This window comes from Aotus nancymaae, unplaced genomic scaffold (assembly GCF_030222135.1).
Source record: "Aotus nancymaae isolate 86718 unplaced genomic scaffold, 86718_ANA_hifiasm-v0.15.2.pri h1tg000059l, whole genome shotgun sequence".
NCBI classification, from domain to species: Eukaryota; Metazoa; Chordata; class Mammalia; order Primates; family Aotidae; genus Aotus; species Aotus nancymaae.
In genome coordinates, this window is record NW_026988473.1 from 20,107,232 (window position 1) to 20,178,148 (window position 70,917).

Sequence of the window (70,917 nt, forward strand, 5' to 3'; positions counted from 1 at the left end):
AACTGTACTGACTGGAAAGAATATAAGCCTACTGATGATGGAAGATTTTTTAGAAATGGAAAAGAAACTTACTACCAATCTTGATAAGTAATAAAGATCAGCACTATGAACCAACAGATATGAAAAGTAGGAATTAGATAGCTAAAGTTAAAATATACATGTATATTTTTGTAGAAACTGATTTTTACCCCCAAAGGCCAATACAAGGCATTATTGAGAGCAAAATTATATAATGTTAGGAATGATAAAGAAAATGAATCTCTCTCTCTCTCTCTCTCTCTCTCACACACACACACACACACAGACACACTCACACACAGACACACACCAAGGAGATAGTAACAGGACTATAAGATAATACTATATGAAGGTTTATGGCAGTATTCTTGAAAACCATCTACAGAAATTTGTGGGGTTTTTTGTTTTTAAAAAAACATAAATTACCACAATTTACCTTTAAAAGATTCTACTATTAAAAGGTCACTGGAAACATATGGGGTCAGCTAAATTCTATATAATTTTAAAAGACAGAAGACTTTAAGATAGCTTTAACTCTTCGAGAACATAGAAAAAGAATAAGAAATAATGTTTTATAAATTCAATACAAATAAAAATTAATTTTAAAAATTTAATGTAAAATTAATGTCAAAACTGATAAGATGAAAGAAACAGAAAGAAATTATAGATATTTCTACCTTGTGAATTTATTTAAAATTTAGCAAATGGAATCAACAAAATAATTATATATGCTATGACAAAGCTGAATTTACCCCAGGAATTCAACAGTGGTTTAATATTTAGATCTCTTAACTCATTATATCAACAACTAAAGGTTTTCCTCTAATCTCGTTACTTTTCCATCTCAGTTTGCTTTATTGGCTGTTTCTCCTCTGCCCTACCTATGAATATTTGAATGACAAAAATAATTGAATTCAAAGTGTGGTTTGTGGACCAATATCCCCAGGAAACCTGACAGAAATGCCAGAATCTCAGGCTCACCACCAGGTCTATAGAATCATACTCTCCATTTTAACAAGCTCTCCAAATAATTAGTATACACATCAACAGCTGAAAAGCGCTGACCTAAGGATGGGTAGTAGACCTTGTCTGTAGCTATATTCCCTGCCTAACCTATATGAACTCATTCATTTACATGTCTTAACCTGTAACAATAATCTCACTGAAATGCTAATGACAATAGACTTACATCATCAGTCTTGATTCACTTTGAGGTTCCTACTTACTAGATATTTAAATTTAATATATCCAAAATTGAACTCCATTTTCCCCAGTCTGATCAAACCTGATCTTCACTCATCTCAGTAAGCAGCATTCACCTAATTGCTCAAGTCCAAAACTTGGAGATATTCTCATAACTGTTCTTATATCATATGTTATCTTCTATCTATTATCAAACCTTGTTGACTGTGTTCAAATTTTATCTCAAATCCAACTTTTTCACATGATCTTCAGGCTTCCACTAAGGTTGGCTTAACTCTTGCTAGACAGTCCTCCATGGACTTTGCTGAATGAAGAGGATTGTAATTTTTGAGATTGGCAAAGGCAAGCTTTTTATCTGGGGCGTGAGAGAGAGGTTTTAAGGATCAAGTTCACTGTGTGTTTGAACATTATAAATTTAACATTCAGTGACTTCTTTCAAAAGTAAATGCAGTAGTCCCACCCTTATTCATGGAGGATACATTCCAAGATGCCCAGTGGATGCCTGAAATGACAGGTAGTACTGAACCCTATGTACACTAGGATTTTTCCTATACTTGCATACCTATGATAAAGTATACCTTATGAATTAGGCATAGTGAGGGATTAATAACAATAACTATGGTAAAACAGAACAATTATGATATGCCAGCATTGCTACTCTTGCACTTTGGGGCCATTATTAAGTAAAATAAGGGTTACTGCAACTCAACTACTGCAATACCATGACAGTTGATCTAATAACCCAGATGGCTACTAAGTGACTAATGGGTGGATAGCTCAGACAGTGTAAATACACTGGACAAAAGGGTGATTCACGTCTCAGGTGGGACAGAGTGAGATGGCGTGAGATTTCATCACGCTACTCAGAAGAGTGCCCAATTTAAAACTTCTGAATTGTTTATTTATAGATTTTTTCATTTAATATTTTTGAACTGTGGTTTAACTCAGGTCACTAAAACCTTGAAAAGTGAAACCACAGATATATGGGAGACTACTTTAGTTGTTTCTACAGATAAAGAAACTTAAACAAAGGAGGCTGGACCGTGTATGAAGTTGCTCAAACTATGGCAAAAGTCATGTTGTTTGTCTCAGAAAAGGGGAGGAGGTGCTTTGGTCTTGGAAGTAGTAGGAGGAGATTTAATAAACACAAACCAGCTCTACAGAGTCAGCAAATGAACAGGATGGAAGGGCCTTTATAGTCACTGTTATTAAAGCTAGTAAGACACTAGCTTTAATAGGAAAGCTACTGTATCTTACTAAACAGGCATAGCCTTTTCTGAGCCGGAATTGCTAAGGCATGAATTTACATGAGATTCTGCTCATTTACATACCGTTGGCTCTTCCTAAGGTGTTTGTCAGCTATACGAAGTTCAGAAAATTGTTTCTTTCAGACATAGTCTGTCTAAAATTCTGTTCAAAGTTATTGTTATTTTGAATTGTCACCAGTGCTTTGGAAGTAAATTTTGGAATAATTAACTTTGAATTTATGTGACTTGCCCACAGGCTCAAGGCATTCACAGGTTCAACTTGAACATAAATGCTCTGATAATAACTTGAGAATTCTCACACTTAAATTTTTGTTTCATCCATAGAAGGTAGGTACATTTTGTTGATAAACAAAGAAAAGATTTGGAGTACTTTTTGAAAATGTAATTAAGATGATATGGCATTTTTTTCAAGTTGAATCTGAAGAAACAAAAGCTATAAAATACTATGAGCCTAAAGGCTAAGAAGGTTTCTAAAGTGTCCAATACAAAAAATCATTGGAAGTTCTCTTTTTAAAGTTGCATTTAGGGATCCTGTAGTAAGGATCACTGGGAAAACACCTCTCATAGATTCGGATAATGATTTGACAAAATGATTCAGAGAACTAGATTATTTTGGATACAAGATGGCTACTAAGATGAGAATAAAGTACTCAAATAATGTCTAAGAAACTCAGCTACCGTATTTTATTTTTAGGTGAAGATAGTGAAATTGCCTGATTGTGCCCTGAGGAAAGTGCTCCAGAGATTTAAAGCATTGGAATGTTAATGAAAGGCACAGCAAAGATGAGGCATACTTTAGAGAACACAGGAAGGCCTATGATAGATTGAGTCCAGGTTTGGGTTAGTTATTAGTCAAATAACAGTGTTTCCGGGCCCGGGAATTGTTCATCTCAGGGAAGCAAAAATAGCCAAAATTGAACAATGACTGATTCCGGTAGGTGTAGAATGCACCTATTTTTTATAATGGAGGAATGTGCTAGAAAACTTCTGGAGGAAGACTTCAACAAAACAAACATCTGGGCTAGGAAGCAAAGTCAGAGGGAAAGGAAAGCAGGTGCTCGATAACAGCAAAACCTTAACTTATGGTGCATGTGGTTGCAAAGAAAAAGAACAAACTTAGAAGCAAGTTACACTGTGAGGAATTTAATGGAGCTTCCTATAGGGAGGCAGGGAACACCAAGAATTGAAATATCAGAAGCACGTGAGGGACCTCCTGGAGAGAGAACACAGAAGATTCCTTAACCCTACACTCTCCTCGAAGCTTCTACTTTTCCCATCACTTAGTATTATTAGTTTCTCTTCACTCTCTTCTAATAGGTGTGTAGTGGTATCTTCTTGAAGTTTTAACTTGTATTTCATTAATGGCTAGTGACATTGAGCTTATTTTATATCCATGTATTATTGTTGGTGAAGTTTCTGTTCTATTCTGTGGCCTGTTTTTTTAATTTTCTCAATATTTTTTAGAAGTGAAGTTTTAAATTTTTATGAAATATATCTTTTTTATTATAGATCATGACCTTGGTGTTATATATAAGAACTACTTACTTAGTCTAAAATCGCAAAGATTTCTTTGATGTTTAAAAGCTTTTTTTTTTCTTTTAGGTTTATAGCTTTAGTTTCAGATTATAGATCTATATTATTAGCATACAGTTCTGGATATTATTTTTAGGTTCATGGAATGGGTTGAAATCTCGTTAAGATTTATTTTTGTATGTATGAATGTCCAATTCTTCCAGGATTATTTGTTGAAAAAAACTCTCTTTCCACCAATGATTTGCTTTTATAATTTTGTTTTAAGGCAGTTGACTACATATATTTGGATCTATTTCTAGACATTTTATTCTGTTCCACTAATCTATGGTAGTGATCTTTCACCAACACCACACTGTCTCAATTACTGCAGCTTTATAGCAAATTTTAAAATCAGATAATGTTAGTTGTCAAGCTCAGTTTTTGTTTTCAACTTTGTTTGGCTATTTTACTTCCTTTGTTTCCATATGAATTTTAGAATCACCTTGTTGATTTCAATGAAAAAATATCTGCTGATATTTTGTTTGGAATCCCAAAAAGTCTATAGACAGATTAGTGGAGAGTAGAAATCTATGCTACAGTGAGTCTTCCAATTAATCTTAATATTGCTTTCAATTTATTTAGGTCCTTGAATTCTTTTTGAGTGTTTTGTGGTATGTATGAGTTCACAATGTTGGCCTGACATTGCGAGTGAACTCCTCATCAGATGCAGTACATATTCTGTTAGATGTATACTTAAGTATTTTGTTTTTGAAGTTACTATACATTATATTGGAGCTATCTTCGACTGGGAATGGTGGCTTACGCCTGAAATCCCAGCACTTTGGGAGGCCAAGGTGGTTGAATTACTGAGGTCAGGAGTTGAAGACCAGCCTGACCAACATGGTGAAACCCTGTCCCTACTAAAAATATAAAAATTAGCTGGGTGTGGTGGCAGGCATCTGTAATTCCAGCTACTTGGGAGGCTGAGGCAGGAGAATTGCTTGTACCCGGGAGGCGGAGGTTGCAGTGAGCTGAGATTACACCATTGCACTCCAGCATGGGCAACAAGAGTGAAACCCTGTATCAAAAAAAAAAAAAATCTACCTTCAAATAATTTTATACTGCTTCATGTGTTATACAAGAACTTTAGAACAATATATTCCCAAGTTCTTCCTTTCATTCAATATGATACTGTTCTCATGTGTATAACTTTGCATAGTCTATAAATTCAAAGTACATTGTTAATTTCTTTTCTTACTATAGAAAACTGATTATTTTAGGGAAACTAAAATGAGAACAAAAGACATATTTATCTAAATTTTTACCATTTCTATAAATAGTTTTTGTGTGTGCATGTGTGAATAGTGTTTCTGTCTGATATCAGATTCAAGAAACTTCTTTTATATTTTTTACTGTTGATCTGCTGGTAATAAATTATTTTAGAATTTGTTAGTCTAAATAAGTCTCTTCTTTCATTTTTACAAGTACATTTTTACTGGGTCTAAAATTTGGGTTGACAAATTTTATCTTTCAGTACCTTAAAAATGCCAATTTTTATCTTCTTTCTTACAACGTTTCTGGCAAAAAATCTGTTGTAACAATTATATTCCTCTCTCCATAGAATGTGTTTTGTTTCTAGTGTCTTTCATGATTTTTCTATTTGTCTTTCACTGTACACAGTTTGACTATGAAGAATTTAGGACTGTGCATGTGTATGTGAGAGAAAGAGAGAGAGAGAGAGTGTGTGTGTGTGTGTGTGTAATAGTTACATTGTTTTAGGTTCTTTGAGTTTTTCAAATTTAGGGTTTAACTTAGTTCATAATTTTTTGAAAATTCTCGACCATTTTTTTTGCAAATTTTATCTTTCCAATTCTTAGTCTATTTCCTTCTGTTATTCCATTTTTAAAAAAAAGATAACAGCTTGTATCATTCACAGAGCTCTGGCACAGAAAGCCAGCACTCACATTTTGTCTAACCTTTGAGGTACTGTCTGTCCTTAAAGTTTGAGCTAATTGTGCTGCAACCTCAGCTTATTAATAGGTTGAAGAACAGTAATAACTTTCCAAATTATGACATTTTCCATGTTGTTAATAGTGGTAACGACCCTGTTTCTTTCTGTATATATATTAATTATAAAATGAAAGTGATAACTACAGTATTACATTTTCTTTTTTTTTTTTTGAGACAGAGTTTTGCTCTTGTTGCCCAGGCTGGAGTGCAATGGCACAATCTTGGCTCACTGCAACCTCCGCCTCCCGGGTTCAAGCAATTCTCCTGCCTCAGCCTCCCAAATAACTGAGATTATAGGCATGCACCACCACACCTGGCTAATTTTCTATTTTTAGTAGAGACGGGGTTTCTCCATATTTGTCAGGTTGGTCTTGAACTCTCGACTGCAGGTGATCTGCCTGCCTCAGCCTCCTGAAGTGTTGGGATTACAGGCATGAGCCACCCAGCCCAGCCTATACTTTCTTATATAGAGCCTTCAGAAATATATTCACATATATAACAATTATTCTGTCTCCATTTTATATAAATCATCATTTTAGTTAAATCAGTGTTTCAGTTTTAACTTTTTATAATCATGCAAATATTTATAGCAGGACGAATATTATTTTAGGAAGTATATCTTTCTTATGCAATATTTTCAGTTTCTTAGGAGTTCAGAGCTTCCTTATTTTTACTTTGCTTGCTTTTATTTACATATAACTAATTCATCTACAAACTGTCAGGCAGAGAAGTAAATATAATCACAAAATAGTGATATCCTTATGATCTGGCTTTTGAGGGCAAGGGGATAGCACTGATTGTAGTGCTTGTTAATTTAGAGAGTGTAGGTGCTCTTGCCATGGCAAATTTCAAGCTATCAGCATTTTAAAAGGGGATGGCAAAAGTTTTAAATATTTAACCATTGATTCTCTAGAATCAGTATGCATTAGTGTCTTATACTGCCCAGGTTTTCATAACAAAATACCATAGATTGAGTGGCTTAAACAACAGAAATTTATTTCTGACAATTCTGAAGGTTTAAAAAGTCTCAGGTCAATGTTTGTCAGGGTTTAGTTTCTGGTGAGGGCTCTCTTCTTAGCTTTCAGATGGGATGGCTTCTCATTGCATCCTCACATGGCTTTTCCTCTGAATATGGGGAAAGAAAGAGCAATCAATCTCCTTTTTCCTGTTATAAGGACACTAATCCTATCAGATTAGACCTCACCCTTATGACCTAATCTAACATTAATTGTCTCTATATATGCCCTATATACAAATACAGTCACAGTGTTAGAATTTCAATATGTGAATTTTGTTGGGACAAAAATTCAGTCCATAGCAACTGGCTTTAGCACACCACTCACAGCATAATATAAACTTTAACATTTTTCCTTGGAGTCCTATCAGTTTGAATCTTCCACTCTCCTGCTTGAAAGTGGAATAGCTGCTCCCTAGCACTGTTGAACTGTCACCTTGGGACCCATTCCTCATGATCCTGAGATTCACCTGTTATGTTAGATAGCCTCTTCTTGGATCAGTGTCTTCTTTCTTGATTTACTCTCAAAATTCAGGTTGCTTCCTGAGAAAGAAAGCAAGGGAGGCAATTTTTAAAGGACTCCTATTTTTATTCTACTTTGATACTTTACTGGGATGTAGTCGAGTGGAGTTCTAGGCTGGAAATACTTTTTCTTCAGAACTGCAATAACTCCATTGTTTTATGGTTTTCAATGCTGCTCTCCAAAAGTATAGTGTTATTCTGATTTTAATCATTTTACTTGTCACATTATTTTTTCCTAGCTTTTAGAATATAGGTTTTATCAGCTACATTCTCATATTTCATGATAATGTACATAACAGGCCTTGAGTTTTGTGAAAAAAGCCAGCAAGGACGAAAAAAACATGTAAAAAAAAAAAGGCAACATAATTTCTTTTAACATGGAAAGTATGACTGTCCTAGAAAACAAGAGACAGCTAAAACCTGCTTTTTCCTTCTGAAAAGTTTCTGAAAAAACTCAAAAGCATATTCAAAGAAGTAATGGCTGAGGCCAGGCATCATGGCTCATACCTATAATCCCTGAACTTTGGGAGACAGAGGTAGGTGGATCACCTGAGGTCATGAGTTTAAGATCAGGCTGGCCAACATGGTGAAACCCTGTCTCTACTAAGAATACAAAAATTAGCTGGGTATAATGGTGGGTGTCTGTAATCCCAGCTACTTGGGAGGTTGAGGTAGGAGAATCCTCTGAGCCCAGGAGGTGGAGTTTGCAGTGAGCTGAGTTCTCACCACTGCAGTCAAGCCTGGGTGACAGAACAAGACTCTGTCTCAAGAAAAAAAAAGAAAAAATAGAAATCATGGCTGAAAAATTCTCAAATCTGAGGAAGAAAATGAATGTTCAGATCCAAAAAAACCCCAAAGGACATCAAATAAAATAAATCCAAATAAATCTACACTGAGACACATTATAATCAAAATGTCAAAAGTCAGAGAAAATTTTGAAAGCAGCAAGAAAAAAGTGACTGTTCAGCGATAAGGGACACTTCCCTACTCCCTTCTTCCTGACATAAAACTACCAGCAGATTTTTTCACCAGAAATTTTTATTTCAGGCAAGAAAGGTATGAGGTGATATATTTAAAGTGCTGAAAGAAAGAAAATCAAAAAACTGTTAACTAAAAATATTGTACCTGGATTTTTTTTTTAATAAAGGAGGGAGAAATATAAACTTTTTCTCAGGTAAACAAATGCTAAGGGAGTTCATTACCACTAAATCTGCTGTACAAGAAATGCTGAACAGGTTAGGTTGAAATGAAAGAATGCTGACCAGCAATCTCACAGCTTAAGAAAGTATAAAACTCATTGGTAAAGGAAAATATATAAATAAATACCGATTATTGTATTACTATAATGGTGGTGAATAACTTTCAATTCTAGCTTTAAAAGTAATTATAACTAAAGAATTATTGAAAGACATGCAATATTAATATATATAAGTTGTGACATTAACATAAAATGTGTGTAAGAGGAAAAGTTAAAGTGTAAAACGTTTTTGCATGTGATATAACTTGTTGTATAATTAGAACATACTGTTATAAAATATTTTTATGTAAGCCCTAAAAGTAAGAAAGAAGGAAAGCTAAAGAAGTTAGAGACAAATAAGGTGAAAGGAATTACAAAGAAATTACAAAGAAAAAAATAAGACTAATAGAAAACAACTAATGAATTGTCAATAATAAATCCTTCCCTGTCAATAACTATTTTAAATGTAAACAGATTGAATTTCCCAATCCAATTACATAGAGGGCTTAATGGATTAAAAAACTAAGACTCAATGATATGCTGTCTACAAGAAATTTATTTTAGATTTAAGGACACACATAGACTGAATGTGAAGGGATGGGAAAATACATTCAATGCAAATGATAAGCAAAAGGGACCAGGGATGGTTTTACCTATATTCAATGAAATAAATTTTAAGTCAAAATTTGTCACAGTTGACAAAGAAGAACACTGAATATTGTCAAAAGGGTTAATCTATCGGGAAGATATAATAAGTATATGTGCACTCCCTTAGAGAGCTCCTAGAAAAAAAGGTAGAAGGCACAAATAAATAATATCTAAAATGAAAGAAGGGACATTATAACTGATGTCAGAGAAATAAAAATAATTATAAGACAGTCCCATGAACAATTATATGTCAAAAAACTGAATACCTGGAATAAATGTATACATCTCTAGAAAAGTCCAAGCCTAAATCATGCAGAAATAGAATGTGAGCAGACCTATAATTAGTAATGATATAGGAGTTAAGAAGAAATTACTTAGGCAGATAGTGAGGGTATAGAGGTTTCTCAAAAAGTAAAAAATACCACTATTATACAATCTAGCAATACAACTACTATTTTATCCAAAATAATTAATATCAAGATATCAAAGAGATTTTAGCACTTGTATGTTAATTGTAGCACTATTCGCAATAGCCAAGATGTAGAAGTAATCTAAACACCTTTCAAAGATGAATGGAGAATATACATAGAGTAAAATAGTATTTAGCCTTAAAAAAGAAGGAAATTGTGCAAGGCCTAACACCATGGATGAAACTTGAGGACATTATGCTCAATGAGCCAAACCAGTCACAGAAAGAGTAACACTGTATTATTCCACTTATATGAAATCTCTAAGTAGTCAAATTCATAGAATCAAAGAGTGAAATGGTGGTTACCATGGGCTGGGGGGAGCTGGAAATGAGAAGTTACTCATCAACAGGCATAAAGTTTCAGTGAAATAAGATGTATAAGCTCCAGAGATCTGCTGCGCAACATTGCATCTATAGTTAACAATAACGTATCATACAATTAAAAAGGAAGTAGATCTCATGTTAAGTGTTCTTACCAAACTAAAACAAAATATATAAAATAAATCATATAAAAGGTTGTTGGGCTGTCAATGCAACTCCAGAGTGTACAACTTTGAGCAAACCCTGGAAACATGCATTTTTTTTTTTTTTTTTTTTTTTGAGACGGAGTTTCGCTCTTGATACCCAGGCTGGAGTGCAATGGCGCGATCTCGGCTCACCGCAACCTCCGCCTCCTGGATTCAGGCAATTCTCCTGCCTCAGCCTCCTGAGTAGCTGGGATTACAGGCACGCGCCACCATGCCCAGCTAATTTTTTGTATTAGTAGAGACGGGGTTTCACCATGTTGACCAGGATGGTCTCGATCTCCTGACCTCGTGATCCACCCGCCTCGGCCTCCCAAAGTGCTGGGATTACAGGCTTGAGCCACCGTGCCCGGCCGGAAACATGCATTTTTAAGCAACTGCGTGATGATTGTGAATGGCTCCTTTACCTAACTTTGGTTTATTTCTAGAAGGAATGTGCTTTAGATCTAACATATAAATCTAAGGAGGCAGATATCCCTTTTTTTTCATGATCTTCATATTCACTTGTCATACTCTTCACCTCTCAAATTATTGACAAATCGTTTTTTTTAAATCTCTTCTGACCCTTTGGAATCTTCTTGTTAGGTGTCTTGCTCTGGATTTCTTTCACAGTCTTTAAAGCTCATGCATCTACTTTAATAAACTGGTGGCTGATAAGCCTTTCTATATGCCTTTCATCTTCTCTAGGATCCATTAACATGAAGTACCCCTGCAACCACAGTATCAACTACAAAGTTAGAAAATAAGCATGTCAACTTCCATTCCGGCCCTCAGCATTTCCCTATAAAACACTTTTTCCTGGTCTCACTATTCTTCTAGGCATTCAATATATATTCATTATGCATTGAATATCTTGACAATTTTTGACCTATGTCACCATCCTAACAATTACTTTGATCTGTTTTTGGACAATGGAAAAATACTTCAATTTCAGAAAGCATATTTGAACTGTAATACTTACATTGCTCATCAGTGGCCTGCAAACCCCTTGGCAGATACCCAGCAATTATGTCTATTTCACCAGGTGTAGGTTTTAGTAGCAGAATTCTTAATTAGCTAAATATTAAATTCACTAAATATTTAGCTCACTGCCCCATATAACTGAGAGTGATATTTGTTTACATATATGTATGAATATTTTTAAACACAAGTCTTTTATTTTTATTTTCTGAAAACATTGTCACATCACATTCCAAGAAAGTACAGGTTAAAAAAGTTAATGTTTATGCTGGTAGACAAAAAAGAAAAGAGCTAACACTTCCATACATTCAAATGAATTTATCAACCTGCCTTACACCATAAGAGAGGTGATATTAATTTTTTCAAAAATGTTCATGTACTACAGAAAGAATATAAGCGAAATACAGAGGAGACTTTAAGCTTACTTTCAGAGGGAATATATTATAGTCTGTTTTCCTTTTTTAAAAATCAAGTGTTTTAGCCAGGCACCTTTAGAAGGCTGAGGTGGGCGAATCTCCTGAGCTCAGGAGGTGGAGACTAGCCTGGGCAAAATGGTGCAACCATATCTCTACAAGACATACAAAAATTAGCCAGGCATATTGGCGTGCACCCATAGTCTCAGCTACTTAGGGGGCTGAGGCGGGAGGATTGCTTGAGCCCAGGGTGCAGTGAGCCATGATTGCACCACTTCCCTCCAGTCTAGGCAACAGAGTGAGATCCTGTCTCCAAAAACAAAACAAAACAAAAAACTATTAAAGAAAGTATGTAAGAATCAAGTGTTTCAAAGGGATACTCTATAAATAGAATAGGACTGGAATTTGATTAGTGTGGGTCATATCCACAGGCTCTTCTGGCCTGCATTTCCATGAATGGAAGGTAGGACATGCGTTCCTTGGTAGAGTGTATTCTACTGAGAGAGAATGGCGGAAACTGAAGAGGATTGTTTTTGTCTCCATATGAATGCTTTGAGTCTACCTGGTCACTGAAAAACACCATATTGACTTTGTGTAACTAACGAGGAATTTTATTTTTGTTTTTATTTTTTAATGAATTATTAGCAAAGTTTGCTCCTGTGAAAAAGAGGTGTGGATAGCCAGGTACTTACATACTATAGTTTTAGGAGCATTACTAAAAGAACTATTATAAAATGTTACCTCCTGTAATCCAGATTTAGTCTTTGGTCATTTCTTGCCCGGGGAATTTACAATCATATATATATATTTTTTTTTTGAGACAGGGTCTCACTCTGTTGCCCAGGCTGGAGTGCAGTGGTGCAATCTCAGCTCACTGCAACCTCTGCTTCCCAGGTTCAAGGGATTCTTCTGCCTCAGCCTCCCGAGTAGCTGGGATTACAGGCGCCCGCCACTACACCCAGCTAATTTTTGTACTTTTAGTAGAGATAAGGTTTCACCATGTTCGTCAGGCTGGTCTCGAACTCCTTACCTCAGGTCATCTGCCTGCCTGAGCCTCCCAAAGTGCTGGGATTACAAGCGTAATCCACTGCACCCGGCTTACAATAATATTTCTAACTGGTTTATGTGACACTGATCTCTTTAATCTACAGTTCTTCCCACAGGCAAGTATGGGTACGTTTCCAAAGCAAAGTTGTAATCAGGTTTAAAGGCTGCAGAGAAACCCCATCATCTAACCAAGAAAATAAAAAGTCCAAATTGAGTTGTGATTTTTAAAATATGTATCTTTTATTACTCATTAACTTATTCATAAATTTTTACTAATTGACTGATATGTCCTAGACTGTGCATCACCAAAGCTTCTAGCCATAACAAACCACTTCCAATTTAATGCAATATATATTTGGCAATCCTTCTGTCTTTCCTAACAGTCTCTCTTTCTGAAAAGTTCTCTTTTACTTCCATGGTTCATCACTTCCACATTAGACATATATCTTATTATTTGTAAAGCTCAAAATAATGTAATCTGTATGTATTTGAATCAATTACTTTGCTTTATCCAAGAAAAGAATGTATTAGTGTTTCTGATCAATTTTGTTTTTAAATTATAAGGTAATATATTTGTTGCAAAAAAAGAAGAGGTAGCATATAAAACAGTAATAGAATGTCCTTCACTGTTAATTGTCCCACAGTACTTTTAATGTGTATTTTGCTTATGAATAGCATACATAAAATATATAAATCATGAACCTATGTCTTTGTAAATTTTCATGAATTGATCACACACAGAAATCAAGACCCACATCAAGGAAGAGTCCAGTAGCACCAAACCAACAGCTGCTTATTTCTTCTGATTGTTACTCCTCCCTCAGAGTAACCACTACTCTGATTCTTATTAGCTTGGCTTAATTTTGTCTCTTTAGAGCTTTCTGGAATAAAATACTACAGATTGCCTCGTGTCTGCCTTCTTTCGCTCAGCATTATGATTATGAAATTCATCAATGATCCTGCATGCATTTGTGCATACATAAATACATCTATAAATACATACACACATTCATATTTAATATTCTTACTTCCTTTCTTCTCTTCTTCACTTGAGATCACACTTGCCCCATGATCTGATGGTGCTCTTAAATTCTCCAACCCTTCTCCCCCACCCCAGTTTCTTTCTCACATGTGTTTCTCTTAATAAATTTCTTGTCATTTAATTTTCTCTTGGTAACTGCTTCTTAAAGAACCTGAACTGACTGTTTTATCTACTATAATTCTATTTCTCTTTTATTTGGCCACCTGCTTTTATGTTCTTTATCATACTCACATACTTTGCATTATAAAAATTATTATGCCATTCAATGATTACAACTTAATACATATAAATTATTTGCTATAATTTAGGTAGTTAACCATATGCCTTATAATATGAATCTCTGATTTTTTCTTGACTTAGTATAATCTGATACAAATGATTACATTTAACACTATTGATAATATTAAAATTTTAGTAACTTTTAACTTTGTCTACAACCCATCTCTGTTCCTGTGTGATTGTTGCAGTGAATACCTTACCTAGTTGATATTTAATAAGCTTTATTGAGATATAAAAAATATACAATAAAATTTACCAGTCGTAGGTTTACAATAAGACATGTTTTCACAAGTGTCAGCAATCATATAACAACCATCATATTCATGTTGTAAAGATTCCCATCAGTCCCCAAATTTTCCTTTGTTAAAAATCCTCTCTTCCTGCCTCTAATTCTTTGTGACTACTGATCTGTTTTTTGTCAATCTAATTGCCTTTTTATTTTACATTTCACATAAATGGAAGCATAAAATACATAGTCTTTGTCCTCTGGCTTTTCTTCTCTTAGGAAAATACCTTTGATATTTATTCATGTTGTTAAGGGTAATGGTGTTTTGTTTGTTTGTTTGTTTGTTTGTTTGGTGTGTATTTTCTTGGGCTTTAATCATCTCTACTGAAAAGTCAAATCACAGTCTCAGACTTGCTCCTTTAATGGTAATACATTTTTTTCTTTTCTGGAAGATTTTAAGATTTACTCTTTGCCTTTGATTTTTACTGGTCTTCTTATGGTGGACATATGGTTTTGTTGTTTCATTTTTGGTTTTTGTTTGTTGTCTTTGTATTTATGCATGCTGGAAGTTTCAAATATTCTTAAATCTGTACACTGACACGTGTCATAGTTTTGGAAAATTATTGCCCATTATCTCTTCAAATAGTATTTCTGACTCATTTTTCTATACTGTTCTCCTGGTAGTCCAATTATATAGATAGTAGGGGTACTCTTTGAGTTCTATGAGTCTCTAAAGGGATTTTATTTTCGGTATTCTTATTCTATTATTTAGTTTCAGTTTGGATTATGTAATAAAACATGTCTTCCAATTTACTTATCCTGGAACTAATTAATCTAATCTAGTATTAAAGCATCCAGTGAATTAAAAATTTTAGACATAACTCATCAGTTCTAGACTTTTGATTTGATTATCTTTTAAGGATTCCAGTTATCTTATGGAATTAATTATTGCTGTCTGTTTTCTTCATCTTTTTATTGAATTACTTAAACATATTATTTCAAAGTCATTGTCCAATATCTTGATCACCTGTGAGTCTATTTTTATAGTCTCTCTCTTTTTTTTTTTCTGGTTTGAGCCCTGGGCTTCTTTCTGTCTATTGGTTTACTTTATACTTTTCTTTTTAATGGAATTCCAGATACTAGTTTAAAAACTGTAAAGGTTATTGATGATCCTACCTTTCTTAAGAATGGATTCACTCATTTCTATACTAGGCAGACAGGCTAAAGAATAATCATATCAGTTTGTGGATGATGCTGAGTCAAAGCCAGAGTGAAGCCCTGGTAAATGTCACTATCAGCATTTTTGTCAAAGACATTCAACAAATCTCTAGGAGGTTCCAAACTTTCCCACATTTTCCTGTCTTCTTCTGAGTCCTCCAAACTGTTCCAGCCTCTGCCTGTTGCCCAGTTACAAAGTTGCTTCCACATTTTCAGGTATCTTTTCAGCAATATCCCACTCCCAGTACCGATTTACTGTATTAGTCCATTTTCACACTGCTGATAAAGTCATATCTGATACTGGGAAGAAAAGAGGTTTAATTGGACTTAACAGTTCCACATAGCTGAGGAGGCCTCAGAATCATGGTGGGAAATGAAAGGCACTTCTTACATGGCAGTGGCAAGAGAAAAATGAGAAAGATGCAAAAGCAGAAACCTCTGATAAACCCATCAGATCTTGTGAGACTTACTCACTACCATGAGGAGTATGGGGGAAACCTACCGCATGATTAAAATTATCTTCCATTGAGTTCCTCCCACAACACATGGGAATTATGAGAGTACAATTCAAGATGAGATTTGGATGCGGACACAGCCAAAACATACCACCCCCTGCTACTCTTTAAAAAAAACCAGACTTCAGCAAATATACTGAGAAGATAAATAACCATGGAAATTAGGTCTCTAATGTCTGCCAAAACTCTACCATTTCTCTAACCACCAGCAAAGGCCTTTTAAGTTCTAACCCATATATATATATATATATATATATATATATATATATAAATTTTTTTTTTGGCCTCCTTCTTATAGCCCAAATCATTAAATGTCTCCTGGGTAAAAGCAATTTCAGGGGGTTAAGTTTATCTCTGACGGCTTTTCTCTACTGAGTCCTTCTTGTTTATTATTCCTGTTCACTGTATCAGACAGATAATTTTCATATTTTATTCAATTATTTTATTGCTATAGATGAGCATACCATCTTGATATCAGTTACATTGTTCCATTCACAAGTAAAAAGCTTTTCTTGTATAGAATTGAGTTTTTTAATCTATTATATTTTATGGGAGTTTTCCTCTATCTAGCTATTTCCTTGAAGAGACTATGAAACCATGAATATCTTGTTGGAAGAAATCATCATTAATTGAATATTTTTTGTAATATGTACACTTTTATACTTTCAGAGTGGATTATAGCAGATTCCTTGGGTCATCTAATAAATCATGTGTTCTATGTAAAGAAAAAATTTTTCACATTTGAACACACACTGAAATATTGGATATAATTGTTGTGGGTTCAATAACATATCTATCTCATTAATTTTTTGTCTAGACTTTGGAGACCCTGGTCAAAAACCCCTACAATGAGGTTATTAGCAAATAAGTGACTTTTCTAGTTTGTACTCTCACACTTTTAGAGTCCTATATTATTATCACAAAGCATTATGTTCCTACAACTATTATTTTAATGAAAAGACCAAGTGACTAGTAACAATACATTTAGTGAGCATTTGTGACTTTTGGTTGCTCTACATTTAAATTTGTATGCTGAAATCAGTTTAATGGGCTTTAAGAAAATTTTATCTTTACCTTTTGATGAATCAAGATACTTTATGTTATCATTACAAGAGTCAACAGATATCATGGAAGCTTATTCTACCCCAGAGGTGTTTTCTTCAATTAGTGCTTTCAAGAGGCTGGGTAATAACCTTAGTTTTATCAGTTGAATCATCTCTTCCAGGACTCTGATATTAACATGGACAAGGCAAGAATAGAATTTATAGTTAGAGTGTGTAAACTCTGGTATTGATGGCTGAAAGAGATTTCTGTTACTGAGACTTTTTGAGTTTTCTGGTAGAATTTACTCCATGACTCTTTCAGAAGATCCTCACTCTATCTTTTCAATAAGCTCTCCTATTTGCTTATTAAATAGTCAACTAACATGCCCAAGTAAACACATTAACACATCATCAGGCATTAATCCCTATCTTAACATAATTTATTATTGTTTACTTCCCTTCCAGAGTAAGCAGGTCATAAGACAGGAATATTTTAATTAATGTGAGGGGAGAGGAGCAAAGAGATAGGGCAGTTATATAGCATACCACATGAGGGCAGCATACATTACTGTAAATTGATGAGCCTCCCAAATTCTGTAAATTTACCATTTTTTTCCTCTAAAGTTAATTCTGAGGATAACATTCTCAACAGTATCATCATTTTTATTAACTTTATCATTTGCATCCTTCCTATCTGAATATAGCATAGTAGTTTTTAAAGCAATCTTTCTTTCCTTCCTTCTTTCTTTCCTTATTTCTTTGGCTCTTTCTCTTTCTCTTCTTTCTTTCTCTTTTTCTCTTTCTTTCTCTTTCCTTCCTTCTTTCCTTTTCTTTTTTCTTTCCTTCCTTTCTTCCTTCTTCCCTTCCCTTCCTTCCTTCCTTGTTTCTTTTCTTTCTTTTTCTCCTTCCTTCCTTCATTCCTTCTCTTTCTTTTTCTTTTTCTACTTCCTTCCTTCCTTCCTTCCTTCCTTCCTTCCTTCCTTCCTTCCTTCCTGTCTGTCTCTCTCTCTCTCTCTCTCTCTCTCTCTCTCTGTTGAGGTGGGATCTTGCTCTGTTGCCTAGGCTGGAGTACAGCGGCACAATCGTGGCTCACTGCAGCCTCTACCTTCTAGGCTCTAGGGATCCTCCCAGCTCAGCCTCCCAAGTAGCTGGGACCACAGGCATGCACTACTGCTCCTAGCTTTTTTTTTTTTTTTTTCCTATATATAGAGACAGGGTTTCACCATGCCACCCAGGTTGATCTCAAACTCTTGAGCTCAAGCAATCCTCCCATTCAGCCTTCAGAGTCCTGGGGTATCAGGAGTAAGATGCCACACCCACCATAAAGAAATTTCTTATACATTAGCATGTTATTTTGAATCTACGAGTTTAGAAATCAGTATATTTATAGTATAGAGACATTAACATATGGATTTTACAGTCTAGCAGCCATGTAAAGTCAGAATCTCTGCTCTATCCCTTACTAGTTATATGATATTATACAACTAGTCATTATATGACATTGAACTTATCTTCTCTAAACTTTTAAAAAAATATAGTTATATAGTAGTTTTATGAAGACTAAATGAAATGGTAATGTAATGTGCTTGACACAATGCCTATATTGTGATAAGAACTTAAAAAAAACCTTAATATTACTACTTTTTCCATTCTTTCCAGTTGAAAGGTAAATAAACCAAATCTTCAAAATGTGAAAGGCCTCCACAAATACACAAATGAGGTAGGTAATAAAACAAGATTATGTGTTTTTACTCTGACTTCAGGATTCTAGCATTATTCTTTAATATACATACAATTAATTGGCTATCTTTGGTGCAAGGAAGAAAAGAGCAAAACTATATTAAAGGACAGAATAAATTTCTTTGAGAATTATACTATTATTCCCAAATAGAAAGTAATCTGAGAGAAATAACTCTTTATGAGAGACATCAGTGTTCATATCTTTACTCTAAAACTCTCCAGAAATCAAAGCCTTCTAGAATAACTGTATATTCTTGGAAAAATGAAACAAGCCAGACAGTCCCATTTTCAATGAGTGGTTTTTAAAATCCTTGAGAAGCCACAAAACAGAAAAGGATTTCTAAGTATGAGGAGGGAAATGTGACTAGTACATAGAAACCATACATTCGATTTACTGTAGAGAAGAAAATTTTAAAGAAGCTAACTTTGTGATTCGACTTGACTCTATTTGTTCATTTCAATGAAGCCATTCAAAAAGTAATAGTCCCTTGTAATGAAAATAGAAAAACAGCGTGAATAGATGAGATATAGAATGTGCATTAAAAAAGGGAAAGGAGAAGCTCTAAATTTGTTTAAAATGAATATTTTCATAAAATTTTTGAGATAGAGATAACTTTAGAGGTGTTAGTCTATTATTTTCCTTTTAGAGATGAAGAAATGGGCAATCAGGGAGCTTTAATACCATTTTCAAGTCCATACAATTAGGTAGGGGCAAAACCATGTCCCGACATTCTGATTCTTGTACCATTATTTTCCATTTTTCAACAGAGATTTCTTTTTCCAACTGCTTAAATACTAACTTTGAATACAAGCTATAAAAACTCAGTAACTTTCTGATAACTTTTTCATGGATTTTAAAAAGTTTAGTGAATATTTGTTGGGATCTGGCTCCAAAGATGACACCACCTGCATCACACATCCAATTGTTTTCTTGTCTTTAACAAATAAAAACAATTGTAACAACAATTTCAAGTGTATTTGAAAGCACATGCACAGTATTTCGAAGACCACCAGCAGAGTCTAGCAGAGTATGAAACACAAAATTTTAAATTTCGAGACAGTCAGCATAATGGTACTTAATGGCAGCAGTGAATTCCATTGCCATTTGAATCCATTTACCCAGAGTCTTTTCTTTTGCATAAAGTAACCATGGACTTGGTGAAGGGTCTGTATCTAAATGTTGTCTGTACCCTCCCAAGGATGGGTGAGGAGGAACTGAGAAATAGACATGAAGGGGAATTGAGCAATGAAGTTCTCTTCCCTCACCTCCAGGGTACAAGTCCCCATGATGCTTCATTTGGCTCTCTAGTCATTATTCTTCTCCTTCCCCTTACTGTGTCCCAGTAGCTAGAGTCATTATTTAAATATTCACACATGACCTTGTCTTATCTTGGTAAAGGCCATTTAGAGGTTGCTGTTGTTTCTCTGCTTACGCATTTACTACTGTTACTACCTAAAACTTGTTATCATTGGATCAACATCTGGCTAAATTTTTCTAGTTGTTCAGGTCTCAACTCAAATGTCTCTCCCATCACTCAACTAACCGCTCTACCCTATACCAGACGTTCTCTGTCCCATAGCCTGTTTATTTTCTTTATCACTTAGTACTGTCTGAGATTATCTTATTTACTTCCAAATTTACACATATTTTACCTTTAGATAAGTCAGTCAAGGCTGACTTGATTGAGGTAGAGGTAGAGATAACTTTAGAGGTGTTAGTCCTCTAAAGGTTAGAGGTTATATAGCAAAGTATAATGCTTCTTGAAGCAAGAAACTTTCTATGTTTTTTATAGTTATATTCTTTCTACCAAAATATATCTCTCAGATGATCAGGAGCTCAACAATATTTATTGCAAGAGTGAATACATTAATACATATTTGAGGTACCTGAATCTGCCCTGTTCTTCCAGTTCCTTTTTGGGATATTTAATTTATAATTCTGCAACTCTGCAATTTCATCAAATTTATTTTAGTTAATCTCCACACTATTTTGAAAGAGATGCTTTTATTATTCCCATATTCCCTTGATTGACTTACTTAAAGAATTGTAGGAGTCTGATTAATAGTTGCCTAAGGAGAACTTTCACTCCATAGGCACTATATATTTGGAGAGGAAATTGAGACAGCAATGTGGTTTAACTACCTCCTGGAATCTCCCTGATTACATAATTACCAACTCCTTGGGTTTTCCATTCTGTTAAATTTTATTTCCTGTTGTAATATCTACTGGCAATTAGACTAAGGGACATTTTTAACTAAGATTATATATATAAGGAAATGCAGAAAATAGGAAAGAGTAAATGGGATTTGATTGCTGTAGCTCCATCTTTAGCTAAATAATCCATATCTATAGTGTCCTTTGGAATTCTGGACTCTGAGTGTATTAGTTTCCTGTGGTTGCTGTAACAGATAACCACAAACTGGGTGGCTTAAGACAACAGAAATTTATTCCCTCACTGTTCTGGAGGCCAGAAATCCAAAATCATGGCATCATCAGGATGCACTCCCTTTGGAGGCTCTAGAGGAGAATACAGTTTTTGCTTCTTCCAGATTCTGGTGGCTGTTGGCATTTTCTGACTTGTGGCCGCATCTCTGTACTCCATCTGTACATTACACTTCTCTCTCTCTCCCTCTCTGTATTCTCCCTTTCTTCTTCTGTCTGTAAGATTCCTCTGCCTTCCTTTTAATTAATTAATTAATTAATTAATTAATTTTGAGATGGAGTCTGACTTTGTCATCCAGACTGGAGTGCAGTGGCACAATCTCGGCTCACTGCAACCTCAGCTTCCTGGGTTCAAGAGATTCTCCTGCCTCAGCCTCCTGAATAGCTGGGATTACAGGTGCCCACCACCGCTCCTTGTTAATTTTTGTATTTATAGTAGAGATGGGGTTTTGCCACGTTGGCCAGGCTGGTCTCAAATTCCTGACCTCAGGTGATCCACCTGCCTCAGCCTCCCAAAGTGCTGGGATTTCAGGCATGAGTCACCACTCCTGGCTCTCTGCCTTCTTTTTAAAGGGATATACATGATAACATTTAAGACCATTTCAGATAATATAGAATAACCTCCTCATCTCAAGATCTTTTAGATTGATTATTTATATCTACAAAAAAATTGACTAGATAAGGTAACATAATAGCCACATGTTCCAGGAAAGAAGCCCTGGTATTTTTTATGTCTGTCATTCAACCCACATGGTTAGGAGGAATATTGTTTTACATCTACAACATCCCTTCATGATAGATGAATGTTTCACAATCGCCTTGCCACTTAAGTGATCTTTCAATCTGTGTTTCAAATATCCAGAAACATGGTGCTCAGTACCTTCCCAACAGTTTTTTCTGTTCATTCTTATTGTTAAAAAGGAAATAAATTCCCAATGAGACAGATCTCCCCAGTGTCTCTCTCCCAGTTCAGTTCTAATTACGTGTGGCCTTTGCCGTGTATCTACTGTTACCTAAATCCAGTCATCTATTTAGTCAGGGCAGCAAAAACCCAAGGAGACTAAGTATCATATGAAGATAAATTCTGAAAAGTTTCTGGAAGCCAATATGGCAAGTAAGTTTGCCCTGACTACTCTCCGTTGTACTAAGTGACTAGGTTTCTGCTTTGGTTTCTCTAGCTGGAACTAGAGCCCAGTCTGAAACCTAATTTGCCTAGATAAGATCCTGACACCTTTGTGAGTTTGTGTCTTTAATCTTTTCCAGATTGAATCTTGTTTCCCATATCCACCCTCCCATATACTCCTTAGCTGTTGACTTGGATCCTGTTCTGAATGGACATATCAGTTGGAAGTATCCACTTTTGCTCTGCTACATGTTTCAACTAGCAGATTGACCACTTTCAGTACCAGAGTGACCCTGGAACCAGTAGGACAGCATTCTATGCTTTTTTCATGCTAGGATCTAGCCCCAAACTAGGACTAATTTCCCCAGCCTTGTCCATTCACTTATTTCATCAAATTTATTTTAGTTAATCTCCACACTATTTTGAAAGAGATGCTTTTATTATTCCCATTTTACAGAAGACATACCTAAGACACAAGGAAGTATAACTTGCTTTAATTGACATGGCCAGCAAGGGGAAAGGACCATTTGCCTTGAGTCTGGACTTAGCCAAACTCCGAAGCTATAAAGAAGTCTCATCTTTCTTCTGTATGGAAGTCCATCTCTTAAATATGTTCCTAGGCTTTTCCTTCTCCAGGTTAAACAATTCCCAGAAACTCTTCATATTGTAATACATTTTCTATCTCCTTCTTTTCTTCCTTCTTTCCTATTTTTAAAAAATTGCTTATAACACAAATTATCATTCTCAATTTCTCTCTCTTCCTTTTTCTACCCCTCTTTCTTCCCTCCTCCCTTGCTCAAATGAGGCCTTGCCTGTCCCTAACTCTGATGCCTCAGATCTGTCTAAGCACCTAACCAAATCATACTCCCAGATTTTCTTGTATATCTATCATTTCTTCAGGGCCTGGAAGAGCCACTTTTCTTCACTGTAGAGAGGTATCAAATTTGGTTACCATTATTTTTTGTGCTACTTAAAGCCATTGATAGAATGTTCGACTCTTTTTGCAGAAGTATAATATCATAATAGCACTGCAAAGCATGTCAAACTGGACATCTTTCAGGCTAAGTGAATTGTGAGGGACCGTTCAGTGTGAACGGTTATCCATCATCTGTAGCAATATTTCTCTTTTCTTACAGAAACCCCATTCTTTTTGTTCATAGCTCTTTTTATATCTCCTCTAATTAACATAATGTCATTCCAAGTGCTTTGATAAAATTAGTGGGTTTGGTATTTCAATATCTTTTTGTATGATTGAAAAATAAACTTCACTTTGCATGAGTTTTTTTTTTTTTAAGAAAAAGTCTCAAATCAATAGAGGTTTTTATTGCATCATTAAAATATTACAAATAGGTCTTAGAAATTATCTAGTATCTTGTTTCTGAAGCTGGACAACTCTTAAGTCTCATCAGACTGCTGAACTGTTCCCTTTTCAGAGACATGGATAGTATCCAAAAATTTTCCAATATTATTGTTTTTAACTGTTAGTTTGTTCAATCCAAGTAGCTGAATTTGAAACAAGCTCAATATCATTCTTCAAGGATGAACTCATCTTTCTGGGACTGAGATACTGAACAAGCAGCACCTGGCCTTTGCAGATGTATTTTTCACCCAAGAAATTTCGAATTCAACAAGATCTCCTTTGTCATGGGTAATGACATTGATGGCGAAGTGAGCATGCATGGACCTCATGCTGCAATGGAAGCCCAGGGCAACCCCCTTGCTCATGTTCTATTCATGACTACAAACAGTGCAAACAATGGTCAGCTCCTTTCTATTTCCCCACCATTCGCCAACCCAGAGCCTCTTCTTTCTCTTTGCAAGGAGACTGAGATGTACATTGATGTGGTTGAAGTCCCTCTGCAGGGTCTCTCTGGGACCCTTCACAATATTGGTTTGTCCCTTCAGAGTGATGTTGACGTTTTCTGGAATGTCGACAGTCTGATTGATGAGAATGTCTTTATTCTCGCAGTAGATGCGGCAAAGAGCTACTTCACTTAATTTTTAAGAAAGAATCTTTCTTAAACAAAAAAACAAAAACAAAAACAAGTGGCATGTTTCTTTCACAGCCCTCAAGGGAACATGATATAATTAGGTAACTAAAAGTCAGTAGTCCTGACAGAAGAGGGATTGAGAAGAAGAAGAAGTCTACAGAAAGATGAAAAGGGCATGTAACTGAATTTGTGTTTAGATCTGTCTTCTCCCCAGTCCGAACTCTAGTCTATTATGTCCAATGTGATTCAGAAGTGTAACAGTCATCTCACTTATAACTGAACTTTGATTAGTCCCCATTTCCCCATGACATGACTGTCACTCTTTCAATGTTCTCCTTTTAGTGATGGATATATTTTTCTCCTAGTTGCCCAAATAGAAATATTGAAGTCACCTTAACCCTCTGTTCCTCTTACACCACATATACGATCTGTCCATAAATTCTGCAAACTCTAACTATATCCTGGATTTAAGCACTTCTTATTGCCTTCACTGCAACAACCCAGGTCCCTTCTACCACAATCTTATCTAGATTATTGTGGATGTCTCTTAATTGGTGTCTCTGTTTCCATCATTGATCTTCCACAGTTTATTGTATAGATAGCTGCAGTACACATAAGTCATACTATGCCATGCCTGTACTTAAAACCAATAACCTCTCATCATACCCAAAGTAATTTCCAAATCCATTAACATGGTGTATAAGGCCTTAGTTTATTTGACCTTCAGATATATTTCATTGTTCTCATTTTTAGTATTTCTCCCTCTCTCGTTATACTCCAGATTCCGTAGCCACATTGCTGTTTCTGGAAACTCAAACATTTGAAATACACAGCCTCTTAGGAGCTTTGCATGTGCTGCTGCATCTGCATAAAATGTTCTTATGCCCAAATGAGTATGGCTCACATAGAGCCATGAATCCTCTCACACTCTGTTGATGCTACTCCATCAATCAGGGACTTTCCATGACTACCTTACTGGAAATAAGTAGACATTGCTTTTTTTTTCTTAATGACAGTTGCCACCATGAGACCTATTGCCAATTGACACCCATCTGATTTGTTTTCCATCTGCCCCATGAAGATAAGAACAAGGTATGTTATATTTAGCTGACTTCCCAGCTCCTGGAATAGTGTTTCACACATGTTAGGTACACAATCTATTTTAATCCAGTGAATGAATGAAAATATAGCAAGCCTTTATGGTTTGAAACTGGAGTAAACTAGAGTGAGAATAAGTTATAGAATCAGGGAGAACTTGAGTCTGAATCTTTTTCTGGTTCTTCCCACCTTAACTCTGGCAAGTTGGTTAACTCATATATGGATAACATATATGATTGCATATATGGATAACATATATATGTGGGAGAGAGAGAGAAAGAGAATAACACATATAAATTACTTGGCACAGTATATGGTCCCTGGAAGTCAATAAAGGTCACTTTCTAACCCTGCCTATTGGGCTCTGTCTTCTCTAAGTATCCCATTCACCTTACCTGGATCATGTCTTGACTGGTGTCTTAAAGAACTTCCTTGCTATCAGAAAGAACTCAGTTGAGACCCATAAGGCTCCAACCACTAAGGTAATTGGGGCATCTGTGCCTGTGCTTGTTTGTAAGCTTGGCTTGTTACAACCTGTAGACGTGGTTTTCAACAGATGTTTGACATCATTTGTCTTCCAGCACAGACAGTACCTTGATATGTGGTGCAGTGTACATTCAGGTTGAAAACTGCCATCTAAATTAGTGCTGCATGAGGCAGTTTACCCAGAGCCTCATGCTGCTACTGCTAAAGGACGACTCAAATCCTCTGGCTGTGTGTGGGAGGGAACATGACAGTTCAATTTAAATACCTCTGCAGATGCACTAAGTTCTGAAAGACACATTCTCTGCATCACACTGTGTTTCTGTGCTGTCATTCTGTCTGTTCAGTCTCAGCTACAGTATAACAGAGAGGGAAAGAGATGGCCTGTGTTCTGAATCAACACATCGTATCATCAGCATAATGGTGAAGAGGCTGACTTCTGGATGCAGACTGCCTGCATTCAAATGTTGACTCCACAGTCCTTAGCCACAAGGTCTGGGTACTCCAACAGCCTCAGTTTCCTCATCTGGATCTATTATAGTACTCATCTTTTTGAGTCATTGTGAGAATTAAAGAATATCTTTCAAGTAAAGCACTTAGAAGGTTTTCTGGAATGTTATAAGTTTTAATATTAAGTACAGATGATTATTATTATGCATAGAATAAGGTGGAAGAGGAGCAACAGTATAAAGATTAATCTCAGAAAGGTCTACTTAAAAAACCTGGTTGAATCTCCTAATAAAGACAGGCATATAACTAACTCTAATACAGACCAACGTGGAAACAGAAACAAAATGTACCTAAGTAAGTGGGTTACAGGGGAAGGAAAAATTCACTGGAGGCTGAGGATGTGTTAAGCGTGCTCTGAATGAAGAGTCCACCTAAACAGACTTTGTATGAGCAACAAGCCTGTTTATTCACTCAGGTGGGAGCTGGCTGAGTCTGAAGAGAGAGTCAGCAGAGGGTGGTGGGATAGGAGCTTGTTTCATAGGTTTGGGGTAGGCAGTGGAAAGTTACAGTTCAGGGTGGTTTTTTGCAAGCTGAGGGGGTTGTCACAGGTCCAGTGTCACAAGGTTGGCTTATCAGTTGAGGCAGGAACAATGAGAGAATGTTGCAAGGTCTGTTAATCAGGCACTGCAGGAGCTAGCTATTCTTCTTTTGTGGTTTTCCTGTTACTTCAGTCTTTCTGGCTCTGGGAGGCCATCTGGAGGTGTATGTGTACATCACAGGGGTCACCATGGCTTGACTATGATGTAGTCTATGGTGCAGTCAGTTCAAAGCACTTTACAGGATGGAAGTGAGGAATGTATAGGAAGGAAGGAGCTGATTTACTTGTGATCCACAAACTGAATCCTATTTAAATAGAAGTAAGCGATATTTGACATTAAGGAAAGACACAGACATGTTTGAAACTATCTTAATATGAGAAACTCTGAGTTCAGAGTCCTTTTATCACATGTCTTTCAGCTTTTAAGTGAGGAAGTAGTATTCACATTGGCCAAGGTTGATGGGCAAGGTGGCAGGGAGCCTTTATTATGCACCAGGAGCAAAACTGTTAGCTTTTCACCCTATCCTAAGCTTCCCAGAAAGGGAATTCCTGTCTCCATTTTACAGATGAGAAAACAGAACTCTGGTGGGTTAGGTAGATTAAATTTCTCTTAGCTAGTAGAATCTGGCCATAAACCCAGATTTACATTGTGTAGATTCCACATTCTTTCTACATTGTCACGCTACCTGCTAATAGATGCTGAAATTCATTCTTTTTGATTGAATGCAGAATGAATGAATGATTCATTCTTCTGAATGAATCACTAAGAGGCATTCCTGAATCCCTCTTGGTGATTAGCTCTACGTGACACACCCTTTCTTCATGGCATAGCACACATAAAATACAGCAATATTTGTCAGGCATGCTGAGAAAACTAGATGAGGTTGTCCTTGGCTTCAGGCTGCCCTAAGCCCTGCCTGGACTGAGGAAATAGAGTATCTAAAAATACCTTTGCATCTTTGATATTGGTGCACTTACGTGTTGCATACCTGGGATACAGGAGGGTGACCCATCAACTCAACCATATTAGCTGCTCTTGCCCCTGTTGGTTTCTCTGGGTTTCACTCAACCACAGGAGAACAGATGGCACAAGGAGATCAAGGGCTCAAAGAGCCCCACCACGAGTCCTGCTTAGGAAGCCACCAGCAACTCTCCTTTGCCACATGATTGAAAGCTCTGTGCAGAATAAATTTCAGAAAACGAGCATCCTCTCCAACACCATTCCACATTTTCACTGTGCCATGAAACACCATATGTATTTATATCACACGAGTGGCAATGTTTAAAAGAAAAACCTTTTAAGTCAGTTTTCACATTATTCCAAATGATGGGAAAAGATCATTTTGTTTCTCTCTTAGGGATAGGAAGGCAGCTTTTTTTCTTTTTAATTTCTTACCAGCCATCCAAAGGATCTGGTGTTTCCACACCTGTGACAAATATCCTTTAAGATGTTCAGTGTCTGGGACACATCTGGTTAGATCAGCAGTGCTTGTATAACTAGACTTAAAATGGTGTGGGTTTCTCCTTCCTGACTGAACAGACTTAGCATCCCTCCCACCTTCAATTTGGCTATATTTATAATCCTGTATCCAGTTGCATCTGGGAATCATTTCATTGTCTGCTTCCTGAACCTGTTCATTTCACCAGGGCTATTCTGTAGGGTCAGCCCTATACTTGGAATCTAATTGTTTGTCTTCAACACATTTGTACTTCAAACCGAGTCTCATGTGCTGGGCCTTCTTTCCTTCCAAATTTGGAATTTTATTTTGTTCCATGACCTTCAGACATCCACAGACACATGCCAACATACACACTTCTATGCCAAGCAAGGTTCCTTGACAACCAGCCTGGGCAGAGCTCCAGGTCTCCTGCTTACCTGGGTGAGTAACACAGGAAGTAGCAGGGGGTACAATGCAGAGAGGACAAGAATAGCTTCAGTAGTGGCAGCTGGGAAGAAATTGTAGGAGGCAAGTGGGCTGATTCCCTATATATTACAGTTTTTGACTTGGAAAGCAAAGATAAGTTAACTTTTATGTGACATGTTATCGTTTTTACAATGCTTCTTATATCCCACTATCTGTTTTTAACTCAAAGAAGTAGGTTTTGTATTCATATGTTGGGCCTTCCAGAAGAACACTTTCTCTATTGCACTGATCCTGTTAATTTTAAGTACCAACCAGTGGCTACAGTCCTTTAAAAGGTCAACTTTTTAGAATCATTAGTATTACCTTATGTGTTGTCATAAGCTTCCAGAAGGGGATTTGTTTTCTAAGCCAAGAGAATTCAGAGAGTTCAGCTCCACTCATTGAGGTTGCTATATGGCAAATTCAAGTGACAGAAGAGGTTGAGAGGATATTCTAGTGATAGCTGAGGATGGAAAGGAACTGAGAGCCCAAAAGGATTATCAGAGAGTGAAAGTGCAGTTTGATTGGACAGTGAATGGGAAAAGTGGAGAAAATCCTTTGGTGTTCTTGTCAAAAAACTCGACAGTGGGTTTAATTAAATCTACTTATTAATAATGATCATATAAAGGGAGCAAATATCTGGGATTACAGTTTATAACATATAAAAATATGGAATTAGAAATTTCAATATTTTGATATCCAGTATTGACTAATGATTTGGCAAGTGGCAACGTTCTTGCAGAGAGAAAAGAAATACTAGCCATGCTGGAAGGCCATTCTTACACACACTTTCTGAGTGAAAAGAAAGAATAAGACAGGGATTTACAGGGACGTAAACCACTGCTTTCTTCAGTCTGTGTATCACAGGAGGCTCAGTGAAGTAGGCAGGAGTAGGGGTGGAATGGAGATTCATCATTATCAGCTATATTTGGCTAGAGGCTAAAAACCGTAAGCTTGTAGTCTCATTAAGAGAGTCTCTCCATTCACTCAACTCTTCATCACCTCAGAAATAGAATATAGTTTTACAAGAATACATTTTCTGGCTTTCTATTCTCCATGAATTCACACACACATACACAGACACACACATACATCACACACCACACATGCAAAACATACATAGCACACACACCGCATATATATTACACATACACACCACAGACTGCACACACATGCCACACACACTCTACACACACCACATGCACACACTACACATATCACACACACCATCTGCTCCACACATACACTATATATGCACCACACGGAGACTACATGCCACATACCACACACACCACACACATGCACACATATGTCAAACACCACATACCACACACAGAGATTTTTTTTTAGCGCACAATGACATCTGTAGATAACCTCATATTTCTGGAGGGAGAGCTTTCAATCTCTAGACTCTCTGACCTCTCACCTGCATTCAAGGTAAGAAGAAAAGGGACTTCAGTAACCCCCAAATCTTAGATTTGTTAAAACTAGGAAGAATGTGTAAAAGGTAGATGCACTTTAAAGTTAGAATACCTAACCCAGTTAGCTCGTCATAAACACATGACCCCACTGTGTGACGAGGCAAGGGGAGTTCTGGGCTCTCAGAAGAATTAAGAAGAAGCACCGATTTCTTACATTGCCCTTTTTCTCCCACATTTAATCATAATAAACTTCGCACATTTCCTCTCATTCTTTGACATCCAGTTTTTGAAACTTTTTCAGTGTGTCCTCTGGAATTAACATTCTATCAGCAGCAGAATTGCCTGTATTCTTAGATTGTCTTCTGAGCATTTTCTTCATCTTTTCCCATTATCCTCTTCAGTGTGGCGATTTTTTCCCCCACAAATTCTCAACCACTGGTTCTGGAGGAAGAGCAGCTATCTTCCTTCTCTCCACTTAAGCTTCCAGAGCTTTCCTCTAAAAGCCCTAGCTTGAAATCTCATGTCACCGTTTTATGTCATCCATGTACTACTGCTCACTAGTATTCTTGCTTATCGATCTTTGAGTTACTTCTCTTCATGTATAAATGATATTGGTTATTGATTCAATGTTTCTCTCTCTATCACAACTCTACTCTTAATTCTTGGCAATTTCAATGTATATGAAAATAGTGTTTCTAGTTGTTCTTGGCCCAATTCCTTGAGCTCCTCCTCTCCTCTAATGATCTGGGTCTCTATGCCACTTCAGTTCACATCCTAATTTAACTTCAATCCTTCTTTAATTCCAACTGTATATAAACCATGCTCACATTGCAGTGATTACCCTTTTTTTTCCAGATCAATCACTTTATCACTGTGACTTCAATAATCAACAGACCTTACTGGATTTTCATTCTTTTATCTTGCCGATTTTCCCTGGCCCTTAAGCATCTGGTTTGCTGTCACTGTCTTATCCAGCTTAAATTCAATGGTCAATCATTATAATTACTTTCTTGCATTCATCTTCAATTCCTTTGCCTCTCGCTTACTTATTAATATTCTTTCACAAAACATACCTTGGTCAAATTCAACTCCCCACCTACCCAGTGTCTCTGCCCATGCACTTTACTACCTACAACAAAAACTCTTGATTTTACTGGCAGGTTCCATATAAATTGATGATGAAAAACAAAAATGCAGGCCTGAATCATGTCATAAATTGTTAGTCAATTCACTCTTTCATTCTTCTACCTCAACACTCTGCTGATGACCTTGCTTCTCACTTCACTGAGAAAAATGATGCAGAGAATGCTTTCCACTCACATCAACCACACCTATGGAGTCAACCAAAATATAAATTTTGTTACTCTAGCTGAGCTATCTACACTGCTCAGTAAAAACCAGTCTCTCTATTTGTGCACTGAATTCTATCTCTCCTTGCCTACTCTAAATAAATAAATAAATAAACCGTTGTCTTCCCTCTCTCACATGTAAGGCATTGTTTTCCTTTCTACTGGAACCATTCCCATCAGTAATCAAACACACTCCTATTTTTTCCCTTTTGAAGAAAGAAAAATTTTATGCCATTTCCCCCACCAGCTTATGTACCATTTTCTTTTTTCTCTTTGCAATTTGTGTCCTTAAATAAAAGTCCATTTTGTCTGCTGCTGATTCCTCTTTTCTCTTTTAAACCTACTAAATCAGGTTTCCATCACTTTCAATGAAAGTGTTTTGTCAAAGTTGCTATATGGTAAAGGCAATGGGCCCTTCTCAGTCTTCATCCTATTTAACTACAGTAGCATTTGACAAACCGTGGTCACTTCTTCCTTCTTGAAACACTCCAATCATTTGCCTTTCAGAACCTTACATTCTTGGCTTTTCCTACCTCACTTGTCACTTACTCCTTCCTAACCTTCCTTTGCTGGTTCCTCTTTCTTTTCCTGGACTCTTACAGTTATCTACCCCAGAGATCAGTCTTTAATTCTGTTGTTTTCTCAGTCTATACTCACTCCTTTGATCATCTCATCTGATTTTCATGCTATTTGCCAGTCTACCGGAGTTACATCTCCAAAACACACTAAGATTCTCCACTACAGTCTGGTAGATACAACTGCCTGTTTAACATCACCAAGTGGATGCATAATGAACATCTCAAAGTTAACATGTCAAACTTCTGATCTTCCTTCCAAATTAAACTATCTGCAGACCCCACCAACTTGGTCATAAATATTCTTTCCTTCTAGTTTCTGATACCAAAAATCTTGGATGCTCATGGATTTTATTTATTTGCCCTCAAACTCTACATCTGATCTCAATGGAGGTTTTATTGTCTCGACCTTCACAATATATCCAGAATTTTAACACTTTTTATCACTCTGCGAGCCTCCTAACAAGTCTCTGAAAATAGTATTTCCACTTTGCTCCTTTACACTGTATTCTCAGTATAACAGCAGAGTGAGTCTGTCTAAAAATAAGTCAGTAAATATTATTTCTTTGCTCCAATCCTTCCAGTGCCTCCTATCTTATGCAAAGGAAAATTCAAATGCCCTTCATCAGCCTACAAAGCGTTAGCTCAACTGTTTACTTATGTGTTTTCCTCCAAATATATTTGCCTCTTCACCATTGTTCAGACATACAAAACATCCCCCTGGCTTCTTGTCTTTGCATGAGCTCTTCCTCTTCTTTTAAGCACTCTTCCTCCAATTTTCCACCTATCAAATTCCCTTCCCTTCTTTCAATATTTGCTTAAATGTTTTCATTACTGTGGGGCTTCTCCTGTCTATTCAACATAGAATTATGTCCAGCCTCCACCCACCACACACATGTACCCTCATACCACAATTCTCTTACTCTCCTTTTTTCTCCCATTTCACTTGTAATTTTCTACCATGGTATATATCCTACTTTTAAAAATTACATGGATGCAGATTACTTAATCTTTATCTCCCTTCTCTATAATGCAGGCACCAAAATGGCAGAAATTATTATTATTTCTTTTTTCAGTGATGGTATCCCAATATTCTGAAATGATACATGGAACATAATAAGTGCTCAGTAAGTATCTATAGAAAAAATAGATGATTGAATGAATAGATGAGCAAGCTATTCTCAGTTTTGTCCTAAGCCATGTGTACTTAGAGAGATGATATAGTCTTTGACATCCAAGACAGTTATTTATTTATAGTATGCTAGTTATTTATAGTATGAGCTTCTATATGTTATTGAATGTCATCCAAAAATTTCATAACAGATACACATCTTTATTTTGACGGGGAAAAGGAAAATAAAATAAGTCAAACACTTACCACAGTGCTTGGTACATATTAAGTGTTCAATAAATGCTGGCAATTACAGTGTGCTTTGTAAATAGTTGCTGCTTTTATTTTATATCTTCCTCTTGCTTCAGAGGGAAGTAGGTACTAACTATTTTCTTTTGCGACAAAAGTCAGCATTTCTGAGCATCTGTGGCTTAGAGCTTTTGATCAGATTGTGTCAATAGTGTGCCTGAATTTAATGAATTTAATCGGTAAGCATATTGTTTGCACCGAAAAAAAGCAATTGTCTCTGTGTGATATTTGTTTCTGATTAGCAACAACAATTGCTTCTCCATTTTCAAGCTCTGGTTCATATCAGAGTAATGTTTCTGCAGTGCATACTAGATGGAAATGAGATTGGATTTTGTTTCACTGACAGCCTGAGTACAAGCCTTTTAAAGGTAAAAACAAACTACTCCTACACAGGGTACGAGTTCTATTTCTTTTAAATAGGATGTCATATTGCAAATAGCATAATACAGCTGCAGTAAATAAAGAGCATTTTTTTTTTAGATTGGTATAGCATGGACGGAAATGTTCCAGGTGGGTTGTGCAAGACTTTCAAAATGAAAAGTGGGCCAAATTGAGGGAACCCTAATATAATTTCAAACAATGGAAACAGCGTCTCTTCTATAGGCTCTTTCTCTCTCTGTATCTCTCTCCCTCCCACTCTCTCTCTCTCTTTTTAAATTCTAATTTAGAGATTAGTTTTAAAAAAGGGTCAAAAAGATGGTAGGAATTTTGTTTAAAGAAAATTAAATGAACAAAATCTCATGCAAGTTTTGATCGTGCTAATGGATGAAGACAAATTATAAATGAAATGACAATTCAACAGAAACTCATATACATTTATACCACTGAGTTTGGCAAAGGCATCTTGTCGAAAAATGATTGGCTGCAGAGAATAGAAGAAAAAGATTATTAAGAAATCTGTTTTTTCATGGATTCATAAAATATTAGAATGAGAGGGAATCTTTCTACTCATATTTCTTTTCACCATTTGTAGATGAGAATACTGATAGTTAGCAATTTTAAATGTCTTGCCCAATGTCACATGGGAGGTGAACTAAGCTGCAATATCCCTGGACATTTAGTCCTATACATTTGTACTCCACTCATGCTACCTTTTCTGTCATATCACAGAAGAGATGGTGACGCCAACTTAATTGACTTTTAAAATAAAAAAATGATTAAAAGGAAGAAGTTCTTTCGAATTTGATGAACTTTTTAAGCATTAGTCATGAAACATCAATGTTAGAACTTAAAAGGAGAATGAAGTTATACTCAGAAAGATTTAGGGCATAATTAGACTAGTATCCAGATATTTAGAAGTGTTACAGCATAATGGTAGAAAATATATCTATGCGATGGAGAGGAAGACATCTATTTCAGATGATGGCTAAGATGACTCATGCAAAGTCTTTTAACCTTGTGCCTGGTGCTTAGTAGATGCTCAACAAATGCTATGTATGCCCCTAACCTTCACTTAAATTTTCTTTCATCTACATCATAACTTTTACACCATAACTTTTGATCTTAGAGCAATTGAAAAGCATCATGAAACAGCTTAAAGACAAGGCAGGTGAAAAGCCTATTTACATTTACATTGGTCAAAGTCTCAGCAGAAAACAGATATAGTAATGCCTTCATAAATGGACTATTAACAAAGGTAAAGACAGGATTAGTGGAAATCAGCAAAGAATGGTATAAAATGTCCAGGATTCATGAAATACTATGCAGCCATAAAAAGGAATGAGGTCATGTCCTTTGCAGGAACTTTGATGGAACTGGAAGCTGTTATCCTCTGCAAACTAATACAGGAACAGAAAACCAAACACAGTATGTTCTCACTGATAAGTAGGAGTGGAGCGATGAGAACACATGGACATATGGGGGGAACAACACACACTGGGGCCTATCCCTGTAGTGTGAGGGGAAGGAGAGCATCAGGAAAAATAGCTAATGGATGTTGGGCTTAATACCTCGGTGGTGGCTTGATCTGTTCAGCAAATCACCATGGCATATGTTTATCTATGTAACAAACCTGCACATCCTGCACATGTACACTGGAACTTAATAAAAACTGAAGAGAAATAAATAAATAATATAAGTAAATAAATAAAAATGTTCAGGATTAGTAACAGCATGCAATTGCTACCAGACCTAGGCCCAAAGTGGCAGAGAAGGAAGAGTTATCATAATCCTTAGGAAGAGGAGCTATAGCAAGAAAGAAGAGCTGGCCAAGAGGAGATGCACATTTTAAGAGATAATTGTAGATTCACATTCAGTTATAAGAAACAATACACACAAATCTTATGTGTCCTATACCTAGTTTCTCCCAGTGGTAACATCTTGCAAAACTAGTACAATATGACAAGAACATTGACAATTACAGTGTCAAGGTACTGGACAGACAGTTCCATCATCATGAGGAAACCTCGTGTTGCATGTTAATGGATGTACTCATTTCCCAACCTGTCTGCTCACTGTACTTAACCATAAGCAACCACTAATCTGTTCTCAATTTTTATAATTTTATCACTTAAAGAATGATATTTAAATTACATTTTTCAGCAGATAAACTTTTGGGATTGACTTTTTTCATTCAATAATTATCTGGAGATTCATCTAAATTGTTGGGTATATTTAATAGTCTATTCCTTTTTGTTTCAGAGTAGTATTCCATGGTATGCATATACTACAATTTTTTTAACCATGAGAATTCACGGTTTGTTTAGCCATTCAATGGTTTAACCATTGAAAGACATCTGAGCTTTTTCTAGATTTTGGATATTATGTATAAAATTACTGTGAAAAAAAGAAACTTTTGACAGGCTAATCAGAAACCTACAGAATGGAAGAAAATAGTTGCCAACAAGCATATGAAGAAATACTCAACATCACTAACCATTAGAGAAATGCAAATTAAAACCACAGTGGAGTACCATCTCACACCAGTCAGAATGATTATTATTCAAAAGTTAAAACAACAGATGCTGATAAGGTTGCAGAGAAAAAGGAGCACTTATACACTGATGATGGGAGTGTAAATTAGTTCTGCCATTGTGGAAAGCAGTTTGGCAGTTTCTAAAAGAACTCAAAACAGAATTACCAATCCATCCAGCAACCTCATTACTGGCTATATACCCAAAGGAATAGACATCATTCTTCCATAAAGACACTTGCACACATATGTTCATTGCAGCACTATCTGCAATAGCAAAGATATGGAATCCATCTAAATTCCTAGACTGGATTTTAAAAAATGTGGTACAGCTGGGCGTGGTGGCTCATGCCTGTAATCCCAGCACTTTGGGAGGTCCAGGTGGGAGGATCACAAGGTCAGGAGATAGAGACCATCCTGGCCAGCATGGTGAAACCCCATCTCCACTAAAAATACAAAAAAAAAAAAAAAGCTAGGCATCATGGCACACACCTGTAGTCTCAGCTACTCAGGAGGCTGAGGCAGGAGAACTGCTTGAACCCAGGAGGTGAAGATTGCAGTGAGCCAAGATAGCACCACTGCACTACAGCCAGGGCGACAATGCATGAGTCCATCTCAAAAAAAGAAAAAAATGTGGTACATAGACACCATAGAATACTATGCAACTATGTTATTTTTAAAAAATGTATGGTACATTGACACCATGGAATACTATGCAGTTCATTAAAATGAATGCCATCATGTCCTTTGCAGCAACTTGGATAGAGCTGAAGGCCATTAACCTAAGCAAACTAATACCAGAATAGAAAACCAAATACCACATCTTATTATAATTTATGAGTGGGAGCTAAACATTAAGTACATATGGACACAAAGAAGGGAGCAACAGACTGGGGCGTACTAGAGGGTGGAGGTTGGGAAGAGGGCGAGGATTGAAAATCTACCTATCAGGTACTTTGCTTTTTACATGAGTATTGAAATAATCTGTACACTAAACTCTCATGACATACAATTTACCTATATAAGAAACCTGAACCTGTACCCCTCAACTTAAAATAAAGAAGAAAAAAACTTCTGTGAGCACCTGGCCTCAGTATTGTGTGCACATAATTGTTTGTATATCTGGAATAATGTCCATGAGTGCAACTGTTGAGTTTTAAGGTAGTTGTTGATTTGTTTTTAAAGAAACTGTTCATTGGTCTTCCAGAGAGGCTATACCATTTTACATTTCTGCCAGCAATGGATGACTGATCTAGTTTATCCACATCCTTGCCAGAATTTTGTATTGTCAGGTTTATTTTGTTTTGTTTTGTGTTTCAGCCATTCTTAGAGGTGTGAATTGATATCTCACTGTGGTTTGATTTGCATTCTTCTCATGGTTAATGCTGTTGAATGTCTTCTCATGTGCTTTTTTGGCATCTGTACATTCTCCTCATGAAATGTCTCTTCATGGTCTTTTGCCCATTTTTAAATTAGACTGTTTGTTTTAAATAGAAGTGCATATATTTGCACATCAAATCCTCACATGAACTGGAATCTAGATCTTTTATTTCATAGCTATGTCAGACACCAACCCAAAATGTGAGTCTATCTACTTGGGAGTTCTTCAACTCTTATTTTCTGGAATATTCAACTTGGCATTTCTGAAAGTGGTAACATGAATCAATCTCTATTCACTTCCAAGGGAATATGAGTACAATTCACATAAATGGAGGTATCCCCACAAATGATGCACCTGGGAAGTTAGAGCGTCTTTTCAATGTAGTACTTTAGTAAGAGTCTTACAAATTTAATATGAATTTCAAAATGTTCCTACTGAAGGAAAAAATATTTCTTGCTATTGCTGAAGTCTGTTTCGAATGTTGGTGACTCTTTCTTGATTGGGAAAGACAGAAAGCCACTGTAAAATCTTCCAATTAGTTTTCTATTTTATTTCACATTGTGTTAAGAAAAGACAGGTAGTAACACCTTTGGTGACACATGTGTTTAATAATGCAGGACCATTGCTTCATTTCTGTGATTCTTTAGAAATGAAGCCATTTGAGGACTAAATTACATGAAAGTTAGTTTTTGTAAATGCAATGGAGAATACTGGGCATTTCAAAGAAGGTCATGGCACTTTATTAAAATCATCATCATCATAATAAAGATCCTCAAGAGAAGGGTAGAGTGATTTTCCTTATCTTACAGGAAAGAAATCTGACACTAAAAATAAAAAAATGCTTTGTGGTTGCTGCTCAATCTATTCTTAATAAAGGTGATTCAGTTTTTATGCTAATTCAAAGATTTTTTAAAAATAGAAAATTTCTCTGCTCAAAGACTTCAGTGATTATAACTGGTCCTCAGGGTATGATTCCATGCTTTATCAGGTCATTTGAAGACTACAAATTGAGCCTCTTCTGCCTTTTAAGTGTCTGATCAAACTGTACCTCTCTATGCTCTCTGTGTCTGAACACAGTGAAACACTTGTCATCTACATCTGTGCATTTGGTCTTTGCCATGTGTATTCTCAGTAGCATCCCCAAGACCCAGGGATCTATGGTCATAAGGAGAGATTCTTCAAGTTGTATTTATTACTCCACTATTAAGATGGTTTTCAAATGCATAGTTTGTTTTATATTTGTATTTATATCTTACAAATGTCCAAAGCAAGCCGTAAATTAGAATTCGAATCAGGGCCAGAAAGTATAACTGTGCTCACTTAAATGTCACTGACTAAATTTCTACTATTTTAAGGAACTACAGGATGTTTCCCTTGACCCTGGAATTTTTATCCATATGGAAGTTAGCTCAGATTAAAAAGGGAGAATCTGAAACTTTTTTCCTTCTTTGTAAGCAAATATGTTAACTAAAAAAGTTAACACGTCTGAATTCTTAGTTTTCATCTAGAATAAACACTGTCATGGAAAACAAACAAAAGAAAAGGCATCTGGTAAAGATACTTTGGAAGTTTGTGATTGAGGTTGATTTGTAAAAGTCCTTTTCCTCATTAATTAGTTGTTTTCTTGAACTTCATTGAAGAAAAGATGCTGTACATGATATCATGTGGTACAATAATTGAAAGACTACTGAAAACCTGCATCTAGATAAATTAGATAGATACATAGATACATAGATACATAGACAGATGATAGATAGATAGATACATAGATAGATAGAGATCATCCTGGGAAGGAAAATGTAGGGAGATGATTCTTGCTTTGTAGGATAAGATTCTCTGTTTTTAGTAGTTTGCGGCCTCTGCATGGAAGAGAAAAAAGATGATAGGTAGTTGTTTTTTGTTGTTTGTTTGTTTGTTTTTCTGAGACAGTGTCTTACTCTGTCACCCAGACTGGAGTGCAGTGGTGCAATCATGGCTCACTACAGCCTCAGCCTCCTGGCTGAAGTGATCCTCCCACCTCAGCACCCCCAAGTAGCTGGGACTACGGGCATACACCACCATGCCTGGTTAACTTTTTAAATTTTTTTGTAGAAATTGCTACTTTTTGCTCAGGCTTGTCTCTAAATTCTGGGCTTAAGTGATCCTCCCACCTCAGCTCCCAAAGTGCAATCATGAGCCAGAACACCTGGCTTGATGCACGTTTTGATAAGATGAATCTGAGTTCAAATTCTTGCTCTATCACTCATTCAGGATAAGTTTTTAAGCCATTTTCCTCTGTTCCAGTTGTAAAGAAGGCATTCTGTTCTTGGAAAGCTAGCTCTGGGGGAAGCCAAGCCTCTGTGTAAGGTATTTGGTTTCCCCAAGACTGCCAAGTTGTAAAGAAGCCCAAGATAGCCATAGCAATAGATCACTGGAGAGAGATGCTTAATCTGAATCAGCTGTACTTGTCATCCAGCCCAGGTGGAAGGTGTGAATGAAGAAGTCTTCGGGTGACTATTTTAGTTATCAAAGATTGCAACCACACGAAAGCCCTCAAACAAAAACTGCCCACTAAGCTCAGTAAGCCTACTAAACTGAGAAAAATAACCTTTATTTTTTTAAAGACCAGAAATAAGATATATGAAATCCAGTGATGCAGCTTGGCTCTGTCTCCATCCAAATCTCATCTTGAATTCTTACATGTTATGGGAGGGACCTGGTGAGAGGTAATTGAATCATGGGGCAAGTCTTTCCTGTGCTGTTCCTGTGATAGTGAATAAATCTCACGAGATCTGATGGTTTTAAAAATGGGAGGTTTCCAGCACAAGTTCTCTCTTTCTGCCAGCCACTATCCATAAGACGTAAGTTGTTCTTTCTTGCCTTCCATCATGATTGTGAGGCTTCCCCATCCACATAGAACTGTAAGTCTATTAAACCCCTTTCTTTTGTAAATTGCCCAGTCTGGAGTATGTTTTTATCAGCAGCCTGAAAATGGACAAATTCATCCAGGAATATAAGAGCTTAATAAATGATAACTATTCAAATGATGTGCAAAATAAACATAGAACACAAATTAATTATTTAGATGGTACATAAATTAATACATATCAAGACACAATGAAAACAAAAAATAAAAATATTTTCTAAAACAAAGTTCTGTAATTAATATTAGATATTTTAGCAAACTGGCAAAAATGTTTACCAGTTCCATATTCTTTTCCTAGATTCAAAATCCCAAGTTTAGTATTCTGTGCTTTTGTTTTTCTATTTGTAATGTGGGAACAATAATAGTATCTAACACATAGAGTTACTGTAAATAGTGAATGAGTTTCTGCAGAACAATGCCTAGCATATAGTAAGTGCACATAAGTGTTTAATAGAATTTGTATTTGTGTTCTTCAGAGTCTCTTTGATCTCATTAAGTAATTCACAGTCATTCACTGGCCCTAGAAACTGCAAGAGTTAAAATTGCATCCTCTCCTCTAAGGCAGAAACCAGTACAGAATTGTTTCCTTCCTCATACCAACAGATTAAAGTGCTGCCTACCCTGGAAACTATTTTCCTAACTAAGGAGGGGAGGCTGAACATTTCTCTTTCTAAGTATTTAGGAAATCAATATTTTCTTATTCCATTTTCATTGCAAATAGGGAAGCCCATAATCCCATGAAAATTAATCCAGCCACCTGATTTGAATATTATTCTGACTAAATCATCTTTCTTACTACATCTATTTTCCCACTAAAACTATTTCAAAATATTGCTTGTGGAAACAGATTCTACCTTCTCTGAGAAATTATTCCAGGGCATGCCTACCTTCTTTCCCTACCCCACTTCCCGAAACACACACAGTACACTGTGGTCATGTAGCTTCCAGAATCTGCAATGAGCATTGCCTCATAGGACAATTTATTTTTTCATGATAAATGTGTTTCCTTGATTAATCATCAGCTTTTTAAGAGCATGGATCTGTGTGTAGGCTTTAAAGTTAATACTAAGTTAATATAGCAGCCTCCTAAGTGACCAGTTATATAAATTAGGCTTAACTTGTATTAGTAAAGTTAGACTAAGTTAACACTAGACTTAACTAAGCTTGCCAGGTAAAAGAAAGGACTCCCAGTTAAATATGAATTTTAGATAAACACTTTTTTAAAAACTTAGTATAAATGTCCCAAATGTTGAATAGGATATTATTTATAATTCAAATTTACCTGGGAATCCTATACTATTATTTGATATGTCTGGCAACCTTAGACTTTACTAGACTCAGTTTCCTTAATGATAAAATAGGAAAGTAATACTGGCTTCACAGGGTTGTTTTGTATTTTAAGTTCATGATGCAAAATAGCATAGTGAACTCCAAATTTCTCGTCAAGGAATCAGTATGTCAGTATGTTCAGCTCTCTTATTCCTCAGTTCTCCATTTTAAAGTTTAACTTCCTCGTTCTCTGTACCCCCTTGCCTCTAGTTTTGGTAAACAATTTTCTCTCCAGTTCTAATCAGTAGTTTACATCTGTTCCCCTGGTTATCTGCTCTGAGCTGTTCCATAACCATCCTTTCCACCAAACTACCCACCCCACTACTCTGGCTCGTACCCCTGCTCTCTTTAAGATAACCAGTTGGAATTAGCTTACACTGTGTGGTCCAACCCTAGCCAATAAGGGAACAATACAGCAGTAGGGGCTACCTGCATTAGGAATAAGAACGCCTTCCTCTCCCTTGTCCAGGTGTGTGCTCACCATTACTCCATCTGTGAAATGTACCCTTCTATAGAATAAATTACCTTGCTGAGAAAATTCATATTCGAGTGATACTTTTATTTTGGTGGCACCAAAAATTTACATATAACAGCAACCTATTTACCTTACCTTAGGTCTTTGCTAAAATGCCACCTGCTTCTTGAGGTTACCTGTGGCTAACTTGTCCAAAATATTAACAATCTTTACATGACCTCATGTATCCCTTTTCTATTTTTTTAATTTGTCCTTAATCATTTTACTATCTAATGTGCTATATATTTTTCTTATTTTATATGCCATTTGTGTACCCCAACTAGGATGTAGCTCCATGAGGACAGGGAATTTTGCCTGCTTTGTTCACTGTTGAATCTCTAGCACCCAGAAAGTGGCTGGCACAGGAAGAAATAATTGTTGCTTGAATATATGAATGACTCAATCAATGTGCATGTTGCTGCTATAATCTTTTTATGCCACACAGTAGAGAACATGAAAGTCCTGATTCAATGAACGTAAAAATTGGTTTTGTGAGCCACTGAATGTTTGTGCGCAGGACAGCAATGAGTTAATTGACATGTTATAGGTTACTCTCTCTGATAGCCCAGGCATGAACAAGAGTAGTTTGGTAAGGGAGATGATAGGTATGAATATGAAGTTGGGAATGTGGAATAATTTAAATTGCCATGAGCAAAACTAGCTGCAATTTTAGACATGATCAATCAATCTTATGGCTATTCTGTTCTCAATGGTGAAGGATTCCCTTGGAGACAGGATTAAAATACACAAACTATTTATCAGTTGAAGAAACTGGAGCTAAGACTGAATTAAGAGATTTAACCAAGTTTATACCATAAATGGGCTCCAAGTCCACCTTTCTTTCTACTTCAGGATAACCACTTAAACCTTATGAAGAGCTGTGAAACAAATTTTCCCCTAGCCTTGGGCAGATTCACAAGCCTGCATTTTATAGAGTCCTGACCCGTAAAATGGGATTATACCACAATCTGCCTCCAGGGGCTATTAGAGAGATTTATAGGTCAGGATTGCCAAGCACTTTAGGGAGGGAATACACAATTGTGCTTAGTCACAAGTCATCATTTTGCATAACCTAATACCCGAAATCCTCAGGTTTCAGTAATTTATTTTATACTTGTTTGATCAATAAGCAGTGAGCTCAATTTTTTCTGTCCTATGGCAAAAGCAGGTCTCAAAAATCCAGTATTATTTATAACAAAAACTTAGCTTTCTGAGTCCCTTAATGATATAAATCATTGTTAATGTTCATTATTATATATATTTATTTATTCAACATACAAGAATTTCTTTGGGTTCTCTATTCATAATCTTTGGGTTCTCTATTCATAATCTTTGGGCTGGTTTATAAATGTCTTTCTCATTTTTTGGAATGGAGAGTCTTCTGCAGACAATTCCTTGTGCTGAGATTTTCTGCTGACTCAGTCCTCTGTTGCTAGCACCTGGGTATGACCACCTAATTGTTTAATATCTAATCAGAATGAAATTCTTTTTATATGAGTGCAGCTACCACAAAGTATGCTATTCATGACTGTATGAAGAGTCAGAAAGAGACTGAGAGGCTAAAACTTGTATGGTCAGGCATTAGGAAAGCAAGGCCACATCTGCATACCTGTGGATAATGTAATTAAATGAGAGATAACGATTTATATTCCAGGTTCATTTGCCAGAATTTCAATCTCTTTCTCTTTCTAGAAAAACACAAAAATTTGGCTTCTTTTTGGAGAGGGAAAAAGTGTTATGTCTGCCTCGAATACAGATATTTCTATTTATATAAAAGCAAATAACAGGGAACTTAACCTTTTACTTGTCATAATCTACTGAGTACATCCATTGCCAGGGAGTTGTACAGCACATTTTATTGTAAAGAAGGGAATGTATTTACCCTGAATGAATTTTATATGCTCAGATAAACGAACTAGGTAGACATAATATTAAAAGCTAACATTTATATGGTGTTAACTTTATGTCAGACAAGCCCTGAGTACTTTTATTCATTAAATTATTTATTCCTCAGAACATCCCTAAAAGGTAGAAATGTATAATTTCTTCAGTTTTGTGTATTAGACAATTATTGCACAGAACAGTTAAGTAACTTGTTCAATGTTGTATGGCTAGTAAGTGGGAAAGCTGAGATTTGAACTAAGGTTATCTGGCTTCCTAGTCTGGCTCTCATTCACTGTGATGTACTGCTTATGCCATTAACAGATACAGGCAAATAAATTCCTTATTGCCTTACCCAAGGTCAATCTGAAAGTCATCACAGTGTCTTTTTTTTGTTTTTGGAGGGATGATCTTAATTGCCAGTGGCTGTCACTAGTTGAAATTTTGAGTTATGAGCAGCCACTCACTGATTTGTATACAAAAATTGAAAAAAAAAAAAGAGACTGTCAATGAAATTGAGTCAATCTAATTGATTTGAATTTTTACTTATTTATTTTTACGATACAGCAGTGGAAATAATTTGGTTTAATTACTCCTTCACATAATCTGCTAAGCATCTTCATAAGAGTGTGGAATAAAATTGTCATAAAATACTTCTGAGTAAGATATATAAACCTAATTAATTTTCCCAAAGTTACACACCAAACATATGACAAAACTGGACTTTAAACCATGTCTTTCTGGCTCGAAACTCATGGAACTTACAATATATGATGCTATTAGAAAACTACAGAGAGCTACATGAAGGTGTATGCATGAATACAGATTTATGTAATAGAAACTAAAATATATGAAAAAATGTGTAGGAATATAATACAATGGTTTATATACCTTAAATGTGGGTGTTCTTTGGGTCTGTTTCACTAATCTATGCAAAAACTGCACATCAATATTTTTCTTCATCAGTTTTTTCACAGGAGTTTTAGCTTTGAAGCTACAGGACAGTCACAACATGAAGGCTGGCCACTTTGTTTCATGCCTCCTTGCCCCTGTGTATTCCACGTATGAAAATCTTTAAATGCATATTTTCTAATTACTTTAACTAGGAGCTGTGTAGTCCTGTGGCTTATAATCACAGGAACTTGTCAGAGCTGAAAGAAGTGAGCTAACTTGCAAGCAACTATTGTTTGGCTATATTATTCCATGAATCCTGTTTAGTTTGTGATTACTTTCGAAGAGAATAAAAATAGTAAGTCAATGTACCATTCCAATATTCCCTCTAGAGTAGTGCCAATTTAAACTGGGATATCTACTACAATTATGTCAGTGAATTTTGCATTCTCTCTGTTAAGTTTTATTAAGTTTATACTTATTCTTAATCATGATGATCATGTTTAGTATATGTCTAATTGAAATTACCTCTTATCTGTTGCTTTGCATTTTTCTCAAAAATCCCCCCCACTTTTTTTTTTTTTTTTTTTTTTTTTGAGAAGGAGTCTTGCTCCATTGCCAAGCTGGAGTGCAGTGGCATGGTCTCATCTCTCTGCAACCTCGCCTCTTGGGTTCAAGTGATTCTCCTGTCTTAGCCTCCTGAGTAGCTGGGACTACAGGCACCTGCCACCTGCCAGGCTAATTTTTATAGTTTTAGTAGAGACGGGGTTTCACTTTGTTGGTCAGGCTGGTCTTGAACTGCTGACCTCAGGTTATCCATCCACCTTGGCCTCCCAATGTGCTGGGATTAAAGGCCTGAGCCACCTCGCCTGGCCTAAAATCCCTTTTAAAAGAGGTGCACCTCCTCTCTACTAAATATTTAAAAGGGCAACAGGTGAGAATATTTTATACATTATGTAGCAGTTCTTTTTCTATCTATTGAAGGTTTTTGATTTTTTTTCTTTGCTCCTTTTACCTTTCTTCTTCTCCTCTCTCCTCAACCAGGGGATAATATGTAACTAAATTAGTCTAGAGATCCTAGGCTTCAGCATCTTCAAAAACTGTATTATTGACAGTTAAACTTTCTTGGAATGCAATACACTAAAAAGATAATGGAGTTTTGTAACTGTGCTTTATTATATCAAAGAAAAGCTTATTTGTTAATAAAATACTAAATTGCAGTGCCTACATCTGAGCCTTCAGAGACCTCTTTGCAGGCACAAAGTTTGCAACTCATGTGCCTCCTCTGGTATATTGGTAATATCTGATTGAAGTACACATTGAGAGTAATTCTGTTGCTATGTCTGAGCACAGCAGGAGTTCCAAGATCAATTAGTGATGTCTGTCATGATTAGGGAACTGGGGGATGGTGACATCTAGGCCAGATAGTTGCCCCACTCAGGACAAACACTCTCTATACATTTATTTTCTTCTGTATTTTCTTCAATTCACTTCTAAATTTGTTTTCAATTCACCTCTAAAAATAATCTGGATAGTCCTATACTGTCATAACATTTATCCATGTTCAATAAGCATTTTATTATTTGAGAGTTCTTACTAATGTCTAACCTGCATAGATTTGGTGTAATTTAGAGCTATTTCCTCTTGTTTAGCCCTATTTAGAAGCAGATTTTCCATACAATGACTCGTCTTATACATGAAGGGTCCCAGGGATTGTCCAGGGAAGGATGGAGACTGCGTATTGGGAAAACTGCAATTGAGATGTACATTGTGTTATATCTCTGGGCTGAAAGGTCGTCTGTTTTCAGGAGAAAAACAGACATTTCTGTTTCATCACAGCAGGAACAAGAGAAGTTTTCTAAACAGAATACAGAAGTAACAATAGCCCCAACTTACACAATGTAGACTCATGCTAGAAAACGAATTTGACCCATTTTATAACAAAAAGCCCACTCCGTTTGGTGCTTCCATGGTCCCATTAACTGACTTTGGGCTCATAGAAATTAACTGCACCCATTCTGCCCAATTATTCTTCATTCTCTTTCATCAAGGCCTGTTTGGAGAGGTGAGAGTTGATACAAAGCTTATCATCAGCTGGGCCCAGATTATGTAGATTTACAGAGAGCTATGAGAAAGAACACTCAAGGAGTTTGCCAGAAGATAATTGATGTGTTATTTTAGTCTGATGAAATGAAATATAATAAGAGTAGAAAAGTGCTTGATTTTCATATAGTTGAATAATCTTTAAATCATGTTAGGAGGCTTCAGAAGAAAAAAATGGCCTATGAATCTGTATAGTAGATATTTCACCTTAAATGTAAGAAGCTCAGGTTTATTAATGGCCTTCCCCATGCTAGGCAATGCCACGTATTTTCTTTCTATTATTCGTGAGGCTCAAGCGTTCCAATAAACTAGAACCCCTCTTTTCATCACCTTCAGCAGCAATTGAGAAACAGTTGCATGGTGATCACAGATGAAGATTAAAATACCACCTTCAAGGCTGATCAAGTGTTGAAGAATGTGATTTAGATGCAGCCAACTGTACCTACAATTACACTCCAGCAAAATGGAACCCACTTCAAACGACGAGCCCATTCCATGGAGGGAGAGAAGAATGAGAATGTGTAATAGTCAAAGAGAAATGTAGAAAAAGGAAGAATCCCAGCCAATTCTTGAAGCTTGGCTTTAAATCCAGCTTGTTCCTAAATATTCAGCGACCAGGAGTGTGACTAATCTTCAGGAGGGGAATAATAAGTTCAGAAACTTAATGGTGGTTTTACTTTACTTACCTTAAAAACAGGCCCAAAACTGAGAATGGGAGTTCCGAGGAAGAAATGATTCCCTGCTAATATTTTTCATTTTACTGTCACAATATTAAGAGATGTTGGTTGGAGGAAAAAAATTATATTTTTCCATAGACTGGTTTCTATACATGGGAGAGATACATGCCATGGGAGAGAAAATTGTGAGGGTACTTTTGGCCCCTCTTTACTTCCTCCTACTCCCCAGTTCTTCCCTAAAGAAGATTCAACTTATCTGACTGGTGAATTTGAAGCAAGAACTAGGCAAGCTTTGTTTAGCCTCCTCTGGCTCTTCCCTTTGTATCTGTTTCTCTTCTGAGAAGGTGTTCATCTTGGAAATCAGTGCACTTCAGTGGGATCTGCCTTTTAGAAAAGCGGGAGGCAATCCTCTGGTGCTAAGGACAGGTAGATTAGGCTCAAAAATTCAAGGTGAATCATGAGACAATTCACTGTGGCTGCATGTCTAAGCATACCTCCATTCGGCTTTAACAGTCATACACTGGCATGTTTCACATTGTAGCATCGTTCTAGCTGTCCTAACTCTCAATCAAACCCAACTCGGGGAAAAGAAATGAAAACTCACCAACTTGGACTTTAGTCTGCCGCCTCGAGAAACTGGCATTTCGGTAGCAACACAGCACAGATTTCAAGATGATGGATATGACCTACATTGGTGGTTTTAGTCTTAGGCCTCAGGCATGGATGATATGAGACCTCCCACTCTGACAAGTAACAGCTGCTAATTGTGTCCAGTTTTAATAGATGCAGAGATGGTTTTATTGGGAAACTAGGCTTCCTGGGCCTTAGTGAGAAGCAGCAAAGCACTGAAGAATAAGCTGCTGTAGGTTACACTAATGGACTTGAGCAGGAACAGACTTTATCTTAGCAAATGAAGCTCAAGATTGGAATAGAGAGAAGAGCAAGACTTTCACTGTTCATCAAAACAATTTCAGATCGGCAGAATTTTAATATATAGGTCTCCTGGTTTGGCCTCTTCGTATGAAGAGACTGAACAATATTCGTTGTGGTGGCTGTGTCTGCAGGCTGGAATAAGACACTAAAAAAGGGAGCTGGCTTCCACAGAGCACCAGTGTGTTGATTCTACCAGGCATGGTAGGCAAATGTAGATCCCATGTCATAAGTGCTGTTCTTTCTATTTTGGAGCCAACGAAAAGGACTGGAGTGGGGCTAAGCTCTTTGATTCATGAAGTTTGCCATAAATCACGGATTAAGTCCTCATCAAATAGTTTCAAATTGGCTCCAAAGAGGTTAATTGAATAGTCTTTGAATATGAGCTAAAATATCAGAATCCTAGACAGGCTACTGGAATTTTTGGTTTGAAACTAAAAAGCAACTATATTTTTATTCCAAATCCAATGTCTAATCAACTGATAAAGGTTGGAAAGGGCTGTTGTTAGAAAAGTCTCTTGAAAACTTAGTTTTGCTCAGGAAATCAAGAAGAAACTAGATCACCAAGGAAAGACATCTAAATTTCACACTAAGTACTAAAATCAAAACACGTGACGTAATTAAGCTGAAAAAAGAATTATTTCATTAGAAGAAAGATTAGCAAGTAGACTAAATAGAGATACACACAGCATACTATGTTTTGGAGGCCAAGCTAGACACATTTGAAAGGGAAAAGAGATGCACCCAGATTGAATTGCTTTTAAAAGGAAGACTAGAAAAAGCATAGCCATAGTTGTCATTAGATAAGAAAGGATGGATATGATCAAACTAAATCTAATAGCCCAAGGGAGACAATATCTCAGTGAGAGACAGAAATGGCTCCCCAAGAAGTCCTAGATAAAACATTCAGAGGGATTCTCTCACAGTTGTAGATAGAAGCTACAATAACAGTCATTGGAACCATTCTTTGAAGAATAGTTAAAAAGAATAGAAAAAATGGGCTGGGCACCATGACTCATGCCTATAATCTCCCCACTTTGGGAGGCCGAGGCAGGCAGACTACCTGAGGTCAGAGGTTTAAGACCAGCATGGCCAACATGGTGGAACTCCATCTCGACTAAAAATACAAAAATTAGCTCAGCATGTTGGCACTCACCTGTAATCTCAGCTACTTGGGAGGTTGAGGCAGGAGAATCACTTGAACCTGGGAGGCAGAGGTTGCAGTGAGCTAAGATGACAGCCTGGGTGACAGAGCAACACTCCGTCTCAAAATAAACAAACAAACAATAGAAAAAAAGGAAGAAAATGGTGGACTTTGAGAGTGAAATAACAGGATGATCATTATAGGTGATTTCAAGTTCTATAAGGTGACAACCAAGTTGACGTAGTTATTAGAAGAAAAAAATGATTTTTTTGCATCCTTGAGAAATAAATTTTAAAAATTTAAGGAGTTGAAACTCTATGGAAATGTGGAAGAATGAAATATACTAAATGAGAGCCAGACTAGATGAGAATTGTCTATGCTACATCTAGGTTATTTGAGGTTATTTGTTTTCATCCAGGAGAATGATTTCCTATCTGAGTTTTTCCTACTCAGAAAGTTGAATTTGGATGGTATTATTTTTTAATAGTGAAATCTTTTGGCAGGCCTCAAATTAGCAATATCTCATCTCTTCAAAATAAAGGATAAAATAGCCAGGACTGGTGGCTCACACCTGTAATCCAAGCACTTTGGGAGGCTGAGGTGGGTGGATTGCTTGGAGCCAGGAGTTCAAGATCAGCCAGCCAACATGGTGAAACTCCATCTCTACTAAAATACAAAAAATTAGTCAGGACTGGTTGTGCACACCTGTAATCCCAGCTACTCAGGAGGCTGAGACATGAGAATTGCTTGAACCTGGGAGGCAGAGGTTGCAGTGAGCTGAGATTGTGCCACTGCACTCCAGCCTGGGAATAGAGCGAGACTGTCCTCCCACCCTCAAAAAATAAAAAAAGAGAGAGAGAGGATAAAACAAGACACAGGCTAATGAAATAAGTTACTAACAAATAAAAATAATTTTAAAATGAGGACCAGGAAGCAATACAAAATCATGAAAGAAGGAAGGCCCTTAAATCCAGCAATTACTACCAGCTCTACATGTGGGAGAGAAGGAAGAAGGAAGGCTAGAATGTGAGAATCTCCACTGAAGTTCCTAGAAGATGATGGAAGACTTCCAGAGGGAAAGCAAACACTAGAACATGCCCATATCCCACTACTATAGATAAAAATATTGGACCTATCCCAGCAGCCATTGAAGCAGCATAAATTAATCAAGGCCAGGACATTTAAAAATTGAAGAAGGTCAAGGTACTGAAAAATAAAACATGACAAAGGTATTCACTCATGATGTTACTAGGAGTATAAATATTAGAACATCAACAGAATCTGTTGAGGGTGATCCTTTAGGAACAGGAAACTGTAATGTAAGAATAAAGTGAAACTTTCCTGTGAAGGAGGCTTTATAAGCTGAGGCAATGCCTTAGAAGGAGATAGTGGCAGTAACTTTTGAGTGCCAGACTAAAAATGCCTGCTTACAAGCAATAGTGGAGACTATGTCAGTATAGCCTATACTCTGTTGTAATTTGGTGTCAAAAACTCAGGGTTCCAGAAGAAAAGGGAATATAGAGTCTGGAATGTCTTGGAAAAGAAAGGAAGGCAACTCAAAAAAGATCAGGCAATTGTGAATGTCTTTAAATGAGTAAAGGAATAGTGAACACTGTGTGTAGGTAGATGGTTATTTTCTGTGTGTGTGTTTTGTTATAGAGCTCATGTAAAACTAGAATTAATCTTTTTTACTTGCCCATGCTGTATTTAATTTAAAAACATTTTGTTTATTTATTTTTTGAGATACAATCTATGCTCTGTCACTCAGGCTGGAGTGCAGTGGCTGAATCATGGCTCACTGTAGCCTCCAGCTCCTGTGCTCAAGTGATGCCCCCACCTCAGCCTCCCAAAATGCTGCAATTACAGGTATGAGCCACCATGCCTGGCCCAATTAATTTCTCTTGAATAGAAGTTCTACAAACTAAGTTTAAACTGACATGCCAAGAATAAATGCCATAGACTGATTGGCACCCTAGAGAAACCAAGGTTCACTTCATCTACCCAACTTGCCTCAGGTGAAGTGGAATCTGTTTGATCTTTGGCCAAAGGTGAGTTTAGATTACATAAATGTCTGGATCATGACAGTATCCTTGTCCTTGGAGAGCTGTACTAGGGGATGAGTATTTGTTGGTGTTTCTAAATATGATACAGATAGTTTGGTGCTGTGATTTCTATTATCATACCTATTATCACTAAAAAGTAAGGTATTTACTTGTTTTCTATTATCATTCCTATTATCACTAAAAAGTAAGGTACCCCAATATGATGTACTGAAAAAGATAGAACATTGTTTATGTAGGATTCTTGCCAAAAATGTATAATTTTAATCTAACCATGTGGAAATGTCAGGCTAACCTAAATTGAGGGGGAGTTTACTAAATCACTGGCCCATAATCTTTTTCTTTTTTTACTTTAAGTTCAGGGGTACAAGTGCATGTTTGTTACATAGGTAAACTTGTGTCATGAGGAATTTTTTGCACAGATTTTCATCACCCAGGTATTGAGCCTAGTATCCATTAGTTATTTTTCCTGGTTCTCTCTTTCCTTCTAACCTCCAACCTCTTAAAGGCTCCAGTGTGCACTGTTCCCCTCTGTATATCCATGTGTTCCTATCCTTTGGCTCCTACTTATAAGTGAAAACATGTGGCATTTGGTTATCTGTTCCTGTGTTAGTTTGGTGAGTATAGTGGCCTTCAGCTCCATCTATGCGCCTGGAAAGGACATGATCTCATTCTTCTTTATGACTGCATAATATTCCATTATGTATATGGGTGTAATATGCAGCGTCTATATGGAAATTTTACAAATTTACAAGAAAAAACAACCCCATAAAAAAAGTGGGCAAAGAACATGAACAGACACTTTTCAAAAGAACACATACATGCAGCCAACAGTCATATGAAAAAAAGCTCAACATTACTGATCACTAGAGAAACGCAAATGAAAACCACAATGAGATACCATCAAACACCAGTTAGAATGGCTACTATTAAACAGTCAAAAAAATAACTGATGCTGGTGAGATTGTGGAGAAAAAGGAACACTTACATGCTGCTGGCAAGAATATAAATTAGTTCTGTGATTGTGGAAAGCAGTCTGGCCATATCTCAACATAAAACAGAATTAACATTTGACCCAGCAATCTCATGATTAGGTATATACCCAAAGAAATATAAATCATTCTACCGTAAAGATACATGCCACTTGCAGCACTAATAACAATAGCAAAGACATGGAATCCACCTAAATGCCCATCAATGATAGACTAGATAAAGAAAATTTGGTACATATACACCATGGACTATTATTCAGCTCATAATCTTTAAAACTGCCAAGGTCATGAAAGCCAAAGGAAAGCTGAGACACTGCCAGGCTGCAGGAGAGGAAAAGACTTGGCATATCAAAAAAATGCATGACCCTGGATCTAATCTGGGAAAAATATTTTGGTGAGGAAGTCTAAACAGGGGGCATAGATTAAATAATACTATTGTATCAATATGCATTTCTAGGTTGTAAAAAATTATATTGTGGTTATGTAAGAGAATGTCTTTTTATACAAGATAGAGATGATGTTTACTTAATGTTTACATTTACTTATATTCTTTTTTTTTCTGAGAGACTGTCTTAGTACATTTTTATTGCTGTAACAGAATACCACAAAATGGGTAACTTATTTTGAAGCAGAGTTTTGCTTTTGCTGCCCAGGCTGGAGTGCAGTGGCATGATCTCAGCTCATGCAACCTCTGCTTCCCAGGTTCAAGCAATTCTCCTGCCTCAGCCTCCCAAGTAGCTGAGCTTACAGGTGCCTGACACCATGCCTAGCTAATTTTTTGTACATTCAGTAGAGACAGGGTTTCACCACATTGGCCAGTCTGGTCTCCTCCTAACCTCAGGTGATCCACCTGCCTTGGGACGGCACATGGCTGGGAATGGGTAACTTACAAAGAACAATTTATTTGGCTCCCTGTCTAGGAGACTGTGGAGTCCAAGTGCCTAGTTCTGGAATTTGGCTAGTGTCATCCATGATGGAAGACAAAAAAAAAAAAAAAAAAAAAAAAAAAAAGCGTGTGTTTGAGACAGACAGAAGCACTAAGAGCTAGTCTCACTCTATAATAACCCACTCTCCAGATAACTAACCCACTCCCTTGATATGACATTAATCCATTCATGAGGGCAGAGCCCTATGACCCAGGCACCTCTTTTAGGTCCCACCTCCCAACACTTGCATTAGGGATATAAGTTTCCAACACATGAACTTTTAGAGGACATAGTCAAACCACAGCAAAGGGAAAATAATGACAAATCAAGTGGAGTAAAATACTAACATTTGGAGACTATGAGTGAGGGGTACACAGGTAAAGTTGCCAGATTTTGCCAACAAAAATATACAACACTCAGTTAAATTTGAATTTCAGATAAATAATGGATATTTTTATTATATATCTGTATCAAATATTGCATAACATACATTTATATTAAACATTGTTATTTATCTGGGTGTCCTGTATTTGTCATACTTGGGATATATTTGTACTAATACAGTTATTCATTGTTTATATAAAATTCAAATTTAACTGAATGTCTAGTGTTTCTCTGGGAACCTTTTATAAAATCTAATAATCCTATTTACTACATTTGCTACCTTCTGATATCTTTAATTTTTTTAATAGAAAGTTTAAAAATTTAAATTACATAAGAGACTTTGAGTCTAATTCACTTAGTTTTAGAGGTTTTAAGGGACTTACACCCATGCAATAAAAGAGCCTAGGATGCCACCCTGGAAGAACCATCCTTCTATCTAGAAATTTGAGTGAGTGTCCTATGTGAAAGTAGGCAAAATTAAAACTGGGAAAGATGATGCAACATGTGGGGTTGAATTTACCTGAATCTTAACGTATAGCTTTAAAAAAAATTTTTTTTTTAGAAATCTTCTTTAGAAGTTTGATAGCAGAAGAAGGTTTATTCAATTTAAAGGAAATTTTTAGTTTGCTACAATTGTATTATTGAATTTGTTTATGCTGTCACTTAAAGTCATTGCTTAACCTCTTATCAGAAATGTATTAGACAACCTAACTGCACATTTGAGCTGGGAAATAGAAGCAAGTGTTAATTTTCAGCCTAGGTGGTGAGCAGAGACTTGGAGTTAAGTAATATGCTGTTCTGAAACATTTCTGAGCTTTCTGATGGCAGGTGTGGTGAAAATTGCTGTCCATTAATGGTCACAGGAGAATCTCCAGAGGAGCAGTGACTGATATTAGGGGAGTCCTAATGTTGTATATGACTGGGCGGGCTAATTTGTCTAATTCAAGGGTGAAATGTTAACAAGTCAATTATAGCATCTTATTTAAGCTGCCTCATCCAAGCCACTTTGTCACTGCAAAGTGTTCATCTTTACCTTCCAAATTATATTTTGTATCTTTCAGTCCTAAACTTGAGATAAGGAGTAAAAGAAGGTTTTCTTTTTCTTTCTCTTCCCAAATATTTTAACAATGATTATATATGAGGGAAGATTCAGTTTGGTTAACTATCATTCCCCAAGTTATATAAATATTAAGGGTTTAAACCCAAAGTCAATGCCTGTGTACCCTACTTCACTGTTCATACTTTTTTGCATCTCTGTGACCACAATTAGAAATGCAAATATATTATATAATACTTATATAATTATTATAACATTCATATACAGTATCATATAATACCTTTACATCCAGCATCAATATCAATTTTTTTTCCTATATTACTTGCCTTCTATAGTCAATATATATTGGGCTATATACATGTACAATATTTCATGACAGAATCAATAATTGAATGAGAAACTAAGTCCTTGATATTTCATGGATGGCTGTTGTCTTATTCTGTTGACAAATGAAAGCTATTAATTATTTTAAACAAACGTAGTTTATTTCAATTTTACAAAAAAGCATTGTACAAGCCTCATTTTACCCACTCAGCTTCCAATTCATTAGGTTCTTCTATGCCAAATTATCCTAAGTTTTCCTCGGAATCCTTTACCACAGGGCAGACTCCCTATTACTTATCAAACCACTGTACTTTATGTGATAGATGATAGAGTCTCATTGAGCACAAACTCACCTGCAGAGTGAAGCAAAAATATCTCAACCAACTTGCAGTTTCCTGAAAGAGTGAATAAGATGCTTGTTATCATGAGTCACTGAGGTTTTGGCTGATTTGTTATATCATATTATCACATTATTGCATATTTGACTTTTTTTTTTCTTTTTTGAGACAGAGTCTCACTCTGTCACCAGGCCCCAGGCTGGAGTGCAGTCGCACAATCTCGGCTCACTGCAACCTCTGCTTCCTGGGTTCAAGCATTTCTCCTGCGTCAGCCTCCCAAGTAGATGGGACTACAGTCGCACGCCACCATGCCCAGCTAATTTTTGTATTTTTAGTAGAGACGGGGTTTCACCATGTTGACCAGGATGGTCTCGATCTCTTGACCTCGTGATCTGCCCGCCTTGGCCTCCCAAAGTGCTGGGATTACAGGCTTGAGCCACCACGCCCAGACACATATTTGACTTTTACAAATTAGTCCTAATCTTAAGAAGCCATTAACTAGAACTATCTAAGTAACTGGAGGAAAATGCCTTCTGTAGGGAGCTTACACTAATCCATTGCTCTCTGTGGCTCTAATGCTCCTAAATGTTATGTAATGCAGACTGACCAGTCCCTGTGTGGGATGGGGAAGAGAGAGAGGCTGGTTACCTGTGGCAGCAGTTCTCGACTCTCCCGTGGAGAAATGCATGATGGATGGTGCTTACCTGAGAAGAACACTCCTGTGAGGGTCGCTAGGAATTCTTGGCAAGCAAGCTGTAACACTACCAGTCCTTTCTCTTTAACTCTAGAGATAACATATTGTAATGGATGTAAAAGTGAGTGTGACACTTTTACAGATTTACGATCAAATCCACTTTAAATATATATAAAGCAACTCTTTGTGAGGATTTGCATTTTAATACTGATCTACCTAATAGCCTATCATGTCCTGAACTATCTCAGATTATATTAGAGAATTGTCTACTCCAAACCTCATTCCCCACTTACTCCTCTCTTACTCCTCTTATTCTATACAAGCTTGTTATCTTCTATTTCAAGAATTGAAATCATTGTATTCCATGATAAATTGCACACTATTATAGCTGGCATACCACACACTCAATAATTTCCAATTCCTTCCTCCTCCCTGTCCTCTTATTCTACTCTTCAGTGCTCTTCTAAGGAAAACGACCTTATAATTTTCACTCATGCATATTTGATATGCAAAACACTGATTTTGACCCCTGAAACTTTTTTTTTGTTTGATCTCATAACTCATTAGATTTTATAAAGAAAAAAAATGTGGAAATGCCATTAACTGTTCTGTCAACTTCTTTTCCTTGTTGCACAATATGCCTCTTAATGATCTATTTCTTCCCAATATCATAATGTTACAGGCACATATAGTTATTCAAACTTCCTCATTTCAACTACCATGACTGACTTAGTTCTGTCCATTGTAACATTGTTTTTCTCCAGTGTTACTAAAGCTCTTCTTTCTCCAGCTGTAGATTGGACCTGTGCTTCTAGCCAAGGGCTTGGAATGGAGAAGGGCTATGTAAATCTCATTTATTTTCCCACCTCCTATAAGTTCACCCTCCTTTTTGTGTTACCCATGTAGTATAAAAAATAAGAGGGAAGATGAGAAAAAAATAGATTTACCTAATGGAAGGTAAACTGTCTCCTTTCACAGTAGTCATTGATATTCATTTCTGTGGCTGTTGTTTGTACTCTGAGGTCTGTTGATACCACATGAACTAACTGGCTATCTTTGTCTTTGCTCAGGAAGTGCTCAGCTACTGACTCCTCCACGGGGATTTATTTGTTGGCTCTTTTGCATGACTCTCTGTTGGTCTCTCCCTACTCAGTCCCTTGGCATGAAATACCTGGCTGGGACTCAGCTTCTTCCTCTCTAATTCTCTGTAGCCTTGATTCCAGGTAGTGATTTTTCAAACCTCTTGTTTCAGTCTCCTAATCCAAAAGATGCCCCTCCTTGAGGGTAGAGGGAGTAGTGTGGTGCTAACTCTACCTAGCTCAAGATCTAGTTAACTTATGCCAAATGGTGAAAAAGTAGGCTGCTTCTTTAAAGCTCTCATCTTAACTATGCTATGTCTTTCTCATGCTCTTCTCTCTGATGCAGACATGTCTGGGTATGTTCACAAACTCTGTGGCTTTAATGGACATTATATTGGTCAATAAAATATTAGTCTTTCTTTCTTGTAAGACCTATCTCACTTTACTTATTTGTCTCTTAAAGGTCTCCATTTCTTAGCTTTAGAGAGGGGAAACAGATTGTCTTTCTTGGGTTGCACTTCTCCTTTGAAGGCTATTTTTTTTCTCTCCCGTTCCATGTCTCTTTACTATCCTTAGAATAGGCCAGAAACCCAGTCTGATGTTTTTAACATGTGGCAAACCTGGAATTTCAAGCAAAGAATCACGCTTTTCCCAAACACTGATTTGATTATTTAATAATTAGGTTCTCAATAGAAAAAAAATCTCACTTGTGGTAGACTATATCATTATTCAGCAAATACTTTCCTTTTCCTCTTCCACGGAATTGCAATTCTCATCCTCACCCCAACAATCTTCAGCTTGGTCATGTTAGTTTGTTTGGCTGTTGTATAAATCTGTTCTCACACTGCTAATAAAGCATACCCAAGACAGAGTAACTGATGTTCCACATATCTAGGGAGGCCTCATAATCATGGGAGAAGGCAAACGAGGAGCAAAGTCATCTTATATGGCAGCAGGTAAGAAAATGTGTGCAAGGGAACTCCCCTTTATAAAACCATCAGATCTAGTGAGACTTATTCACTATCAGGAGAACAGCATAGAAAAGACCCACCCCCATGATTCAATTAACTCTCACCAGGTCCCTCCCATGACATGTAGGAATTATAGGAGCTACAATTCAAGATGAGATTTGGGTGGGAACACAGTCTAACCACATCAGCCATTAAACGTGAACAGATGTGATTTAACAGTGTTTTAAATGCACTTGTGTTGTTTGACTTCTATTTTGCCATGGCCATGAGAAGACTATGTACCAGGTAGCTGCTGTTCTTTCAGGCTTGGTTTCAAAATGGACGACACAAAGAACAGACTTGAAGGCAAGCTTAGGCAAGCCACTGCTGACATCGACCAAGGAATGAGGAATGACCGTTGTTTTATGCTTCTAATATTTTGGGATAGTTTTCTAGCATAATAGAGCGAATTAATACATCAAGTCGAATCTCTATACTCTTCTATTATCTCAGTGCCTTACACCAAACTGGTTATGCAAGGAGGTTTGTATTATTGGATTTGTGACCTGTTCAGTCACACATGACTTGGCACTTGGTTTAATTCTCTGATGTCACTGTCTTAATAATTTTTTTAAATAAATGTCCCCATATTTTAATTTTTCACAAGATCCTATTAAATTTCATAGGCAGTCCTCTACCTAATTTAGATATTTCAAAGGGAATTTGGTAGAAAGCAAAGAGCAGTCTTCAACTAGCAGTACAATAACTCAGATGTATGCTCTGTTATATAGCATGTACATGCATGAGTGCATACACACATGCACATCTGACACTGACTTTGCTGGCATGATTCTCAAACAATGTGACTTGGTAGCTGTTGAATCTTGAAAATGTTGCTTATATTCTCTTAGCTAAAGTTGTTAAATGGTTTGCATAACAATATCTATGTTGTGAAGATGTCTGAGAGTTAAATGATTTATTTATCAGCAATAAAGCGTCTAACACTTTGCATTATATTAGGTGATCAGTTAATTTTCCTGTCCTATTCTTTCTATACAATATTTTCACTGAAAGAAAGCTCTTGAAAACCATTATCATACAACTGAATGAGTCAACAAATTAAAAGAAAAGGTGGCAAAATGGGGTAAAATAACGGTTGGAGAACAGAAATGCATTAGCTTCTGCTATTCAGATGTGAACAAGTTGGGAAGGCATGAGGTGACATGACTCCTCAACTTTTTGTTTTGTTTTTTCTAAATCTTCCTAACTTTTTAATGAAAAATGACTTTCTAATTTTCTTTGAGGGGGCAACCCTCTTAGTCATCAGGATGTTGACTGTTTTTGCTCTTGTTTTTATATTTTTGTGTGTCTATTTTTGCCAGGAGTGAGGTTTGAATTATCACTCTCCATGGATAAAGAGTACTTTGTGTTAGAGTAACTCAGATAAAAATGCCCAAGATTCAGCCTAACAGCCAAGTCTTTAACCAATATGAACACAGAGATCCATTTTTTTGGAAAGCAGCTAAAATCAAAAGCATGAGGTTTTGTCTTAGTATTTGCTTACTATTGCATGGCAGTCAAAATAATGGACTAAAAAGCACTTAAAACTTTTTAGCAGAATTACTCCTGCAACATTATAGTAGGTTCAGAAGATAATATATAAAAATACATATAATGGAAATTTCTCCCAATCCACTCTCTAAGGAGCATGTTTACAAAAAAAGCAAAACAAAACAAAAACCATCTTTTAGGGGAGTAAGCAATAAATTCAGGTTGTTTCATCCACTTTTACCAGTGATTGAGAAAAGTGAGTGCACAAAAATGCCTTTTGCTTTTCTCAGTATTCAGCTGGGCCACTTAGTTTATTTAAGAGCTGCTCAGATCATTGTGAATGAGAGAGGATTTTCATACCCTTTCTGCTGCAAGTGCCATTAAAGATTGCTGAAAAGTTGAGGACTGGTGAAAATCTTGTTTAGAGCTCTATTCATCTTACAATTATCTCCTCTGAGATATGAGCACCAACTGAGCAAAATGATTGAAGTTCAACACTAAAGGATTGAGTACTGAGCTAAGAGACAAAGAAAGGGGTCTTCCGAGATACAGATAGTTCATCTACATATAACACATTTAGAGGCATCTGTTTCTGACTTTTGGATTCATTCAACCGACAGATAGTTACTTAATGGCAGGCACTATTTTAAGTACCATTGCTATGTGGTAAGCAAAACTGGGTCCCTGCGTTATGGAGCTTAATCCAGTAGTTCTTTTGAAAGAGAAAGGAGGGGAATCCTTAGCCTGGAATGAGAGAAGGAAAGGTGGTCATCAGTTCTCAGCTAGTGGAAAAAAACATTTACTCAGCTCCCACTATAAATAAACTGTTTGCAACATTATAGTTTACATTTTACAATGTATATGCATATATATTTGAACATGATCTTCTGTGAATCTCTTTCAATTGCCTTGAGAGATGAGAAAATCAAGGCTGGCTATGCAATAAATAAAAAGCTGTTACTGGAAGGAAAATCAAATTTACCCTTTTAGGTAACAGAAATCAAGAGAAAGGGTGGAAGCTACACAGAAATGGAAAGGGCTGCCTTAGAATAAATGCATCGTTATATTCAGAATAACTAAGATAAAGAAACAGGCTGAGTGTCTGTCAGCAGATGACTGTATAAAGAAAATGTGACATAATACACACAATACACACACAGATGAATATTATTCAGCTGTTTAAGAAGAAGAAGAAGGAAATCCTGCTACTTGCAATAACATTGATGAATGTAAAGAGCTTCATGATAAACAAAATAAGCCAGAGAGAGAAAGATAAATACTGTATGGTGTCTCTTATATGTAAAAACTTTAAAAAGATTTTTAAAAGTCATACTCATCGATACACAGTAGAATGGGGTTAGAAAGGGTTAGTGGACTGGGGAAATTGAGAGATATTGGCTAAAGGACACAAATTTTCAATTACAAGATGAATAAATTCTGAGGATCTAATGTACAGCATGGTGACTATAATATTAATACTGTATTGTATACTTGCAATTTGTTAAGAGAGTAAATCTTAGGTTTTCTCATTTTAAAAAAAAAGTAGCTATATGGGATGATGGATATCCTAGTTAGGTTGATTGTGGTAATCATTTTACAATGTATATGTATATCAAATCATTGGATTGTACACTTAAACACAATTTTATTAGTCAATTATATCTCAGTAAAGCTAGGGAAAAAAAAACACGAGAGGAGAGCAGGACCTAGGATAAGGCTTGTGGTAAAAAATTCAAGGATCTTCCAAAAGGGTACACAGTACAGCAATTTAAAACATGAAAATATGTTTTTGATCTCACCATTACGCAATATATCCATGTTAACAAACCTGCACATGTACACCCCCAAATCTAAAATAAAATGACCAACAAAAAGAGAAAAGAAAATGAGGATTTGATATCCCAGCATAAGAGGGAGCTAGTCAGTGGGTAATAACCATTCCATTTAGAATGACACCTCAAAAAATGTATATCTTTTGAGCTTCTGCACAGCGAAGGAAACAACAGCAACAAAAAGAATGGATTTGTTGTCTTAGGAGGATTTCCAAACAGATGGTGCATATTCAAACATCGGGGAGCGTGACAATTTCAAACTCTGGCACTAGTACTCCATTTCTATATGACTCCTTTCCTCTATCCCAGTGGTTTTCAAATGTGCATGTGCTTCACAGTGACCTAGGAAGCTCAATGAAAATAGACATGCCTGGGCCTAACCTCAACCTAATGAATGAGAATCCACTGCAATAGGATCTGGGAGTCTGTATTTTCATCAATATTCCTGATATGAATCAATGTTTGGAACAACTGTATTATACCAGACATTTGTACCTGGGATTTAAGGAGCACTTTAAATTAGTGGATTTCAAATGTTTTTATGACTGGGAAGCACAATAAGTAAATGCGCGTGTGTTGTTGGATAACAATTGAAGAATGACTTGCCTTAGCAATACTGTCTTTACTACGTATATAAAACCTAATCTCTTTTGAATTTTCTAAGTACAGGTTGTGACTCAATAAATTAATATTGCTCTTCGCTAGTGGGACTGTGCCCCACAGTTTGAAGAACACAACTTTAGAGTTACAGCCCCAAGCTCAATTGTGTATGTGTGTGGGTATGGGGGTTGGGGGTTGGAGGTCGGGGGTCAGCGCGGGGAGATGGATGGAAATTCGCAGATCTCATTTAAACCAGAGCAGAAGTAGGGTGTGCGCGCTTTCTCACATTTCATTCTTCCTAAGAATCTATGTATAAAAAGAGTTTTTCTTGGGTAATAAAAAAATAAATAAACAAACTCCTTTAGCAATTGCAAGCTATTATAGACTTGGTCCTGAAAGAGATAAAAAAAGATGAGTAAAACACTATCCTTCCCTCAAGTTGCTTATCATATAATTGATGAGCTATGACTAATCCATATGAAGCAAATAGTAGGTAATGAAGCCCTAGGGCAATCTGATGAGATACCAGAATATCTCAGGCCTAGGAGTTAGAAGACTGGCATCTGATTTAAAATGTTAATAAACTTTCACTCTGTACCGGGCTTTGTTCTAGGAATTGGGACTATATTGCTGAATAAGACGTAGTTTCTACCTTCAGTGAGCTGACAATCCAGAGGAAAAAAAGAAAAATTAGCTTTTACACTCAAATGTAATCAATACTATATATTAACAAAAATATATGGGAACACAAAGGAAGAGTCCTAAGCCAGTTAAAAGAGTGAATAGGAGGGGACTTCTTAATCTCAGAAATATAAACTCGTGCTAAGAGCATAGGAAATACATAGGCAGAAGGAGCAAAATGCCAGGTAATGTCAGGGATTGCTAGGCTCAGGCACAAGAGATCTGGCTTATGGGGGCACTACCTGTAATTCAGGGAGACTGAACAGCAGGGTATAGGAGAGTGCATATAGGGAAGAAGTTAACAGAATATGCAATACATAAGGCCTGAAATGTCATGTTAAATGATATTAACTATACATTGAGTATTGGGGGGGGTCATTCAAGTGTTTCTACCAGTTGGAGGTTCAAGATTAGATAGGCACTTAAGGAAAAGCATTCGAATTCATGGGTGGACACTGGAAAGCAAAGTGGGTTACAGGGAGTTAAGATAGGACTGTGCTGCAGTATTAAAGGAAGAGGAAATCGAGACATACACCAGGCCATGGGCACTGGGAACAGAGCTGGCAAGTGGTGCAACGAACCTAGAATTAATGGGAAAAATTAACTAAGGGTAGGCATGTTTGATAAATCATTTAACCCCAGGTTTCTTTGCATTCAAAATGAAAATATTAGAAAATATAATTTCAAAGTGTTTTCTCCCTGATTCAAATCTCTAAAATCATAAAATTTTCTAATAAATCCCTTACACTGGTTAAGGAGATGAGTAAGTAGTGATGACCAGGACAATACTGTTGGTCGTTTAGTTCTAAAAAATATTGGCTTAAATTTTAAATTTTTATTAAGATGGTTATGAAAGCTGAAAAACGACCAGACTCAAAATGTATTAAATTTATTAATTTATTAAATAAATTTCAATATGTCACTTTATATCTGAATATAGATAAGACTGTTATAGTAGGTAGCTATCAGGCACGAGGAGGGGAGACAGTCCCTCCCATGCCCCCACCAGGAATGTCAGGTGGCCATCAGGTGATGGTCAGGCAGTTGTCAAACTGTCTCTCTAAAATAAGAATTGGTCGCAGCTGGTGCCAGGGAAAGGCCGTCTCTCAATAGATAGAAACACCTGAAACTGGCAATCAGCAGCTTCCCAATAAGACCTCAGCAATTGGGCGAGCGGGCTCAGGCGTGCACAGGCGTGCACTCTAAGAGGCAAAATGGTGGAGTTTAACTGCTTTGTGACCTCCTAGGGACGTTTGACCGGTAAGGGCAGAACGCCTGAAGTGAGCATGTGTACAACTCCAGTGAACGTATTGTGCGTGTTCACCTCCCCTGTGCCCTCAGGCCTCCGTCCAGGCGGATAGCCCGTCCCAAGGAAGAATCAGGGCGGAAAGAATGCAAGACCCCAGAAGTAAGCCAATGTATAAGACCCAAGTCAAAAGGTCAAAACGCACACTTCTCTTTCAAGTCGCTCACCTGGCCCTTTTCTTCCAGAGGTACTTTCCTCTTGTTTAGTTCCTGCTCTAACGCTTTTTATTAAACTTTCACTCCTTGCCTCAGTCTCTCCTGTTGCCGTATGACCCTCAGTCAAATTCTTTCTTCCGAGGAGGCAAGAATTGAGGTTGCCTCAGAATTGTATGGATTCGCTATAACATACTTTGGTGCCGTGTCTTGAATCTGTTCTGTCGCTAACAGGAAAAAGAAAATACTTCCCACTTCCCAGCTCCTTTCCCAGAGCTATCTGAGTTCAGCCTCCTCCTGAGTAGTCAATGAAAGCTGACTCTAGCTTGAGCCTTGCACCACTAAAGTCTGATTTTCTTTACTCTGATATTTTCCTCTAAAACATGTGTTGTGGTTGTTAGATAATTTGTAGCTTGCTGTAGATATTAACATTGCTTGTCTCTGGTAGCTGACTAATGTACTTATTTTAGGTAGCTCATTCCTTTGATGGTAAAGATTATGTGCTGAGAGATATCGAGTGCCAATTTAGTAGCGAGATATTGCTATGCTAATTCCTATGTCTGAGCATTTAATTTGGTACATTTACAGTTCCGCAAAATGACTTGGTTTTTCTTTTGTGGTGCAAGGGGAAATATATTAATACAGAGTTTTGACTATTATTAAGGGTTATAGGAGCTAGAATCTAATAATAATAGTAACGACTACCATTCATCAAGTGCTTATTATGTGCCAGGAGTTATTCTAAGTGTGTGTGTGTGTGTGTGTGTGTGTGTGTGTGTGTGTGTGTGTCATATTCTTGTATAGGTTTTCTCATCTATTACTTTCAGTCACTCTGGAAGGCAAGTAGATTACAAGTCCCAGTTTAGAGATGAGAAAACCCAAGCCAGGAGCAGTGGCTCACACCTGTAATCCTAGCACTTTGGGAGGCTGAGGCAGGTGGATCACTTGAGGTCAGGACTTAGAGACCAGCCTGGTCAACATGGTGAAACCCTGTCTCTACTAAAAACACACAAAAAATAACTGGCTATGGTGGGGGTTGCTTGTAATCCCAGCTACTTGGGAGGCTGAGGCAAGAGAATTTTTTGAACTTGGGAGGCAAAGGTTTCAGGGAGCTGAGATCGCATCACTGCACTCCAGCCTGAGTGAAGAGAAACTCTGTCTCAAAAAAAAAAAAAAAAAAAAAAGAGAGAGATGAGAAAACCCAAACATTTGATCTCACATTTCAATCTAAGTTGTTCTATTCTGTGATTCCAAAGGACTGTTTCTCCTTTGTGCTTCCCCTAAACATTTGATCTCACATTTCAATCTAAGTTGTTCTATTCTGTGATTCCAAAGGACTGTTTCTCCTTTGTGCTTCCCCTAAACATTTGATCTCACATTTCAATCTAAGTTGTTCTATTCTGTGATTCCAAAGGACTGTTTCTCCTTTGTGCTTCCCCTTCTCCTCCTCTCTTTATCCTCCTCTTATTCTTCATTTCTCCTCTCCCCACAGGCACCCATTCTCTCCTCATCTGCTCGTCTTCCCTTTCAGCCTTTCCTTTTTTCCTCCATCCCACCCTCACTTCATAATTAATATAAACAAAAACAATATGTAATGGCATAGAACAGTTATGGCAAAATAATGAAAAGTGGAAGGAATTAAAAATTAAAAGGAATTCAATAACCCATTTAAGTGCCCTCGACTTTCAGTGTATGTAGCGTTGATGAGACCACACAAGTGCCTCTCTCTCTCTCTTCTCTCGTTCTCTCTTTCTCTCTCTTTACTGCTGGCTTTATCTTTGGGAGTATCCTCATTGCCTTATATGGTCATCACCCAACACAACATTGTATAATGCCTCTCACACAGAGCAGAAGATCAATTAACTATAATGCTAGAACTCTAAAGTATTGACTGAAGATGAGTGGGTGCATTTTGGATACAGAACACAACCAGAGAGTTCAATTTAGCAGAGATTCATGAACAACATTGATTAATTTCCAACCACTGTTATATCCATGTCAGAATTTCCCTTTGTACAGGTGCTTTATAGGAAACAGATGGTTCTTTTCTGTAAATTCCACAACTAGACCCCATAGTAAAGCTCCATCTTGTTTCTAAAGTCGTAAGAACAAAGGATCTGATCTGGTTATATGGTTTCCTCAGGCCCAGCCTTATGTTAATCAGAATATTAGCCACGCATACCAAGAAACTCCTCTATTAGTCCTCCTCTTCCACCTTCACCACTCCAACTAAAATCCTACCATCTGATAAGAGTGTTTGCCCAAAATGTCAAGGGATTGGTCTTTCTTCAAATGCAAATATGCCAGACAAGAATGTCATTAAAAACTGAAAATTAATGTATCAGGTCCAGGCAAGCTGGCAGTTAACTGAAAGCCATTCTAATAGAAGGAAATGGGGAGCCAGCAGGAGGACACACCACGGCTGCTGCTAAGAATAGGAGCTGCAAGGGGGGAGCAGAGCACTGCAGATGAGATAGAAAAAGGAGTGAAACCACAAACTTCACAGTTACCCATAGCAAGCTCCCTGTTCAGGGTTAACTTTAAATTGGGTTTGTCTTTGCTTTTAAATGCAGTTCTTAAAATATTCATGCCAGACTTAGAAAAGAAAAGAAGGATCAATTTGTTTCTAGGATTTAAGACTGAAGCACTAAAAAGTAGGTCATTTTACCTGATAGCATTGCAAAGATTATATGATCATTATTATGCTGCAAGAAGTGTTGCAATAGATAGGAGTGTAGACTTTGGAGTCCAAATGCTTAAATTTAAAATCAAGTGCTGTGATTTACAACTGTGCTAAAACTGCCCATGACTTAATGTCTCCTGACTTAATTTCTCCATCTGCATAATGGGAGCAGTAATAGAATCTCAACTGTGTAGATTTAAACAAAGATTACTATTGTAAAGTAGCAAATGTAATGACTGAATAAATATTGATTCTTACTGTTTTTATTAAACATTTGGGTTTAGAAAAAGAGTCGAGGTGAGTTGGCTGAGGTGGATATAAAACACACTAGCCACATTGTGTAATGTGCCCCATTCTGATTTAGCCATGATCTCTTAAAACTAGCTATACCTAACATGTTTTTGTTTTTTTCTGAAATTGAATTTTGAATCTTAATTCAAAGAAACTTTTTTTTTTTAATGCAAATATGGTCCTATATGCAGCATCTTCTGCCCTCTTCTGGCTTCTGTAAGAAATTCAAGTGGATGTATAAACTAAATCATATATTGCTATTTTATTTCTCATTGAACATCACATTATCATTTTTCTAGTTCTCAATGAGAAAGATACAACTGGAATATTTTATATGAGATGGGAATTGTCAGAGGTCTTTGAGATTTTTTTTTGTTTTTGAAATAGATACAATTTATTTTTGAAATAGATATTTCTTTCTACTAGTTTTTTCAATAGTCTTCTTCCAGTGACAACTCTTAATATTTTAACTACTAAGTAAATAATTAAACAGGATCACATATTATTGCAGAGACTAAAATCTGAGGTTATCGTAATTCCTGAGATAATTGATTAGAGGTTTAAAATAGAACTGGCATGTGAGAACATTTGATTACAGAAAAAGCCTAGAGATAAAGATCCCATTTCTTTTAGAAATTGTATTGGATTTTCACTCTTTTTCCCTAACCTTCAAAAAATAAATAAAAGCATAATTTTTCATGTTAGGCAATTCAAAATAAGGGCACTCATTCTGGTTTTCAGATACACTTGGATTGAGCATTAGTTTGCTGTGCTTTCAAAGAGACAGTATTTGAAATTATCTGCCAGAGATTCCACGGCATGGCAAAAGCATTCCTGTTAGAATGCAACAAAAAAAACAGAAGTTTGTCTTGGCAAATACAAAGGAGCCAGAAGACAGCTTGCTGGGACCTGGCGGGCAGCAGTCAGCAGAGATCAGCTTGCTAGGGGAGGTCTTACACATCTCTGCGCTTCCTGCAGTTGGAAAGGATTAGCCAAATTGGAATGAAAGGGACTTTGGAGGGGAAGCCCAGTTGGCAGGAAGAAATAAGAGGAGCAAATAACTTAAGATGAAAGCAGCAAAGCATTTGTGATGTCAGCTGCAGGTTTTCCATTTATATCTTAGATTGTATAATGCAGATGTCTTCAATGTGGAAGAGTCATAATTCAAATGATCATTTCCCAACTAATCCTGAGTTATTAATATCTAGAACTTATATTGTTCCTGGATTATCCTTCTCACAAAAGATTAAATGCTTTTACAGAAAGAAACCTGCGTAGTCATTGAAACACATTACTGTGAATAAGAATAAGTCTTTGCAAATAGCCTATGAGGTTTGGACAAGGGAGAATTATGGGAGCATTGCCTTTACCAAATATTAAAATGTTTCAAAAGGGCACAATGCTTAAAAGTGTTATACTGATTCCAAAATCTATAGACAGCATAATAAAATAAGACATTATGTTGATAAACAAATGCTAGCCTCTAATGAACATGATATAAATTCAGGAGGAAGAAGTACTATTTAGTGATTGTGATTAGCATAATTGTTTAAATATGTGGGAGAAAACATAGTAGTCTCCTTTTATCCTTGTGGATAGGTTCCAAGGTCCCCATGAAACCACAGATAGCACTGAAACTTGTATACACTGTTTTTTTCTATCTGATAATGTAGATGGCTACTAAGTGACTAATGTAGCAGATACAGTATGGATACAGCTGAACAAAAGGATGATTCCCGCCCCAGGAGGGATGGAGCAGGATGGTGTGAGGTTTCATCACACTACTCAGAAAGGTATGCAATTTAAAACACAAATTGTTTATTTCTGTTTTTTTTTTTCATTTAATGTTTTCACACCATGGTTGGCCATGGGTAACTAAAACCATGAAAAGTGAAACTGCAGATAACCAGAGACTGCTGCATAAATTTTATTGACATCACTTACCAAAATATATTCCAGGAAGATCACAGAGTTAAATATATTTTAAAAATAAAATAATGAACGGACAGCTAAGTGTATATTGCAATGTGTGTATGATGGCTTCTTTTCTTTTTTCTTTTTTGCCTCTCAAGTGACATCTTTAATGAAAATGTACTGGCAAAGGAATATAGTTGTGTCATTCCAAGTTTTAGTTACAAAACACAGAAATCCTTCCAGCTGTTTTATGTAGAAAGGAAATTCACTAAAGGATATCTGCTCAAATAATCTCTAAAACAGTCAGATAATTATGATTTATCATGCAGAAAAATGCCCAATCCATACTTTGTCATTAGTGCAGGTGTAATTGCGCCATTCTCGAGCACAAGACCAGAAGGTTCTTCCTTAGATTTTGAGAGTGGACTCTACCATGAAGCTAATACCACTGATACTCCTGAAAGCTCTGTGCTCCTTGGCTAGGCTATACCAAGAAAAAGATCCCACATGAGGTTTCTTTCTTTATGTCATCCATTTCCAAACTGAACACTGAAGCAGCTGGCATATATTATTGATGAAGTCTGCATCACCTAGGCCATGTCCTAACTGTTAAAGAGGCTGGAAAATTGAGACTGCTTTTACCTTGAGATGGCAAGGCTCATGGTACAAGAAT

The 70,917-nt window shown here is 36.6% G+C and overlaps 1 pseudogene; it reads right to left on the bottom strand.

Annotated features, from left to right (window-relative positions):
* Positions 1 to 23,870: 23,870 nt before the first annotated feature.
* Positions 23,871 to 48,900, bottom strand: LOC105717405 (large ribosomal subunit protein uL6-like; annotated as a pseudogene).
* Positions 48,901 to 70,917: the final 22,017 nt, after the last annotated feature.